At 40.8% G+C, this 69,613-nt stretch overlaps 1 protein-coding gene across 2 annotated transcripts; it reads right to left on the reverse strand.

The window, feature by feature from the left end:
- Window positions 1-33,603: 33,603 nt before the first annotated feature.
- LOC147461360 (CLP protease regulatory subunit CLPX1, mitochondrial-like) lies at window positions 33,604-60,130 on the reverse strand. Of its 2 annotated transcripts, none has more exons than XM_086508922.1 (15): window positions 58,678-60,130; window positions 58,288-58,367; window positions 58,113-58,219; window positions 57,942-58,021; window positions 55,275-55,325; window positions 55,127-55,201; window positions 54,858-54,935; window positions 54,516-54,572; window positions 54,190-54,260; window positions 54,004-54,103; window positions 35,603-35,707; window positions 35,411-35,473; window positions 35,206-35,328; window positions 34,571-34,729; window positions 33,604-34,077 (listed from the first exon to the last, which is right to left on the reverse strand). In XM_086508922.1, exons 1-15 carry the CDS (start codon window positions 59,539-59,541, stop codon window positions 34,012-34,014), a joined length of 2,079 nt encoding a protein of 692 aa, XP_086365048.1. In that variant the 5' UTR covers window positions 59,542-60,130; the 3' UTR covers window positions 33,604-34,011. The 2 variants fall into 2 exon arrangements, with proteins under 2 accessions (XP_086365048.1, XP_086365049.1); XM_086508923.1 differs by having other exon boundaries at window positions 58,113-58,216; window positions 58,678-60,127.
- Window positions 60,131-69,613: the final 9,483 nt, after the last annotated feature.

A 69,613-nucleotide genomic window follows, 5' to 3' on the forward strand; every position in this document is an offset into this window, starting at 1 on the left:
TTGTTAATATAATGACATAGAGTGGAAAAGTGGTGAATCTTGAGACCAAACCACTCGTGCTACTAGGGATAATAGGTTGGACAAGTGGTGGACCTTGAATTTAAACCCCACATATACAAAATATCGTGGGTTTAAAGGTATTTAAATGGAGCCTAGCATCTCCGAGACATGGTGCAGCTTGCTTCTCTTCATGTTTCAATGGATCCTATTTTGGACAAATGGTGGAGCATCCTTCTCTCCATGTTTCAATGGACCCTAGATTGGACAAGTGGTGGACCTTTTCTTCTCTCTATGTTTCAATAGAGTTAGCCTATATTAGACAATTAGTAGACCTTGAATCTCTCCATGTTGTCTAGAGCTGAGCTTGGACAAGTGGTGGGTCTTACTTCTCCCTTCCCTTAGTTTACTAGCTTAAAAGATCACTATGTATACTTGCTTAGATCTAGGTTGAACAAGTGGTGGACCTTGTATTCACACAAACTTAATCCATTACAAAAAAGTATATGTTAAAATAACATTTGGTTTTTTTTTTGTTTCAGGAAAGATGGCTCCAAAAAAACAGGTTGCAAGGGTTGGTGTCTCAGTTGACTATACTTGGAATGATCTTAGGAAATGGTATTTGGACATACATGGTATAGAGGGTGCACAATTTCATAAGGTGCATCTATTTATTGCCAAAAAGGAGAATGAAAGCTTGTTTGAAGATGTTGGACAAGTTGTGGAAGCATCTGTCTCTGTAGTTGATAGTCATCCGGAGGTGGAATGCATTGACATTCTAGTTCCAATGAATCTAGAATTTCAACTATCTCCAGGAGCATATGCATTGGAGCGCATGTGTAGAAACAAAGAAGAGACAATTTTTTCTCGAGGATGGAAGTTTGCAGAATCAAATCCAAATATCACAATAGATCAACTTCAAAGCTCCATCATTGCCACACTACAACAAAAAAAGGTGAAAGCTTCACGACCGCCATCCACAAAGAAGCAAGCAAAAGTGCAGAAAGTAGCAGCTAAGAAAACTAGTTCCATTCTGGATGTAGACAAGGCATCTTTGGCATCCCCATCAACAGAGGGTTCAATGTCAAAGATGAGAATTGTGGATCCAGATGTTTTAGAAGCTGAGGCCATGAAAGGACAAGAAAAAGATACAGGTGGAATGAATAAGTACATAAACTATTTTCCTTTCCAATATAGGGAATTTGATATCCCTTTTCAAAATTGTTGGCTTGCTCCTGATCACTATAATGCACGTATTATGGATAAAAAACACGCTGAAAGTGTGTTATTTGGATTTTCACGGAGTACAACCAAGCCTGCAGCATGTGCATATTTGATGCCTGTTCGAAATGCAAAGTCAAAGAAGGGGACTCCTTTGGCAGTAGAAGAGAAAAAAATTAAAGATTATCATTATTGGATTCTTGATGGGCAGCATTCAATCTATGCTGCAAAAGTTTTGCTTCACAATGAACAAAACAACAAAGAGATATTTGAAAGACTGATTAGCGTGTATAAATTTAGAAAGGCTCGCATTGTTGTGAATGCTCCTCCATTTGTTGCAACTGCTATATTTGCCATTGCAAATGAGGAGGCTCAAGCATTGTATGTCAAGCAACCTTACAGCCAAATATTGAGACATTTACGGAGTCAATGGATCTTCTCAGGACGACCACCAAAGGCAGCAAGTGGAATTGCAGAGGGACATGCATCTCGTGCCGGATGGGATGTAAGTTATTTTCTTTGTCTTTTTTATAGTGTTTAATTAACAAATCTTGCTCAATAGTTTACTTATTTCTCTATTTCTTTTTAGGATTTTCTTCGATTAGCAAGAATGAGTGCAACAGCAAGTTGGATTCCTAAACAGGCACACATGGTCACGTACTCTGATTTAATTTATAATTGCTGGATAGAAATCATTGAAAGGCTAGAAGAGGAGAATAAGAAACCCCCAACAACTGTATTTAGATACCTTTGTGGCCTTGAGGAATCAGAGGTAAAGACTATTCAAGAAGAGATTAGAGATGAGAAGATTTTACTGTCAAAGAGTGCAAAGGATGGTGATGCAACTGACATGTATGATCGAATCAAGCAGTTGAAGCAAGACAAATTGATTCAAGATGCACTTCTTGAAGGCTTCAACAATTTGAATGAGTCTTCACCATGTAAAGACTGGGAGGAGGTGGTCAAAATGTATAACATCAATGATGTTGTTTATAAAACACTTTTAATGCTATGCGAGGAATGGATCAGATCTAGTTTGACGCGTGGAACAAAGAAAATGGCTTTTCCAGATGGAGCAATAAAATACATGCAATGGGCAATTCACCTTCAAAAGGAGAAAACTTGAGCCTAGAGATTTGCCATGGTCAATCTATGTGGTGAGCCTACAAATGGAAGGCAATCTCTACTTGATGCGCCACTTCAATAATAAAGTGCCTATTGGCTTATGTGTTTTAGATATGACAAAAAACGTTGGAGGCAATTTGAAGTGGAGTGAGGAGACATTTAACAATGCTTTGGATGGGATCTTGGCTATTGCTGGAGGGTCAACAGATCCTGGATTTGTCTTTCTTGCATTTGTGGATTTCACTAACTTCACAAAATTGCAATGTGCCTTTCACGCCATGGGAGATAATCTGAGCTACCATTGTTGTGGTGCATTGCATCACTTTCCATCAGCTCCTTGCAAAGGAGCAATTCAATTCCTAACAGTTATTGCCTTCTTGGGACAAGGCAATGCATTTGAAGACCTGAGAAAAAGATCAGAGGAACATCCCATGCCAATTGATTGTTCTCTTCTTCAAGTAGCAGATAACGATATGTCAGATTTGCAATATTTGGAGGCCAAAAAAAGAGCTTTGGTTAAGCACTACATTCGTACATATTGTTTTGAAGACCGCAAGCTTGTCGATGTTTTTGGTGATGGTTCCTTGGTTGCACAAGAAGGAATACAACAGAAAAAAGAAGTTATATGCTTAGTTGATAGTGTGGAGGAGGCAAAAAACGTGGAGACCATGCTGCTAGTCTCATGAAGATATAGAAAAATGGGCTGGACTTCAACAATCCACTTCGCAATCAGACGACACTGTGCCTGCAGAGGAGTGCTCTCCACGAAGAGAAGAAGAAGAACAACAACAACATCCTCTGTCAATGGAGGACTTTTTGAAAATGGAGACACGTATGTTTTGAGTTTCTTGTGCATGTTAGTGTTTCTTGTTACTGATTTGATACTCTTAATATTAGATTTTTCTTTATATAGTATTGATTGAGTTTGTATTTTTTATCTCAAGCATTCAAGGTTTGAATGTAAATAGTAAATTACTTGAGTTTTTGGATGGTGGATCTTTAGACTAAAACTATAACATTTAATACTCACAAAGACTTAATTACTTAAGAGCTTGAACTCAATAAGTTTTGGACCTTTTATCAATACCCCCTTGATATGATACATTAGATTGTAGCATGGTTAAATGGTGATGCTTCATAAATTGAACCTAGCTTAGACAGGTGCTGGAGCCTAAATTTCAACTAAACTTGCTAGAAGGGAGCTTATGTTTGGACTTTGAGAACTAGCATAAGTAATCAATTAGAGCATAGATTAGACATGTGGTGGTGGCCTTAGAGACCAAAATATTAATGAGCTTGGAAAGGTATTTAAGTACTGTAATTTTCTTAGTTTTAGTACTCACTAAAGTCATAGCTTGACAAAAGGTGGACCTTACATGGATCCTAATTTCAAGAGGTGTGGTAGACCTTCAAACCAAGCTCATATAGCTTGGACATGTGGTGGACCTTGCATGGAGACTAGTTTAGACAAGTGTAGTACACCTTGTAACCAACACCCATTTGTTATATTAGCTTGGACAGGTGGTGGACCTTGCTTTTATGTTTCAATGGAGCATATTTTGGACATGTGGTAGACCTTGTTTCTCTCCATGCTTCAATGGAAAGAAACATTAGCTTGGACAAGTGGTGGACCTTGCTTTTATGTTTTAAAGGAGCATATTTTGGACAAGTCGTAGAGATTGTTTCTCTCCATGGTTCAATGGAACCCACCTTAGACAAGTGAAGTACCTTGAAACCAAACCCCCATAATACAACCTATTAAATAAGTTGGAAAATTGGTGGGATATGAAACCATCCATGATAGAGCATAGTATAGGTGAAAACATAGTGGTCCTTATATCAATTACCCATGCATAGCTTGGACAAGTGGTGGACCTTGATTCTCTCTATGTTTCAATGGATCCTATCTTGGACTAGAGATATATCTTACTTATTTCCATGCTTCAATGGATTGTAGCTTGGATAAGGAGTGGACCTTCAAACAAAACTCCACAGCATAGCATATATTAACAATTCATGGGTTTTATAGGGATTTTCTTGCCTATTTTGGAGAGTTGGTAGAACTTTCTTCTCCATGCTTCAATGGATCTGAGGTTGGACAAGCGGAGCTGGAGAAGTGGTCAACCTTAAAATGAAACCTCCCATGCTACAACCCATCATAGATCGTATATGTAGTGGACCTTGAAACTCTTTTATGTCCCTAGCTTAGAGAAGCATTGCACTCTTTATTATCTCCATACATGAAGGCAAGGTTGGACAAGTGGTGGACCTTCAAAACAGAATCTCTATGCAATAATAGGCAAGTGGTGGAGCTTGTTTTCTCCATGTTCCAATGGAGTCTAGCTTAGACAAACAATGGAGCTTGCTTCTCTCCATGTTTCAATGGATCCTAGCTTAGAAAAGTGGTGGAGCTTTGCTTCTCTCCATGTTCCAATGGACCATATCTTAGACAAGTGGTAGACCTTGAAAAACACCCCCCGTATACAACATATTATGGGGTTTTCATGTTTCAATGGCACCTAGCTTGGACAAATGGTAGAGCTTGCTTCTCTTTATGTTTCATGGATCCAATCTTAGCCAAGTGGTGGACCTTGAAACAAGAACACCCCCCCATGTACAACGTATTATGGGTTTTGAAAGCACCGGGAGAAAATAATAGCTTTGATAAGTGGTGGACCTTGCTTCTCTCCATGCTTCAATGGAGCCGAGGTTGGTGGACACATGTTGGAGAGAAGATGGTTGCCCATGAAATAAGACCATGCATGCTATAATCAATCATATTTTGTACACATGGTGGACCTTGCAATTGTTTTATATGCCTAACTTGGACAAGTGGAGGACCCTTGATTACCTCTAGATATCAACAACAAGCCAAGTTTGGACAAGTGTAGTACCACCAAACCAGAATCTCTATGCTACAATAGAGTATAGGTAGGACACGTGGTGAACCTTGATATCAAACCATCCATGCTACTAGAGATGATAGGTTTCACATGTGGTGGAACCTTGTATCAATGTTCTATGTGTAGTTTTTGACTAGTGATAGACCTTGAAACTAATCCCTCTAGGCTACAAGAAAAAAGAGATGGATGAGGAGGCTAGACTACTTTTGTTGCATCAACGCATCCCATGTTACTACATATACTATAGGGTTCTTGGATAAGTGTTGGATCTTGTGTCAATGCTCCATGTCTAGCTTGGACAAGTGGTGGACCTTGGTTCTCTCTATGCTTCAAATGGGCAATAGATTGGAGACACAGTGGCCTTTTTTTTCAATGATTTTATTTTTTGGAAACCTTGGAGGCACCATGTAAGAGGCACTCTAAGTCTTCCATACAATGGACCTATTGGACTATAAAATAATGATATCTTTCTTTGATATTGTCATTATTTTATGCATAATATTTTCTTCTTTTTGCAGACACAAAGGAGTTAAGTGATATAAAAACTAGATGTATTTCACACTATGATTGGCATGAAGATCCTTTTGGGACACCAACTTTTCCTATTCCCAAAGATGTAATTTTCCATATTAACGGTGTGGATTTTGAAGTGCGACTTTCATGTATTGAAGGAGCTGGTTATGGGCTATTTGTGCATACTACCCTGGAAAGTGGTTTGACTATTCTAAACTATGGAGGGCATAAGTATAGATTTCAAGACTGGAAAAAGATATGCAAAATATTTCCAAGAGCTTATAAATATTCTCTTCTAGAGGATCCAAACATAGAAGAAGAGGAAGATCAATCATACATTATTGGTTGTGTAGAAGAAGGAAACGTGTCGGGCTATATAAATAGTTCTCACAGTACAAATGTCTGTCCCAACGTACGCTATACATTTGATCCAAATTTTCCACCTTGGCATAAATGCACCTCTTCACACATCAAGTCAGAAGAATATGGCCATGTATGCATTGAGACTATTTGTCAAGTTGAAGCAGGAGAAGAGTTGTTTGCTGACTATAACTTTACTTGACATTGTAAAGTATTGTACATGGATGGAAATCTCAAGTACATGCATCATTTTCATTTTTCATGGATGAAATCTCAAGTGAATATAACATTTGATTATTGTTTAGTTTATGCTCAACGAGAATCTAGAGTGCTCTTATGCTTTGTGTGTTGTCTAACTTATTTGACTACCTTGGCCATAGAATCTTGATTCTACTCTAGATTTGTGATAAATCTTACCAAAATTTAATCAATGTCTAGGTTGGACAAGTGGTGGGGCTTCAAACATTACTGTCTTAAACAAGTGGAGTTATCTTACTTGAATAAGTGGTGGCCTTTGAATCCAAATCTAAGCCAAATCTCTAATTGTTTGCTTGTAGTCTAGGTTGGACATTTGGTGGACCTTGTATCCATGTTTCCTCAACAAGTTGTGGCTTTTAGTTTTCACTTTAAGTACTCATCTTTAATAAAGTGTAGGATGGAAAATGTTGAGTTAGTAGATTGTATTTTAGACAAGTGGTGTTTTGTGTACGAATGCTGAAAATGGTTGCAAGGATTCTAACAACGACTTTACCTTAAATAAATTTCTTACTAGGAGTTCTACATATAAATATGGTGAATAAAATTCTAGTGGTTTTGAGATACCATTTGTGTGTGTGTTTTCTTAGATTCACAAACTGGGATGGATAATGCTCCTATGGTTCAGTCAACAACTATAGAATCCATAGATTCTATGGTTTCTAAAGTGCCCAAGATGGATGATATTTCTATACTAGAGTCTAGTGTTGTGCAACTTGAGCAAGCTTCCAATAATGAGAACCAAGAAATCGATGCTTCAAAAATGCAACATACATCAAAAGAGACTGAAAAGTCCACTCACGAGCTATTGCCAATTGCTACTACGTCATGTAGTGTAGATGTTGAGAAATCCATGCTTACAATTATATTGGATTTAAATGGTCTATTGTTGAAACGTTCCCCTCAACCATCCTCACACCACAACTCAGTGCAAATGGATTCAAAAAGATATATTATACTCAGGCCAGGTTGCATCCAATTCTTGAAGACTATTTTACAGAGGTTTAATGTTGCAATTTGGTCGACAGCTACTAGGAATAATGTGTATCAAATCCTTGCAGCACTAAACAACTTAGCTGAGGATACATTGCCTTTCTTTGCAATTTGGTCGCAAGATGTTTGCTACACCGCTCAAACTCAAAAATTGTTTAGACCCGACAATCCAAACGTTGAGGCAATGTTCAAGCCTCTAGCCAAAATTGCCATGGGGTTTGAATGTGATCCACAAAGAACAGTGCTTATTGATGACTCTCCTTACAAGGGATGTATTTCACCAGCAAACAATTGCATTTTTCCACCACAATTTGATGCTGAGAAGATGGTTGACAATATGCTCTTGGAGGAGCTACTGCCATACTTGATTCAACTTGATGAGAGAAGGGATGTGCGTGATTTAATTGCTTCTAATCGTTATGGACAACCTATAGTGACAAATGATAGTGAATACAAACAAATCATGGAGTATTGGAAGAAGAAAAATGATGTTTGGTCAGCTAAGGTGTTCTTTACAAGAAGAATACCACCTGCAAAAGGTGACAGAGATGAAACTACCATTGAAGACGCAAGTGACACAAGCCACCGCAATGAAATGAGAAGAGCCCAAATACAAGAGATCTTGGCAAAGGAGCGTACACCCATTGAAAGCATGAAGGCATCACAATTGACCACTTTAGCTAGGCAATTGGGTTGTAACACAAAAGGAGTTTTGAAGGCAACCACAGCAAAGGCTTATATAAATAAGGTGAAAGCTGAGAAAAATCTTCTAAGGCTGGATAGAAACCAACCCTAAGGTACTAGTGACATGTCATATATTGTGGATACACATGCTTGAACACTCATGTGCATGGTATCTAACAAATCGTTCTTTTTATTCCTTCCTGCAGGATCTTACAAAGGATACTACTAGATGGAGCTCAATCACTAGAGATTTTGATATTTTTGCTCAAAATAATGAAGCAGTCACCTACATTTTTTGTTTATCAATTTCTTGAGAGACTTTCTTTTAATTTTTAATCATCAAATGAAATGAAAAGTATCCTTCTTATTAAGATTGCTAATCTTTTTCTTGTTCAAAACTTTCAATTGTGATTTATAGTTTTGTTAGCATGAGATTGTGCTTTTTTAGTTTGAAAAAAACTGTCAAAGATCCAAGTCTTTTTGGCTTTACTTAAGTTATTAATTGTGAAAGATCCGAGTCTTTTTGCTTTACTTAAGTTATTGATTGTCTATGTAATAGTCCTTAAAACAATATCGGATGGCTTTCTTGCTCCCATGTCTCACATTGGTCTTTAGGTAAGACAAGTGGTGACCTTGAAAGTATGGTCTCATATCTCGATCAAGTGAAGAGACATGAAGCTTAAATATCACTACTATGTATCTAGTGTTAAACTCCATCGCGACAAAGATACTAGAGTGCCAAATTGCAATCTAGTTTAAGTGAAAATCGATTTGAGCTAAGGTAAAACTTATAGCGCCTCATTTTTCTAGGATTCTACCCCATCAAGGAAGTTAGAATCTAGCACAAACCAAGTAAGACTCTTTTGGAGCCTAGATAGGACAATTCGTGGAACTTAAGAAACTTATTATTGAGTAAGAGTCTACTTTAAATAAGCAAAAGATCTTCAAACCAGCACTTGACTTTCTTACTATTCAATATTCAAAATCCCTTGAGGCTAACAAATTACATACCTACTTGTAACCTAACTAATGAGTAATTATATAGATCTAATCAAGTATATATAATGAGTCTTCAAACTAATAAACCAAGGGAAGAGAGTAGCAAGGTCCACTACTTGTCCAAGCTCAGCTCTAGACAACATAGAAAGATGCTAGTTCTACTAATTGTCTAATTATAGGCATGGAGAAATGATAGAAGGTTGACCACTTGTCCAACCTATCATCTCTAGTAAGATGGGAGGTTTGGCCTTAAGATTCACCATGTAACCAACCTATACATCATTGTATTATGAAGAGTAGAAAAGCAAAGCTCCACCACTTGTCCAAGCTAGTTCTAAAATCCACATGGAGATAAGCAAGCTCCACCATTTGTCGAATCTCTCTTCCATTAAAACATGAAAAAACTCAGCTATGTTGTACAGGGGACTTTTTTCCAAGGTCCACCACTTGTCCAAGCTAGGATCCATTAAAACATGGAAATAAACAAAGCTCCACCACTCGTCCAACCTTTAGAGTTGCGAAGTGTATGGGTTGTCTAAACTAGGTATGGGAAAATAATTGAAGGTCCACCACTTGAAACATGGAGCGAAGCAAGCTCCACCATGTCTCCAATATGCTAGACTCCATTGAAACACCCTAAACCCATGATATTTTGTACATAGGGGATTTACATTCAAGGTCCACCACTTGTCCAACCTAATATCCCTAGTAGCTTGATAGGTTTGGTCTCAAGATTCACCACTTGTCCACTCTATGTCATTGTATTAAAAAGGATTGGGTGTTAAGGTCCACCACTTGTCCAACCTATAAGGTTATATTTTAAATGGTTTTTTTTCTCACAACTTGAACTACCCATGATATGTTTTACATGGGAGTTTTGTTTCAATGTCTGCCACTTATCCAAGCTAACTCTATTGAAACATAGAGAGAACCAAAGGTCCACCACTTGTCCAAGCTAGGCTATATTGAAACATGGAGAGAAGGATGCTCCACCATTTCTCCAAGATAGGATTCATTGAAACATGGAGAGAAGAAAGCTCCACCATGTCTCCAAGCTAGGATCCATTTAAATACCCTAAACCCATCTTATTTTGTACATGGGGGGTTTTATTTTAAGGCCCACCACTTTTCTAACCTATTATCCCTAGTAGCACGAGTGGTTTGGTCTCAAGATACACCACTTGTACACTCTATGTCATTATATTAAGAAGAACTATGTAGTAAGGTCCACCACTTGTCCAACCTATAAGGTTATATCTTAAATGGTATCCTTTCTCACCACTTGAAATGCCCATGATATGTTTTACATGGGGGTTTCATTCCAAGGTCCACCACTTGTCCAAGCTAACTCTATTCAAACATAGAGAGAAGCAAAGGTCCACCACTTGTCCAAGCTAATTCTATTCAAACATAGAGAGAAGCAAAGGTTCACCACTTGTCAAAGCTAGGCTCCGTTGAAACATGGAGAGAAGTAACCTCCATCATTTTTCCAAGATAGGTGCCATTCAAACATGGAAAGAATCAAGATCTACCATGTCTCCAAGATGCTAGGCTCCATTGAAACACCCTAAAACCATGATATTTTGTACATGGGGTGTTTACATTCAAGGTCTACCACTTCTCTAACGTATTATACCTAGTAGCATGAGTGGTTTGGTCTTAAGATTCACCACTTATCCACTCTATGTCATTATATTAAGAAGAACTGGGTGTTAAGGTCCACCACTTGTCCAACCTATAAGGGTATATCTTAAATGGTATCCTTCACCACTTGTCAAGGTCCATCACCACTTTTCCAACCTATAAGGTTATATCTTGAATGATATTTTTTCTCATCACTTGTAATGCCCATGCTATGTTTTACAAAGGGGTTTTGTTCCAAGATCCACCACTTGTCCAAGCTAACTCTATTGAAACATAGAGAGAAGCAAAGGTCCACCACTTGTCCAAGATAGGCTCCATTGAAACATGGAGAGAAGGATGCTCCACCATTTCTCCAAGATAGGTTCCATTGAAACATTGAGAGAAGCAATCTCCACCATGTCTCCAAGCTAGGCTCCATTGAAATACCCTAAACCCATAATTTTGTACATGAGGGGTTTACATTCAAGGTCCACCACTTGTCCAACCTATTATCCTTAGTAGCACGAGTTTTTTGGTCTCAAGATTCACCACTTGTCCAACCTATAAGGTTATATTTTAAATGGTATCCTTTCTCACCACTTGAAATGCCCATGATATGCTTTACATGGGGGTTTCATTCCAAGGTCCACCACTTGTCCAAGCTAACTCTATTAAAACATATAGAGAAAGAAAGGTCCACCACTTGTCCAAGCTAGGCTCATTGAAACATGGAGAGAAGGAACCTCCACTGTTTCTCCTAGATAGGCTCCATTGAAACATGGAGAGAAGTAAGCTCCACCATGTCTCCAAGTTGCTAGGCTCCATTGAAATACCCAATACCCATGATATTTTGTACATGGGGGGTTTACATTCAAGGTCCACCACTTGTCCAACCTATTATCCCTAGTAGGTTTGGTCTCATGATTCACCACTTGTCCACTCTATGTCATTATATTAAGAGGAATTGGGTGTTAAGGTCCACCACTTGTCCAACCTATAATGTTATAGCTTGAATGGTATTTTTTCTCACCACTTGTAATGCCCATGACATGATTTACATGGGGGTTTTGTTCCAAGGTCCACCACTTGTCCAAGCTAACTCTATTGAAACATAGAGAGAAACAAAGGTCCACCACTTTTCCAAGCTAGGCTGCATTGAAACATGGACCTTAATACCAAATTATTTCTAGTAGCATGAGTGATATTTTGTACATGGGGGGTTTACATTCAAGGTCCACCACTTTTCCGATCTATTTTCCCTAGTAGGTTTTGTCCCAAGTTCACCACTTATCCACTCTATGTCATTATATTAAGAATAATTGGGTGTTAAGGTCCACCACTTGTCCAACCTATAAGGTTATATATTGAATGGTAATTTTTCTCACCACTTGTAATGCCCATGATATGTTTTACATGGGGTTTTTTTTCCAAGGTCCACCACTTTTCCAAGATAACTCTATGCAAACATAGAGAGAAACAAAGGTCCACCACTTGTCCAAGCTAGGCTCCATTGAAACATGGAGAGAATGATACTCCACCATTTATCCAAGATAGGCTGCATTGAAACATGGAGAGAAGCAAGCTTTACCATGTTTCCAAGCTGGGCTCCATTGAAACACTCTAGGGGGTTTTATTTCAAGGCCCACCACTTGTTTAACCTATTATCCCTAGTAGCATGAGTGGTTTGGTTTCAAGATTCACCACTTGTACACTCTATGTCTTTATATTAAGAAGAACAATGTGTTAAGGTCCACCACTTGTCCAACCTATAAGGTTATATCTTAAATGGTATCATTTCTCGCCACTTGAAATGCCCATGATATGTTTAACATGGGAGTTTCATTCCAAGATCCACCACTTGTCCAAGCGAACCATATTCAAACATAGAGAGAAACAAAGGTCCACCACTTGTCCAAGCTAGGCTCCATTGAAACATGGAGAGAAGGAACCTCCACCATTTCTCTTAGATAGGCTCCATTAAAACATGGAGAGAAGTAAGTTCCACCATGTCTCCAAGATGCTAGGCTCCATTGAAATACACAAAACCCATGATATTTTGTACATGGGGGATTTACATTCAAGGTCAACCACTTGTCCAACCTATTATCCCTAGTAGGTTTGGTCTCACAATTCACCACTTTTCCACTCTATGTCATTATATTAAGAGGAATTGGGTGCTAAGGTCCACCACTTGTCCAGCCTATAAGGTTATACCTTGAATGGTATTTTTTCTCACCACTTGTAATGCCCATGACATGCTTTACATGGGGGTTTTGTTCCAAGGTTCACCACTTGTCCAAGCTAATTCTATTGAAACATAGAGAGAAACAAAGGTCCACCACTTGTCCAAGCTAGGCTCCATTGAAACATGGACCTTAATACCAAATTATTCCTAGTAGCATGAGTGATATTTTGTACATGGGGGGTTTGCATTCAAGGTCCACCACTTGTCCAACCTACTTTTCCTAGTAGGTTTGGTCGCAAGATTCACCACTTGTCCACTCTATGTCATTATATTAATAATAATTGGGTGTTAAGGTCCACCACTTGTCCAACCTATAGGGTTATATATTTAATGGTATTTTTTCTCACACTTGTAATGTCCATGATATGTTTTACATGGGGGTTTTTTTCCAAGGTCCACCACTTGTCCAAGCTAAATCTGTTCAAACATAGAGAGAAACAAATGTCCACCACTTTTCCAAGCTAGGCTCCATTGAAACATGGAGAGAATGATGCTCCACCATTTATCCAAGATAGACTCCATTGAAACATGGAGAGAAATAAGCTCCACCATGTCTCCAAGATGCTAGAGTCCATTGAAATACCCAAAACCCATGATACTTTGTACATGGGGGTTTACATTCAAGGTCCACCACTTGTCCAACCTATTATCCCTAGTAGCATGAGTGTTTTGGTCTTAGGATTCACCACTTGTCCACTCTATATCATTATATTAAGAAAAATTGGGTTTCCATATCTAAATGGATCTTTGCTTGGATAAGTGGTAGACCTTGAGACCTAAATACCCATTCTACACTAGAGCATTGGTTAAGCCTTATGCACTTCAAGCATCCCTTTAAGAACAAGTAGTAGTTATTAGTTGACTTAATTCTAGTTGAACTCCATGGTATTGAGACTTAGAGAGAGTGTAGCATAAAAAAGAGTCAGGATTTTAATTTGGCTTTCTTTCTATTAATGAGTAGATCATAGATGGATTTTGGTATCTAATAAAACCTTAGGGTAGACAATGTAAAACTCATGTCTATTGTTGTGTTTGCATTAAGTGTTCTTGTTCTTTAATTTCAGAACCATTACAGAAAAATGGATTGGCTATATGCTGGCATAAATTGAAGAAAACTATTGAATTACCCATCCAACCTCCTCCAAGACCTTGTCCAAGGAATGAATCACCTCCTTATCACCTACCACTTGCTTTCAAGGACATCAAAAGAGTACTTATCTTGGATCTAGAGGGGTTACTTCTCAAGACAGTTGAAATGAAACATGGAGATTCTATGCCATCTTGGGCTCAACACATGCGACTTGTGGAGGACAAAGATGAAGTTTATCATGTGGTGCGACCAGACGCACAAAGTTTTTTGGATTTTTGTGCTGAATACTTTGAGCTATGGATATGGAGTTGCTATAACTTAACAAGGGTGCAACGCATCACACAAAAATGTTTTCCTGAGCAGTATACCAAGTTCAAGGTGTTTATGAGTAACAAAAATTGCCAAAATCCAAATATCATGTTAGGATTTACAAGGGTTTATCACAAAAATCTGAGTGATATTTGGAAGATATTTGAGGATTTGGATGCAAACAATACCTTAATTTTTGATGACACTCCATATAGGGTGATGTGGAACATGCCAGGGACATATCTTATATTTCCAAAGATGTGGAGGCAAACTTCCGAGCAACTTCAAAACTTCTTGCAGAGAGAACCATAATTCCATGGTTGGTAGGATGGTTGTATGCAAGAGATAAGAGAGTCTATACATACAACACAATTGTAAATCAGTATAGTGATTCTGAGACAAATTATGTCCTTGGTGTGTACTTGTCAACACGAAAGCATTGAATAAATATGGCTATAAGATGCTTTTTTTATTCTAGTGTGTATCTTTCAACATTTGTATAATTTGATATAGTCTTTTTTTTTTAAAAAAAAGGTGTGTCAATTTTATGAACACTTGAATGGAGTGCACCCTACTCTAAGGGGACTTCAATGTACTATTGGAGTGCATCCTATTGTAAGGGGACTCTGATGTATTGCTAGAGTGCACCCAAATTTTTGGGGACTCATTTTTTATTTGATTGGGGCCTATGTTGGGTCATATAGTAAAAGAAATTCATTTTTTGTCAATTCATATCGAGGTTGCATTTATTTGGAACTATGAAAGAATTGATGTTTGATGTCAAAATAAAACTTGTAAGTGTGGATCAGAGAATTCATGGACTTTAAATATGTGAGAGGGATCTTTTTCTTGGGCACAAATGTTTGCTTCAAGAATTTTGTCATTACATACTTTATGTGAAAGAGTTTTAGAACCTAAAAGACTTTGAAAACAAAACTATGGAATCTAAGTGCATGTATTCTTGAATGGCTTGAAAGTTGATGTATACATGCATGTCGCCTTGATGAAGATTTAGATCTGACAAGATGGAAAGATATAATTCTTGGACGTTACCTTTGTCAATTTGGTAATAACATATTTAACTTTCTTTTAATATGGGTGGAAATATATTATTATGTGCATTTGGAACCTAATTGCTTGACCTTCAAACCAAGATTCCTATGTTATTTTTTCATATACTTTTTTGTACTGAATTAAGATTGTGGATGCAAGGTCCACCACTTGTTCAAGCTAGATCTAAGAAAGTATATATACTGAGTCTTCAAACTAGTAAACCAGGGAAGAGAGAAGCAGGGTCCATCACTTGTCCAAGCTCATCTTAGACAACATAGAGAGAGAGTTATGTCTACTAATTGTCCAATATAGTCATGGAGAAATGATAGAAGGTTGATCCACTTGTCCAACTATCATCTCTAGTAAAAATGGGAGGTTTGGCCTTAGATTCACCATGTAACCAACATATACTTCATTGTATTATGAAGAGTAGAAAAGAAAAGCTCACCACTTGTCTAAGGTAGTTCCAAAATCAACATGGAGAGAAGCAAGCTTCACCATTTGTCAAGATAGGTTCCATTAAAACATGGAAAACCTCATATATGTTGTACATGGAAGCTTTTTTCCAAGGTCCACCAATTGTCCAAGCTAGGATCCATTAAAACATGGATAGAAATCAAGGCTCCACAACTCGTCCAACCTTTATAGCTGCAAAGTTGTTCCGGTGGTCTAAACTTGCATGGGAAAATAATAGAAGTTCCACCACTTATCCAATATATTTTCTTTATTAGCATGGGAGGTTTGGTCCCTCAAGATTTAGGATTGGCTGACCTGTATTTCATTGTATTATGATGAATTTGGTTTTAAAGTCAACTACTTATCCAAGCTATAAGTTATATCTTGAATGGTATTCCTTCCCAACACTTAGAAAACCAATGATATGTTGTACATGGGGGGGTTTGTTACAAGGTTCACCACTTGTCCAAGCTAGTTTCATTGAAACATGTATGAAGGCAAGCTCCACCATTTGTTAAAGCTAGACTCCATTGAAATCTAGAAAATCCATGCTATGCTGTACATGGGGTTTTTGTTTTAAGGTCCAACACTTGTCCAAGCTAAGCTCCATTGAAACATGGAGAGGAGAAACACTCCACCACTTGTCCAAGCTAGGAAACATTGATAGTAGTTGGTTTAGTTTGAAGATCCACCACGTGTCTAAGCTAACTCTATTGAAATATAGGGAGAAGAAAAGGTCCACTAATTGTCCAAGCTAGGCTCCATTGAAACATGGACAGAAGCAATCTCCACCATTTCTCCAAGATAGGCTCCATTGAAACATGGAGAGAATCAAAGGTCCACCATTTCTCCAAGCCAGGCTCCAGTTGTCCAACCTATAAGGTTATATCTTAAATGGTAATCTTTCTAATCACTTGGAATACCCATGATATGTTTTACATGGGGGTTTTGTTCCAAGGTCACCACTTGTCCAAGCTAACTCTATTGAAACATAGAGAGAAGCAAAGGTCCACCACTTGTCCAAGCTAGTCTCCATTGAAACAAGGAGAGAAGCAAGCTCTATCATTTCTCCAAGATAGGCTAGCCTGGATAAGTGCACCTTGAAACCAACCTTCCTATGAGGCAATAGAGCATATGCTACATATTTTATGTATGCCCCATGCCTCAAATTAAGAAGTTATAGATTAGAAGTGGACCTTGCTTGAATGTCACATGCAATAAATTAAGGAAAAATAGCCAAGTGGATTGTATTCCTCAATGGATCCTTGCTTTCACAAGTTGTGAACCTTGAGTCACTTTTACATTAACTTGGACAAGTGGTGGACCTAGAAACCAAGATCTCCATGTTGAGATAAGTTGTAGGTAGGACAGTAGAACATAGACAACGATAATGGATGCAATATACTCGTCTCCTAATAATCCAATTGATTGAAAACATGGTATTTTAGTTGTTTTCATTGTGTATTGTATGTGCATAAAGTGGAATGAAACCTTAAGAAAACTCAAAATTTTGACAAAATCTCTATATTTTGTGCATGATATATTGAAAGTTGTCCAACCTGGGAATTGGGATTTTCCCACTTTACCTAATATGGTCTTGTAAGGTGACTCGTGTCTTTTAAGTTTTATCATTTGAGCTTGTTTGAGAAAGTGATTAGTGTGTTTTCATTTCCAAATTTGTGTACATTGTAAGAGGTATTGTGGTGAGAGAGCTCCCACACCCTAAGACAATGTGTGTGTGTGTGTTGGCAATGTTTAGCATTCACTACGCATTCAGTTAGTTTTTGTACAAGCTCTATGATAGCGTTGTAACAAACCATGTCCATTTGCAAGTTACAAACGAGGTATTATGCAAGTTTCATTCTCTCTCTCTCTCTCTCTCTCTCTCTCTCTCTCTCTCTCTCTCTCTCTCTCTCTCTCCCTTTGTTCTAGCTCTCGCTTGCTCCATTTGGTGTTGGTCTTGGTGTGAGATTGCTTGTGTGTGTTTTTGTTGCGCCTCTTCTTGGTTGTGACAAAATATCTCTTGCATCCTAGTTTGAATCCCATAACTAGGTGGTGCCCCTTCACTTGTTTGTTGTTTCTTTTTCTTGCTTATGGTTGCCTTAGCCCCAATTGAGCAGCACGGTTGCCTTGAGGGGTGTTTAGAGATCGCCTCTCTTGTCACCCTCCCCGGAGTGCCTCACTACAAAGAGCAACCCATAGCATAGTACTCACTAAAAAAGGAAGGAAAAAAGCAAGAAGAAATATTTCCTTGGTGGCTCTTTGTCTTTGACAGGAATTTCTTATGCCACACAACATGAAGAAAAGAACTTTCCACCTTCAATAGTGACTCCAACTCAGTGTTCTAGAATAAGGCATCGATGGGTAGGAGGAGAAAGATTTGTCCCATCCTCTAGAATGTCCCAAACTTTCAAAGAAGCGATCGCTAAAGGGGGTTGAAAGCAAGCAAGGCTAGGCAACTTCATGGCCAAAGAGGAAAGAAACTCCAAGATGAATGAGTAAAACAAACAAAGAAGGATGTTGGAAAAAAATTCTTCAAGAGGATGAGAAGGAGTCCTCCATGCCCTCTCCCATTGGGCAATCCAACTTCTCACCCCATAGAAGAGGCAACAAAGTGGGGTTGTAGGGTGAAAATGTAGAAGTGCATGAGGAGAAGGTGGCATAATCTACTTTAGTAAGGCCTCCCAATCCGTCAAGCAAGGGTGCTCTATTAGCAGCAATATAAAGACACCATCTCCTCTCTTGGTTGAAGATGAGGTAGATGACTCCCAGAGTTTCCAAGGAAATCAAAATCTATTCTAGATAGAGACAATCTATTCTACCAACACTACACCACTCACAAGCCTCCACACCCTTATGTGGGACTATAGAAATGAAGGAGAAGATTATTCTGATGAAGAAGCTAAGGAAAAGGAGGAGATCAAGCCTCAAACCCCACTCGAAAGTTTTCAAGTACAAGAGGAACCCAAAAAGAATGAGGAACTTGAGATGTTACCAAAACCAGGAGCTACAAAGGAGCCTAAAGAGAAAGAATTGGAGGTGATCATACTAAAAATAATTCTAAAAGATAAAGCAAAATCGGGAACTACAAAGGAGCTTGAAGAGAAAGAATTGGAGGTGATCATACTTAAAGATAAAGTTGAAACCAAGGCTACTATTATTTCTAAAGACAAGGGCAAGGAAATCTTGGTCTATGATCCTAAGGAGGAGGCACATGTACAATTCCAAAAAGATAAAGAACAACAAAATTTTCTAGATAAAAAAATCAAGGCGTAGCTTTGGGTCCAAGAAAAACAAGTGCAAGATATGCTCACAGGGCTCATCTTGAGCGTGGCCAATGCTTTGACCCTATTATTGTCACAGAAGAGATTCTAAAAACATAAAAAACTTGATTGCAAGCAAGGAATCAAGAACCGCTAAGAGAAGCCCAAAAGGAAAATTTAAGGATTTTTGGACAAAAAGGGAGCCAAAGGCTCAGGGACAAAACACAATCACTATCAAAACTGCAACCCCTTCGCCACCACCTTCTCTAGAGAAATGATCCTGCCTCCAAGATTGGAAAAATAAGATGGTTCTATGTTGGGATCACTCAAACAATGGGCCTTGGAAGTGGGGTGGACCTGGCTAACCATATGTGTCTTGGAGGAAACATGCATTATATGTAGTCAATTTGTAAACAAAATCTTTTTTGTATCTTCCTTTGTTTTATGTAATTCGTAGTTATTATTCAAATCCATGTGTTGTACATCCTCTTGACTTTTGGTGTTTATCAACACCACAATCCTATGAGATTTTCACTTTATTTACTAACCACACACCTCAGTTTTTCCCACTTTAAGTGGAAAATTTCCAAATTACATGAATTTAGTCGATTTGGAGATTCCCATAATGTGAGATTTTTACGAAAATACCTAATATGGTCTTTTACATTTTACGAAGACCTTTTCACAAGTGGAAGGACGAAGATCGTTAAGCCAAGCACGCCCTTGAAGCACCAAAACCTCAATTATTGATAGTGAGGATCATGTACAATAGTGGTTTGAGATAGGGCACTCACACTCTCTCACTTTGCAATGTGTAGCATCAAAGCTTCTCTCACACCAAGTGTAAAGCTCACCAGGTGATGACTACACCTAAATCTCTCCTGACGTCTATAGTATTGGGGTGCTATGTGAGAGCTTGGGGATCATTTACAAGAAGGATAGGGGCCTATTTATAAGTTGGAGACCTCTTATTAAGGTTATTGTTGATAACCTTATTTACATGCTAATAAAAAAAAGATTAGGATTTCTTTTGAATATCAAAACATTGTGGGACTTCTTTCTCTGCTTGAGTCATGGATGAGGGATCAAGAGAGAGGCATTATTGATGGTAGATAGGGTGAAACTAGAGAGTTAAGGAAGGAGAGCAGAGAGAGAGAGAGAGAGAGAGAGAGAGAGAGAGAGAGAGAGAGAGAGAGAGATAGTTTACTATGTACATATCTTGAGGTGAGGTGCCTTTTATGGTTAGGTCGATGGCTATTTTGTGTTAGTATGTTAGTGGTTAGTGTTAGTAATCACTAAAAAATTAATGATATATTTACAATCGATAGAATGAGGTGGACGGTTGAAGTAAGATGGTTGAATGAAGTGAGGGAATCCTTGCGATGGTGAAGCATTGAAGAAGATTTGAATTTACTTGTGTAAGTTCTCAAAAATGAATGTCGATCCTCTTCTTCTTCTTCTCTTCTTACGTTGTTGTCGCCAAGGTTGAATCACCATGATGAAAATTCGGATGTTGTTTGTTGAGAATCCCCAATTAGTAGAGATTAAGTATGGTTTTGCATGTTGAATTTTATGTATATAGACAAGAGGTAAAAGGAATTGTAATTTAGAGGTAATAGAGAAAGGCATAGAGATGGTGTATGTAGATGTAGAGTCCATATGAAAGCTATGGAGGTGAGAGGGGAAGTTAATGGTGAAGAGGGTGAGAGAAACCATGGAAGGTGCAGGTTTGAGTGAGGGATGGAGAGGAATGAGTGTGTGTTTGTGTGTGTGTGTGTGTGTGTGTGTGAAAGTGAAAGTGAAAGTGAATGAAGGTGAGAGAAGACTAGGGTGACTTGTGAGAAAAGGTGAGCAGATTAGGGTCCACCAAAAAAATCAAATCTCATCAGTGGCAGCTACAAGATTTTATGAAAAATTTTGAGGTGATTATTCAGCTTGTGAGCTAAATTTTTTATTTTAATCACTTTCTCAAATTCGGAGTGAAGGTGGACACCAAAAATCTCAACAAAATGCCTATTTTTCCTCCTACAAAAGTCTTCAGTGGCCCCCCTTTTGTTGAATTTGCATAATTCTCCAAGAGTGAGTCCCTCCTTGGATGAGAGCATAACCTAATCAATTCTTGAGGATTTAAAAATATGCATAGATTAGCATTATTCACAAATATGATATATGAATATGATGGAAAAAACAGGTTAGTATATTAACAATTCATGGAATCTGGAATAGTGTCAGTTGTATATAAATATAAAATGAAAAATATATATATATATAAATATAGAGAATCAAATGAGGAGACCCTCATTTATTTTATTGATTTAGGACTATTTACAAAAAGTAAGGAAGAATGCATGTAGGAAAATGGTAATTTAGTAAAAGGGAATGACTAGGTGAAATGTATTTTTGTGACTTTTTCTCCGAGTGGGTTCACACCAAGATTTTGAGAGACTTGCATGAAAATATTTATTTATACAATAAAGAGTATGCACACTAGTAAGAAAAAATATGGTAATGTGAGTTCAACATACTTACGCAAATAACGCAAACCTAGGTAGAAATATTTAAATAAATGCCAAAATAATTATAATAAAAAATCCCTATATTTAAGCGCTATATACAATGAAATATTTACACACAAATGGGCCATAATAATTTTTGGCTTTTTTTTTGGGGGGGGCTCAACTAGCCCAATGACTAACTAGCTGAGGGTTTTAAAGAGATATGGGGAAAGTCCCCTAACTCACACACCTATGTATAGTGAAAGGGTGAGGAAAGCCACAATGTTTAATTGATTTTGACTGAATGAGATGACTCACTATGGAAAATATGGAGATTAAAAAAACGACTATCATTAGCCCCCTCTAGATAATGGTACATTCATGTACCATTTATTCAATTGATTAAGTCACAAAGATATATCTTGTAAGGCTTGTAACGTCTGTTTTTGTCCACTTTTATCTTTCTTGAAGCACCTGTGTGTTGTATCATTGGAAAACCTTGTGCGCTATGAAATATTGTCTCCAAAGCCAATAGCACGATGCAATGAAGTGGTTGAGTAAACTGCCTCCATTTAAAAAAATTCATTAGCACCCCCAGGATCAAAGATCTTGAAGTTTGTTCCCAAAGAAAGATGTATGGTATGGAAGAACTTACTGAATTTGGTTAAAGAAACTTGTAGCTCATATTGTTGTTCATCATTGCTTTCACCACTACGAATGTGATATAAAAGATAGGTTGCTCTTCCTCCTGTGTAAAGTTGATGTATCTACTACGTTGTTCAAGAGCTTGTATGAACATATCTCTGAACTCTAGCTCATAAAAGTCATTCAACCTGGGTAGGCTCATCAAGTCAAAAACTCCATGACCTTCATAATTTAGGAAGGCTTGACCCATGCCTCCAGATGCTATCTGAAGGTGTTGCCAAAAGTCTACCACATTAGTAGACAATAGACCAAAATTTGTATTGCTTTCAACACATTGGAAGAGAATAGATTTTGGTAAGGACCAACACAAGATCCACATGTAGTAGCCTGCAAGTTTTCCATCTATGAAGAATACCAAAAGCATCACGATGTGAGACCTCCATACACCAAAGAACCAAATGTAGAAAGTTTGGAAACATCCATCAATCACCAAGTGTTTATGTTCTCCAAAACTTAGAAGGGCATGATGCCCAAGATAAATGGTATATGTGAAGATAGGAGAGGTTGACTCTGAAGAGGTGAAGCCCAATGTGAAGCTGATTGAGGCTTCAAAATCTTGGATTTTCTTGCTAGGACACTTTCCCATGAATGAAAAGCCACCCATTAATACCACATTGGAGAGACTAATAGTCTTTTGATAGTTTCTTTCTATGATTCTATTTTATGTTACTCTCTCATGTTCTTCATCCACATCTAAGCCCCCCCCTTGGCAAGGTTGAAACTCCTCACATTGTACTAATTGAAAAGTTAGCAACACTTCCACGATGTCCATTGTCACCTTTCCTTTTTTGTCTTGGTTTTGAGGGCAATCTGAATATAAGTGTTCAATTCCCTATCCTCCACAGTATCCTCCTTCACTCTTCTTACCATGAGGAGTACTAGCTATAGCATTTGGTTGATCCCCTGGATAGTCCCTAGCCAAATGATCACTGTCGCATTTAAAACAAGGTCTCGGAGGTCTGTGTTGTTTAGGTTGTTGTGCGTATTGTCTCGGAGGGTATGGCTTTGATCGGGCTTTCACCTTGTAGCTAAGAACATCAAAGTATTGCTCTTCCTTGACTCTAAGGCTATAAAACACGAGACGATACTTTCCTTGTCATAGGTTTCCATGGTCGTTGGTAGGTAGGGGTCATTATGATGATAATGTCCCTGGGGTTCTTCCTCATGAAACATATGTACATGCACTAAAGAGTTTTTTGGATATTTTTTTGGATATACATACCTCATTGAAACTAGATTATCTCTCGATAGTGATGGTTGATGGCCGTCTGGGTCTTTCTACTCCCGGTTGTGGATTCATTGGTCTTGAAGCATATCTCGGTGGTAGTGGTGTTGGCCTATTGGGCTGATACTGAGGGTTTGCTGGCATATTCTAATAATATGGGGGTTTGGTTGACGAGGCCTTCCACTAACTTTCCCTCAATTATAATAGCACTCCTTAATGGTATGATTCGTCCACTTATTTTCAATTGCACACCATTTTGGCTTAGGATATGGCTGAGGCAACATAGGGCATTGTGGCATTGGATTATCTCCTCCACATAAACATAGTCTTAAGGGTAGAATTCTTTAGTTTGGGATTCCCAAACTTTGGCCCCATTCTTCTCGCAAGCTCTCCCTCTTTTTGTTTGAAGGAATGAATCTACGACACAGTATTGTGCTTGATTCCTCTCATGGGAAACTCTTCCACAAAATCATGAAGCAATTGCGTCTCCATAAGTGCAGTGAAGGCTAATTCAGATGAAGTGTCTGAGATGAATTTCTCTTGCACAGTTGCTAAGGGTTCTTTGTTTACTTGATTAACACTCTCTTTCATGGATCCCCTACTCATTTGGTCCCTAGAAACTCTAACACCTGACCGGTACCAAGCTCTTGATCTCAAAAACATGAACATTTCAACAATCCCCAACTTGACCTGTTACCTAGATGTGTTTAGGATCTCGGAGCTTCCTTGGCTATTCCAATTCCTCCTTTGAAACAATCTCCCCTCATGTACAAGGCTTAGTAAAAACTTGGACTTGGAAGTAGTTAAGCCAAACCATCAATTGATGTACATATAAATTTTGGTCACTTAGAAGGCCTCATGCACCATTTCAATGATCTTAAGACCTAGTAATGTTCTACAGGTCTTATTCTATAGGGTGGACCCAAAGTTGTCTTAAAATTTTTCATCCTCTCATTCTGTGGACAAAAATCAAGATTTTTCTTGCCTATGGTTTTCTGAGGTGCTTTTCTCTTCTAATTGTCTCAAAGACTTTGTACTCAATGAAAACAATTGGCTTTGGCAAGAAATGCAAGGTTTTGACTGTTTTGATGGGTTCACAGGTCCTTTGATATGTTTTTGGCTTGTTCTTAGAGAGCAATTTAGCTTATTCTCATGCTCAAAGAATAATTCTAGATTTAGATATGAAAGGGTACAATTTACCTTGGGGACTTCCTCTGGTGCAAGTTTGGTCTCTTCAATCCAAGTGTATCTAGGGTCAGGTGAAAAAATTGCGATTTTTTCATGTGAAAATGGACTATTGCACTTTTCCCAATTCTAACTTGATGGATGCTCTACTTATTCTATACGGTGGACCCAAAGTTGTCTTTAGTTTTCATCCTCTCATTTTGTGGACAAAAATCACGATTTTTCGTGCCTATGGTTTTCTGAGGTGCTTTTCTCGTCCAAGATAGGCAAAGATCCTCAATGTTGTGCACAAAATCATTTATTAGATTGGGCAAAAGGCAAATGTTATATGCTATGTTTAAAAATGCTTCACATCTGAAAGGATTACATCAGAGAGCATTAAACCTTCTGATAAAGTTCAACTGCTTGATATTCCCCAAATGAAGTGGTAGTACATGAGCATGGATTTTGTCATTGGATTAGCTACTACGGTCCAAGGAGGATATAATTCACTTACGATGGTTGTTGATCTACTCACTTGGGTTGCACATATCATTCCACTAGAGACAACCTTTACCCTGTCTAACATTGCATGACTATTTGTTGATTTTTAGATTGCCTGAAAATTGCTTAAAGACTTGTAAGCGACCAAGGAGGATATAATTCAGTTATGATGGTTGTTGATCTACTCACTTGGGTTGCACATATCATTCCACTAGAGATAACCTTTACCATGTCTAACATTGCATGACTATTTGTTGATTTTTAGATTGCCCGAATTGCTTAAAAGACATGTAAGCGATCGAAAAGTGAAGTCCACCTAAAATTATTGGTACTCTCTCTTCAAGGAATTTGAAATGGAGTTAAACTTCAATACTATCTATCATTCCCAGTCAAATAAACAAATAGAATGAATTAATGAAATCATAAAAGATATTCTCAAAGCTTATTGGATTACGGCGCCTAAGTGATGGATTCATTTCCTACATGTAGTGGAGTATGCTTACAATGTTACACACCACCAAAGCATTTGCACGACCCCATTTTATGTCCTATATGCCAAGAATGTCTCTCTCCACGTACCTTTTTAGATACTATTACAAAAGTTGAAGCTTTTAAAAGGACGCTTAAAGAGATGGGAAACCAAAATAAAACCATTTGAAAGGACATTCAAGCAATCTAAGATCATCAAAAGAGATATGTTAATGGTAAGAGATCGGAAAGAAAATTCAATGAAGACCATAAGTGTTTTCTTCGAGTACACCCACAAAGAAGTAGCCTATCACTCGGAGGTACAAGAAGCTTCACCCATGTGACTATTGTCCCTTTAAAGTCATCAAGTGCATAGGTACTCGAGCTTACAAGTTGAAATTACCACCTGATTTCAAAGTCCATGATGTATTTCATGTAAGCTTATTGAAACCCTATATTCTAAGTGACGAGGAATGCCTTGATGATGAACAAATTGTTATGCCAATCCAAAACACTTTGGAGCTCCAACCCTTCAAATTTTGAATGCTTAAGAAAATCCTTTGGAAGAGAATTCTCAAAGCAATGTAGTCTCATCCTAAGAAAAAAGAACAAGTATAAATTGTGTGTTCATGTTGAAAATAATATAAGATGAGCAAGGACAAGTAAAAATAAACAAGGCAAAGTCTTAAAAAGCCATGTAAGGCTATGAAATGAAAGGGACCCATTTGACAAACTCCATCAACATTTAAGATGAGTCTCTATCGTTGGCACTCAAAACATTGGAAGGATGCCTAACTCGACTCAATACTAAGGCTTCTTTTAGAAAGCGAAATGATTGCTTAGAGAATGTAAGAAATGAGAAGCTTTTCAAATGTAAAGTCAAAAGACTTTCTATTCTAATTTCTACATAAAATAAATGTTCAAGTTTGATTGCACATAACAAAAAAGGGATAACTTTAGTGGAGGTTTTGTTACTTAATGCGAATTTAATTTTTGAAGATATAACAAAAAAAAGGAAGAATTTTAGTTTTAAAAAATTGTTTAATGAAAACATAATTTTTGGAGATATATTACGCTTTATCTTTTCAATGGGCTTTTTTAAAGACCAATATTGATATGTTTTAGAAAACTTTGGAAGTATCTATTTCTTTAAAGAGCTTGAGAATTGAAAAAAGCTCGCATAACGTCACATTATTGACCATGAGAGAGAGAGAGAGAGAGAGAGAGAGACCACCGCATTGCACGTGTGTGTGTGTGTGTGTGTGTGTGTGTGTGTGTGTGTGTGTGTGTGTGTGAGAGAGAGAGAGAGAGAGAGAGAGAGAGAGACCATCACCGCATTGCACGTGTGTGTGTGTGTGTGTGTGTGTGTGTGTGTGTGTGAGAGAGAGAGAGAGAGAGAGAGAGAGAGAGAGAGAGAGAGAGAGAGAGAGACCATCACATTGCATGTGTGCGTACACATGCACATGCATGAGGAAAAGAGAGAGAGAGAGAGAGAGAGAGAGAGAAAGAAAGATTTTATCGTTGAGCTCACGCACCCTTCAAAGTTTCAAGATATTATGTTTTGACATTAGTGTATTTTTAAAAGGATAGCTAAAGTTTTTCACCCGTACAAAATGGATCAAATGCTCAACAAAGACCAACCCGCACATTAGAACCCCAAATGGGTAGAGAGATTGCCCACTTGATGGACCTTTTACTAATTCTTAGATATTTTGGTCTTTTTATTTTTAAGAGTTAACCTATGAGCCATGCTTAAAATTTTATAAATTCTTTAAATTTTGGCAGGCAAGGGTGCCAATCAATAATCAACTTGAGAGAGAGAGAGAGAGAGAGAGAGAGAGAGAGAGAGAGAGAGAGAGGACAATTTTTTAGTGCCATATTGAATGTCTTGAAATACAGAGTCCAACAAATGACTGAGGAGGAGAGAGGAAGAGAGAACAAAATGTTCGGGTGTAGAAACAATCTAAAGAGACTTTAAAAGTTACAAAACAAGTCTTCAATAAACATGAATATCTATGAGGAGGAGGAGGAGAGAGAGAGAGAGAGAGAGAGAGAGAGAGAGAGAGAGAGAGAGATACATCAACAAAGTGAAGTCCATTTCAGCTAAAAAAGGGAAGGTGCTGAAAGGTTCTCGAGGGCTTCGGGGGGGGGGGGGGACAAGGCACATTGCCTAGTCAAGGGAGACCACCACTATTTATTGATACACTGGGCTGTGAGCATCTTCTCTCGTCAACACTATGCAAGGGCAGAGAGGTAGAGTTACGTGTGGAGAAGTCAAGAATTTAGGAGACTTTTCATGTCAATAAATAGCTTATAGAATATTCTGACATCATACAAAAAAGTCTATATATATACATATACATGTGTGTGTGTGTGTGTGTGTGTGTGTGTGTACATATATATGTATATGTACACATAGTGTACACACACACACCCACACACACACATCTATATATACGATTGAAGCAAAGATTTGTCACATAGGTCTTGAAGCATCTTGATATTGTTCCAATTATGTCTATCTGTCTGTGTGTGTGTGTGTGTGTGTGTGTGTGTGTGTGTGTGTGTGTGTGTGTGTGTGTGTGTGTGTGTGTGCGCACACACATGCTTGAAGACAAGATTTGTCCCATAGGTCTTGAGGCATCTTGCTATTGTTCGAATACAGTAACTATGACATTCAAAATTTATATGCTCCCCTTGTTCCCCCTCCCCCCCCCTAAAGCCATCGAGAACCTTTCGGCACCTTCCCTTTTTTAGCTGAAATGGACTTCACTTTGTTTATGTATCTGTAGTGCACATCTTCTTTCCATTAAGATGCACACCAGAAGTACTAATAACCTCTAAAATTTGTAATTTTAGAGCATTTTTTACCCGCTTTACTTTCTATTAACACGATTTGAGACCGCCGGTTAATCTAGACTCTCAACCCCTAAGCTTAGGCAAACCTTCTACAAACACTGCTTGCAAGAAGCGGTCATATTGCATAGCTTAAATAATAGAGACACACACACATGTGCACACACACAATGTTTAACATCACCAAAATAAATAACCGAGTGACAAATACTATCAAATGAGTTTTAAGAGAGAGAGAGAGAGAGAGAGAGAGAGAGAGAGATGACAAAGAGAAAGAGAGAGAAGAAGAAGAAGAGAAGAGACCTTAAAAATATAGCCAAAGGGTCATTGATTCTTGAACGCAAGTTCTTATATGCTCGCATACTTTCTCAAGGAAGAAGAGGGAGTGGGATTTTTAGTATCGTAGAAACAATCACAACGACCTCAAAATTCGGGGCAGGCGGAGAGAGAGAGAGAGAGAGAGAGAGAGAGAGAGAGAGAGAGTAATCATCCTTAAATGGTATGTGTGTATATACATTATTTACTTACTTACACACACACACACACACACACACACACATAGAGAGAGAGAGAGCACTTAACTTATGTGAGTCATCTCTGTATCATTCCAATTCTATCAGATGCTTCAAATCTTTGAAATAATTTGAGATTTTTTCTATGATGTTAGAATATTCGATAACCTCTTTATTGACATAACAATTTTCCTAAACTCTTGACTTCTCCACACGTAATCCTCCCCTTCTACCCTCGCATAGTGTCAATCAGATAAGATGCTCGCAAGCCAATGTATCAACAAATATCGGTGGTTGCCTGTGTGTCTCCCTTGACTAGGCGATGTGCCTCCCTCTCCCAACCTCTCTCCCTCTCTCTCTCTCTCTCTCTCTCTCACCTTTTGGCACGTGTCCTTTTGTAGCAAAAATGGCCTTCACTTTGTTGATGTATCTACAATGTACATCTCCTTTCCATTAAGATGCACACCAAAAGTACTATTGTCTCTAAAATTGCAATTCTAGAACATTTTTATGACTATTTTTACCCGCTTTACTTCCTATTAACGCGGTTTGAGACCCATCAATTTAAACTCAATTGCTAAGCTTAGGCAAACCTTCTCCAAACATTGCTAGAAAGGAGTCATCGTGTTGCATAGCTTAAATAAGACACACACGCGTGTGCACGCATACAAAAATACACAAACACACACACATACATAAACACACACAAAATGTTTAACATCACCAAAATAAATGTGAGTGACAAATACTATCCAATGAGTTTTGAGTGTGTGTGTGTGTGTGTGTGTGTGTGTGAGAGAGAGAGAGAGAGAGAAGAAGAAGAAGAAGAAGAAGAAGAACACAAGAGGCATAAAAAATATAGTTAACGAGTCTCGATTCCTGAATGCAAGTGCTTACACAATTGCAAACTTTCTCAAGGAGGGAGAGGAGGTGGGATTTTTAATATTGTAGAAACAATCACAGTGACCTCAAAGTTTAGAGAGAGAGAGAGAGAGAGAGAGAGAGAGAGATTCATCGTCCTTAAACATTAGATTGACCTATGCGACCAAATACTGCAGGTAGCATGCTTGAAGACCATGGATATAATTGTGGTAACTAACTAATTAAATCCATGAAGTTTCTGGGAGGCAAGAAAATGCCGTGCTCCAGGCTAAAATGTAAGACAAGAAATTTCATGTGATCAAAAGTTGAGCACTCAAGTAGGGTATGATATCTATACTCTCAAATTTTCAAGGGACATAATGTGTATACGAGAAGAGGCTCTCCTACAATGCCTCAATGTCTAGTCTCACATTTAAGGTAGCAAGAGCTAAGCCAAATGGTTGGTATATAGATTGTGCGTAAGGGAATAGGCTCAAGCATGTAAATGGTTGAATACAATTTTCTCTCTCAACAAGGAACATGCTTTTATAATTTGGGGAGAGAGGGAGATACAGATCAATGACATGCATGATTTCAGGTCACAACTTCAATTTTGCACCATGTCCTTCAGTTTAACATAATGGCCAAAACTCTTGCAAAAATAAACAATTGAGTGACCTTATTTTGCTTTTATTTCTATCAAATTTTAAGGTGCAAATGACGTGAAAGTGTACATGAACAAATAGTATGCACCTTATTGTAGTAAGCTAATTATGCATTATTGTATTAGGTGATGATGTAAAACATTGCTATGCTTGTGCACAAAACATAGATAGAGATGCAAGCAAGGCATCTAGAGAGAAACATATATGGAAGGGTCAATCACATTTTTAGTATTAAAAGAAATCCAATTCATCTCTTTGAAATTGGATGATTTCCTGGTACATTGGAAAGTATGAGCCCTAATCTTTTCATAACTCTACTCTTAGATATGAAAAGTTTTATAACTACACAATGTAGCATTTATGGGCCTTCATCTTTAAAAGCTTGCTAGCTTACCCAGTTTGTACTTCTCAACTTGGTAGCATTTTTGTGAAACCTATGTAGTTATGATGTGCACTACTACCATGTCTTGCTCATAAGAAAGATACAAGGATAGAAGCAAGTAAGAGAGTGAAGCGGAGACATTGAATCCACCAATTCTAGAACCCACTCCATTTTTTTTTTTTAAGTTTTATTATTACATTGACCTCTCTTAGCTTTCATCTCTTCACGCCATGCTAACTTCTAACCTCTAAACAAGCTTGGGACATTGCTAGATCAAGGTAAACCAAAAGGAAGACTCTCTCTCTCTCTCTCTCTCTCTCTCTCTCTCTCTCTCTCTGTATATATATATATATATATATACACACACACACACACACCAATAGAACTAGAGCACTCCAAGGTTTGTTGAACAAGGGCTACCACCTCATGAAAAATAATTTCTATGAGAAGCTTCCGATCTTGGTATCAAAGAATGCTTTGCAACATCTATGAAGAGGTCGTGTCATGCATCACTTTTATAAATGAGATAGACTTTACATGTAGGAAGAGAGTAATGATAGTGTTCCACTTGGAAGAGAAGATAGCTCTATGAGAATAGAGGCATTGTTTCCTTGGCCTCAGCAACGCGCGGGTCACATACTAGTATAAATTATTGGAGCTCTACTTAAAACAAGCAATTGGTTGTGAAATCAGACATCATATATAGAAAGTTATGTCAGGTTTATGTTTAAATCCTTAGGAAAAAAGGGAAGGTTTTGGAAGCCCTTACTTATAGAAAACTAAGCATTGAATGTTTTTATGGCCCTCGAATAATTGAGAGAAAAGGAATTCCAAAAACGAGGCCGTTATGAAACCGTTGATAAAAGTGAATAGATAAAGTTGATCGCACGATAAGCAAAGACACGGGTGATGCGTAGCCGAAATTAATGATGTGCGAGGTTAGGAGCAGAAAAGCATGCACAAAAAATAACGTGCTCGAGAGGAATACATGAAGGGATAGAGGGTGAGCACAAAATAGAGCAAGAGAACTCTCTAGCAAAACTTTTTCATTGTGTGCATCCGCAATCCCGTCACCCTCTCTTCCACAACTCTCTTCAAGGCGACCAATTAATGGGATCATTCGTTGAAGTCAAAACTTCACCCAATCTAGTAGTGTTCCGACCCGAGCGTATTTAACCGCAAGTATCACTCTTTCACATTATGTTGTGTACTACGTGAGAGATGGCCCCACCAAGGAGGAGAATGCGAACTTCTAACGGTGCGTTTGAAGCTCTAGCGAACCCTCAATCTAGGGCACCAAAACGAAGTTACTGATGGCCATCTTCAATCGCAAGTAGTTATTGCACCCGCACATGTCCTAATAAAGCAATTTGTTAACTTTTACTTTATTCACATATAAATTTACCCTAGTGTGAAAAGTCTAAGATGTCTCAAAAATGACCAAGAATTTGGTTTCATCACAAGAGACAAATATGTGTTTTCTAAATTGAATTGAAAGTGTTGTTTCATAAAAGTAAACATGTTTGATCACTATTGAAAGTCATCTCTTAAAATGAATTTTATTGCTGATAAAAAGTTTAAAACTCATGGTTAGCAAAAAGATCCCGCAAACAATGAGAAAATACCACGCTTAACAGAGAATAAATTGTGGCACTAGCAGTTTGCAAAAGCGTTTTTTTTTTTTTTTTTGGGATTAGAAATAAGACCACCTTCGCAAAATATCTATTGGTCAGATAGAAAAAGTCTGCAAAGTAGTGGCAAACCTATAGCATTGAATATTTCATTTTGTTAAAAGATAAAACTATTCATTAAACTTTGCAAGCTTGTTTCATTTCGATTTTGAAGGATAGAAGCGCATGTTGCTCACATGTTTGCTTTCCTCGAGTAAGGTGTCTTCAATGGAGCCCAAGAACAAAGGAAAGCCCCAAGTATTAAGTCGCCTCAATCTCTGGGTTTGGGACCTTACATGCAAGAGCAATTACAAGAAATAAAGACAAATGTCAAACATTCACTTTGAAGCATCTGTTGTGGGCAAAAATTGCAGAAATGGATACTTGAAAGTCCTTTCTATCAGCCACAGTCTCTCATTTCAACTGTAGAGGGGTTCAATGTTTACCTTATAACAAGAATTGAATGATTATGCATTGCAAAAACAGGTGTTTTGACAGTAGCCAAGAAAACTTCTCCTGAGATCAAGACTTGAACAAGAAGGTAAGGAGGCCAGCTTTGTGTGGAAATAAGGCCCGGCAGCAGTCCTTCACAGGACCATTAGCATTATATCACATTGTGTGCATTAAAGTTCAAAAGCTAGCTCCTCAGTAGTGTGTAAAGAAATCCCCAATGCCACATTTGCTGGCAAACCACTCGCCAACAATCCACATCAAAACACAGTAGGGCGTTCGAAATGGCATTAAATTGAAAACAGAGTGAGATTTTTCCCCTTCATGTCACATAAACTCCACCACCTTCTGAGCGTCTCAGCCCATTTTCTACTAATTTTAGGTGCAGATGACACTAGTTTCCCACTTAAAACACACTGATTATAAACTAAATTTGTTAGCGGCTCACCCTTCACGATTAAATGGTGCCGTCCACTCCTATTAATGACACATTTGGCCATTCCAAAACTGCTATAACAATTCAGAACATTCATCACCAAGTACAAATCGAAAATATGAAAACAAGGAAAAAAAACTTCTCTTTTGCACATCTTACAGCAGTACAACATTCTTCCACCAACTACACAAACTTTTTTAAATGAACCTCTTTGCCCCTGATGTAATTACAGTGTGCCAAAAAGAAGGGGCGGGGCCGGCCTTTGATTACGGCCAACTGAGTAATTCAGCAAATGTACAAAGATTTTATAGATTTACATAAAAATGTTATCGTCATAAACAGCGGCTCCTATGAGATGAATCCCTTCTTTGGATGGGGTTTCAAAAAGATAGCACTTCTTGGTGCACTCTTTTACCATATTGCATTTTGAAGCCTAATCAGACCACAATGTACAGAGAGTTGAATGTACAGGCACATGATGTCTTTCAGTTCAAAGCTTCCAGGTTGCCCATGCCTTCAAACAAAAGCTTCACATGCTCATTGCTTGCGCAGGAAGATCGGCTTCTGTATCTGCATTTTCCTCGGATCCATCCTTCTGAACAATAGAACACGGGGGACATGTTATCACATTTACCATCTAGATGCCTTGGCTTTCTCATAAGACAAGCATATGATGCAATTTTAAATGATCCCATCAGTAAAACTGGCAACTGCTTCTGTTTAGAGTCTTGTCTTGGCAAATATTTATCTCCATTAACAAAGATGTGCTCTCAAAACTATAATCAAACTCACTGGGGGGATGGCTATAAAAAATTTGGAGGACAACACTCATTTGATATATGATCCACACTTCCCTTCACATGAAGCAGATTATTTCAGAAACAAAAAGCACAGGTATTATCTTCTAAGGTGGGATATACAACCATATGAAAAGTTTTCAATATCAAACCCGTACTCGTAACTAAATACATGCAGATTACTCTGAGCTATGTACATTCTGCTACTGATAGTTCAAAAGAATTTAAGGCTCAAGCCTTATTAAGAGGGAAGGTGACACCCATTTTTTAAATAGCACAGCACAGTTGTACCTGTGTTTTCTTTTGCTGCGACTTGCAAAGATATTGCTCAAAAGCACCATGCCCTCTCAAGATCTTGGCACCAATCCCCTGCCCATCAGGAGGTCCAACAGATTCTTCATCAAGAACAACAGCATCCACTTTCTCTGATGCACTCGTGGCATCAGGAACCTAGAACAGAAGAAACAAGAGGATCAGTTCTTAAAATGAAGTGTGCCGTAAAATAAACCTCAAGAGAGAAATCAGGAAGAGAGCCATATAAAATATGACTGATCCACTGAATTGTCATAGATGTTTGCGTACACCCTAGAAATGCCTCATATGGCAAGTGATTCAGTGGAACAACCACACAGCATGTAGTCATAAGCCCCCCCAAAAAAACCTCAAATTTTGCATGACATTTTCTGTACAGAACAGTTGGATCATAAGACAACTATGGAAAAAGCAATGCCTCTGTTTATGCAGATATAGACAAAGCCTTCATTCACAGTGACCCAATGCATGTATGTTGACAAGAAAAATAAGGCAAAAAGTAAGAGACATTCTGTGAGTATTCCAGCATCTGTAGGTCTAAAACATTTCATAAATACAGAATAAATTCCCTCATACTAAATTAGATCACTATGAAAGGAGAACAATTTTCTTACCTCATACATGGCTTCAATCAGAAGCTGTTCCAAAATGGAGCGCAATCCTCGTGCACCAGTGCTTTTGGCCATTGCCTTCTGGGCTATTTTACGCAAGGCACCTTCCGTATAATGAAGCTTAACCTGCCAGTGAAAAGTAAAGATTGACCTCCAAGAGCGCAAGAAGTACTCAATATAAACAGACTGCAACATAAAAAAAGCTCACATGGTTCATCGCAAACATTTTCTTGTACTGTTTGCCGAGGGCATTGCGTGGTTCAGTCAAGACCTGATTGGAAACAGACCAAAAACCTCAGTTTTACAAATTCACAGGAAATATATTATATATATTAAAATAAATAAACACGTGAAATAAATAAGCCTCTTTATCACAATCTAGAAAACGTTTCTGCCATACCTGTACTAATTGATCTTCATTTAGTGCAGCAAGGCTGACTAGAACTGGAAACCTTCCAATAAACTCAGGTATCAAGCCATACGAAATAAGATCGCTACTCTCTACCTGTTATTGATCAATTAGCAACAATGTAATGCCTGTGCATTAGTCACTATGACAAACCTCATATGACTGTTAACAGCACTATTGTAGTGCAAGTTTATACACCAACAAGTGGATGTTCGTCCTTTTAAAAAGGCATATGCAGATAACCACATTAACAATGTTCCAAAATCCCATTGCATCATCTAGGATATAGTAATGAATGCCCATCAAGTTTCTGACAATGCACATCATCAACATGGGATGCAAGACACAAGCAAGAAGCTGAAAAACTGCATGAAAAAAAGAAACATGTTCATAAAGACACCTTTGGCCATGCATGTTCCAAAATACTATACAAATACATTTTGAGAAGCCAAAGGATGCTACTCTCTCTACGCTTCCCCTCCTTGGAAGAGAAGAAGGAATTCTTGAGGAAGAGGCCTACTCTCAAGAAGACAGGTATTTTCCTCGGCGATGACCTTACTCTCTCACAGCTCGCACATATGAGAGAGGTAATGCCAGAGATTACAGCGGCAAGGGAGAAGGGAAAGATAGCCTTCTACAGAGATGGTCGGGTGGTGAGTGTAGAGCGGCGCGTTGCATAACGGTGCGAGATCTATGGGACCACACTGAAGATTGCTACTTGGAATTGTAATGGGTCTATGAGGTTGGACATTGGTGCATTTGAGGACAGTTTCAGAGACTGAGACATCGTATTCTTCTCAGAGACTCACCAGGCCCCTGGACAGCGGCAAGGGAGAAGGGAAAGATAGCCTTCTACAGAGATGGTCTGGTGGTGAGTGTAGAGCGGCGCGTTGCATGACGGTGCGAGACCTATGGGACCACACTGAAGATTGCTACTTGGAATTGTAATGGGTCTATGAGGTTGGACATTGGTGCATTTGAGGACAGTTTCATAGACTGAGACATCGTATTCTTCTCAGAGACTCACCAGGCCCCTGGACAGGTGATGCCACATGTGGTGGAATATAGATGGGAGACAGCCCACAGGACAGCTACGAGATCTGAGCATGGGAGTAGAGGTTCAGGAGGAGTAGCAGTGCTATTTAGAGAGGAGCTACAGCTTCAGTATTAAGTAATAAATTCTATTTATGCGAGTATATTTTATATAATTATGCACTCCCGTTTGTGACACTTTGTGTGTCCCATTAGTCATTGCATGGACTCAGACTTTTGCAGCAGACACTAATCCCGTATCTCTCTGGGAAAACCAAGAGCAAAATCGCTCAACCTAGTTCTTGAATGTGATTTTCTTAAAAGAAGAAGCCGGTAAGAAAGTGTCCCAAAATCTCTGAGTGGTATCCAGTGTGTCTTCCTTGGTCGTTCTCAGATGATTCCAAGTTGTGATAGCGTCGCGTTCGTATTCCTGGGTGAGCCATGAAGAAGTAAAAACTCGCTTGAACTGAAGCCACTTTGTCGGTGCCTCCCTCCATAGAAGCAAGGTAGGCCACCAGGCTTGTGCGTTCCCCTTGAAGTAAGCCCTCCGGACCTTGGAATGCTTTGAGTAGCATCCTTAGGAGTAGGCTATGTCAAACTGTTGGATAAAAGCGAGGGCCTTGTGGGTCTCTTTAAAGACAAAAAAAGTATCAAACTTTATTTGCATGCCCACCCTCCTTGAAACATAGTCACATGGGGACGGGGACGGGGACGGGGACGAGGACGGGTCTCGCGGACGTGAGAGGTCCCGAGGACGGGGACGTGGCAAAACAGGAGACGGGGGACGAGCTAGGGGACGTGTGTTAAAAAAGCGTATATTGGACAAGACTACGAGTACAAGATTGCAAAGAAAAAGTGGGTTTTGCAGTCATAATATCAAAATATGACATGTCGTAAGGACGCGACGCACGCACACCATGCAAGTTGACACGATAGAATTGTGATCAATCATCATACTCAAAGGGCAAAAAGTAATGATATACAAGTGAAAGTGGATAAGTAGAGTCTAGTGGGAAACATTGGCTTATATGGGACCCTATCCTTTGGCAAAATTCAAACCTCCCCGTCCCCTGCCCGCATTCCGCCCGCTTATGTCCCCTGGGACCCGCGTCCACTCTGCGTCCCATGTGAGGGACCCCTCTCCCCCCGTCCCATCCCCGCCAAAAAAAACATAGAGAACATCTGCTACAGGTCTTTCAAGCATTACGAGATCACAAGTTGGTGATTAATGCGAAGAAAATTGAATTTTTCCTACCCAAGATACACTTTTTGGGACACATTGTCTCAGCAGCAGGAGTGCAGATGGACACGGCGAAGATAGAGACTATCCGTGATTGGATGATTTGAAGAATGTCCATGAAGTTAGAAGCTTCTTGAGTTTGTGTTCATACTACAGGCGGTTCATTAGAAAGTTTTCAGAGGTTACTTCCCCTTTGCATATATATGTTGACGCAGAAAGGAGTCCCTTTCTCGTGGGGATCCACAAAGGTGACTGCCTTTCAAACACTAAAAGAGAAATTGACTACAGGTGTAACAGACTTGGACACTCCAAGTCGAGAGAATCTACAGCGAGAGCACCAAATAACCACTTCAAAACAGTTCACAATTCACAATTTTATTCGACACTGGCCCGGCGGAGTTCCATGCCTAGAGATATTGGCCCCAAAGAGTGGCGCCCCTTTCGGTATTTCTTTTTGTATTAATCTGAGTTCAAAGTACAAGAGTGCAGGCACGTGCTCACATTCAGACTCTGCGTCCAGATGCTCTGAGTTGTGAGAGGCTCTGCCTGCTTATTTAAAGAGTACAAGGGATGCCAAAAGCAGAGCCCAAAAGCTGTTAAACTCAAAAGCTGAAAATCCAAAAGCTTTTAAAAAATAAAGCCCTCATAAAATAAAGTAGAGGCTCTTTCTTTCTCTCTCTTATGCTTTTTAAAATAAAGCAAAAGAGTTCACTCTCTCTCCTTTGATTTGCGTAGAAAAAACAACAAACTTTGCATAGCATAAAAAGCAGAAACTGCCGCTGATTCCAGCCCCAAAAGCTGCGCCGTAAATCGCGGGACTCTGCCACGCGTCAGCATGCGTGAAAACCGCCGCAAATCCCGGCAGCCAGCCACGTTGCCGTTTGCCAGGCTTTTCTGGGGATCCATTTGCCAAGAGGGAAAAATGTACAGGGCAGCCACGTCATCCCAGCAGAGTGTATGTGTGTTGTGACACGCCACGTCACCATTTTGTGACATACCCCCCTCTTGAAAGCATTGTAATCGCCCTCGATTACGCCTGCAAAACAGACAGAATCCATAAACTGCCTTAGCAAACACTTGACTGTTAGTACCTACGCACTAGGAACACACATCTAGCACATGTACCAACCGATAATCACATCACACAACATCACAGGACATCACAGGACATCACTAGACATCACAGGACATCACAGGACATTCATTTGGATCTTAGACCATGATTTATCGGTAATGTAACTAGCAATCGCATCTAGATCCAGTCGGGACCGCCCGATTGACTAACCCCTATTGCAACCATGTCTATTCGACATCATTTAGACCAAAATGCTGCAGTCATTTCGTCTATCAATTCTTGCACTTAAAAACAAGTCAAGAACAAATCAGTTTCATATTCCGGAATTCCATTTCATAAAGTCATACAACAGAATATTGTCAGCTCTCAGTATCCCTGAAGCTCAAAGAGACATCAGTGACTCTAGTTTTCAAAAATCAAGGCATTTGTTGACAAAGGAGCGGAGTAACTCCCCTCTTGTGCAAACCCACTGCACCAGATCTCTGGCCAAGCTGAATTCGGGGTTCCATTTGGAGTAGACTATGCTAAACCACAAGCTTCAAGGTGAAAGTTCACAATCTGAGGAGTGTCTACTAGGTCCTCCTCCTCCATCCACTTCGCATCCAATGCAAGATAGTTCTTGAACTTAACCAAGAACCGCCTTCTTACTTTACCCTTATTCTTTGTGTCCTTATGTGCCAAAATCTGTTCCGGAACAAGGATCTCCTCGTTTTCTTCCACTTCGGGTTGCTCATCAAGCTCCCCATCTTCAGGCACATCACCTTTAAAAGGTTTCAAGAGACTCATTGTGAATCCTCCAAGTGTCAGGCAGTTTCAATCGGAAGGAGACATCATTGATCGTTTTGGAGATCTGGAAAGGTCCATAGTATCTCAAACTAAGCTTTGGAAAAAGCCTCTCCTTTCCCTTTTTCTTTCTCAGGCGTGCCTTCTCAAAACGTAAGAGCACCCAATCATCCTCCTTCAATTTCAAATCGTGACGATGGCGATCTGCTGCCTTTTTCTGTCTTTCTTGAGATTTCTGCCAAGCCTCGCGGACCTTAACAAAGCAGTGTCTAAGTCGCGCGTATACTCATCAGCTTCAAAAATCTTATCTTTTGTGCTTGGGAAGGGTGGAACCTTCGCAGCACCTTCAACAATGTCAAATGGCGCCTTCCCCGTCGAAGAGTGTATCGTGTTATTGTTGGCAAATTCCACCAAAGGTAGATACTTTTCCCATTGAGTCTTCTGATCTGAGATATAAGACATCAATAAATCTAAAACCACTGAATTAGCAATCTCAGATTGCCCGTCAGTCTGCGGGTGGAAAGATGACGAGAACTGCAACCGCATGCCAATGTTCTCCCAAATTGCCTTCCAAAACAAACTCGTAAATCTGGGGTCCCTGTCGGAGACAATCGTCTCAGGCATGCCATGTAATCTGAAAATCTGGGCCACAAACACTCTCGCTAAGTGATCCGGCTTGACTGTTTTCTTCACTGGAATGAAATGAGCCTGCTTGCTAAATCTATCAATAACAGTCCAGATACCATCGTGACCACTCTGTGTTCTCGGGAGATCAAAAATGAAATCCATTGCAATACTTTCCCAGGGGCGGGTGGATATGGGCAAAGGCTGTAACAATCCCTGTGCTTTATGCCTGTCAAACTTGACCTTCTGGCATACCAAGCAACTGCGCACAAAGTCGTCCACATCCTTCCTGAGTCTCAGCTAAGAGAAGTATCTCTCTACCCCTTTCATGGTGGTAGCAATGCCGCGGTGACCCATAAAAGGCGGACAGTGGCATTCAGTCATAACCTTTTCCCTCGACGGCTGTGTAACTCACAACATGGTTTTCCTCATCAAGTAGCCAACCCGAATGGAATATCTCCCTACTGTCTCCCCATCCCGTATCCGTGTGAAAACGTCTGCAAAATCCGGATCTATGGCATACTGGTCGACCATATCCTCGAAGCTCCTATGATGTATCGCGGAAATAGCCAGAATCAACGGCTTCCGAGACAAATAATCTGCCACCAAATTCTTCTGTCCCTGAACTAGGACAATCTGGAAGTGAAACTGTGACAAGATGTTCGCCCACTGCATCTGCTTTTCCAATAGCTACTTCTGTGACAAGAAGTAGCGTAAACTCTGATGGTCTGTAAAGACAATAAAATCCGCTCCGAGTAGGTAGTGCCGCCACTGAGTAAGAGCATGGATAACCGCCAAAAGCTCTCTCATAAATCTGTGCTGTCAATTCCGGCCTTGAGAACAATGGGCTCTCGTAGGCAATGACATGGCCTTCTTGCATTAAGACCGCACCCAAACTACGACCACAAGCATCACAATATACTTCAAATGACTTCTGCAAGTTCGGCAAAGTCAAAACTGGTCCCGTAGTCAATTTCTCTTTCAATGTCTGAAAGGCAGTCACTTCTGTGGGTCCCCACGAGAAAGGGACTCCTTTCTATGTCAAGATATGCAAAGGGGAAGCAACCTCTGCAAACTTTCAAATGAACCGCCTGTAGTACGAACACAATCCCAAGAAGCTTCTAACTTCATGGACATTCTTCAAATCGGGCCAATCACGAATCCTCTCTATCATGGCCGGATCCAATTGCACTCCTGCTGCTAACACAATGTGTCCCAAAAAGTATCTCTGGTAGGAAAAATTCACTTTTCTTCGCATTAATCACTAACTTGTGATCTCGTAATGCCTGAAAGACCTGAAGCAGATGATCTCTATGTTCTGCCTCATTCTTGGAGAAAACAATGATATCGTCAAAGAAAGTGCAAACAAATAGCATGTACTCTCGAAAAATCATGTCCATCATCCAGTTAATGTTGCAAGAGCATTGTTTAAGCCAAAAGGCATCACCAAAAACTCAAATAACCCAAAAGTCGTCCGAAAGGCTGTCTTGTACACGTCTCCCGGTGCGATTCGGATCTGATGATATCCACTCTTCAAATCAATCCTGCTAAAACACGAGGATCCCTGTAATTTGTCGAGTATATCATCGATCCTAGAAATCGGAAATTTGTTCTTGATGGTGATTTTGTTGAGAGCTCTATAATTGATGCACATTTTCCAAGATCCGTCTTTCTTCAAAACCGACAACACTGAAGAGCAATACGGTGAAGTACTAGGTTGGACAAGACCCTTTTCCAAGAGGTCTTTCACTTGGTTCATAATCTCTTCGTTCTATGCTCGGCTCACACGGTAAGGTGGCCGGTTCGGTGGTGTGCTTCCAGGAATTAGATTAATGGTATGATCTTCAGGACGAGCAGGTGGTAACTCGCCTGGCAGGCCCTCTGAGAAGCAATCGGCATGAGGAGAAAATCTTGGCGTTCTTTATCAAGTTCAGACATATTTGTCCTATCCTCATCACTCTCTAGCTCTTTCAAATAGATCGAGTGAACAAACAGACTGGATTTCATTAATTTTGAAATGGTCGAAGCCGATACAATAAGGGCAGACTCGCCCTTAAGTTTAATGTCAAGTACAATGGTTCTGTCCTTCTCTGTTGTCAATGTCGCTTTCCTCGCCCGATAGTCGACCACGGCGTTGTTCTTGTGGTACCAGGGAATTCCCAAGAGGACATCACAACCTTCCAAAGGCATTATGTAAAAGTCCTCAAGCCCCAAATACCCCTGTGTCACGTGACACATCCAACCCTATGTGTCCGTGGACAAGCTACAACATGATCAAGGTTCAGTCAGTCCAGTCAAGTCTAGATTAGAAGTGATTTGGCGCTTTTGTGAGTCTATTCGTAGACCGTGCATGCCCAGTCACTCGATATAGATGCATATCCTCTGGTTGCACACAACATGATCATCAGTATTCCCATCAGAATCCATTAGAATCAGTTAGGGGATTTTTCCAGTGCATTTAGCCTATTTTCCCTATTTTTGACATTTTTCACTTACTAATTTAAGTGACTTTCCAACAAAAGTAGGTAGGGCAATTTTGCTAAGAAAATATATAAGCAAACCAAAGTTAGCACTAAATGGCAGAAGAGGCAGCAGGAGCTCCACGCTCAACAGGCAACTTCTCAGCAGACACCCCCCCAAGAGACCTAGCTTTTGGCAGATCCAGCATCACCTAGCGTTTTCATCACAAGATCAGCCAACATTTTGCCTTTGCAGATCCCGGCGACGGCAGCACCTCAGATCAGCCTAGCGTTTTTGCATTTGCAGAGCCACGACGACCGAAGCACAGATTTTCAGCCCTAGCGTTTTTGCATCTGCTACACACCTTGGCGTTTTGCAGATTCACCGCGACGGAGAGTCAAGGAACATCAGCGTTTTCAGTTTTAAGCAGTTAGTACCCGCAAATCAAGTCCCGAACCTCGCAGATCTCACCTTCCCGCAGCAATTCCTCGTTGCACGATTAGTTTCCGCAAGGTTTACAGTTTCAGCCCGGAAAACGCAAATTTCAGCATCTGCGTTTTCAGCGTGTCATCATCGACATAAGAGTCAGAATTCAGCAGATAGAAGATTAGTAGATTTCAACCCATAGCGTTTTTGGACAGCTATAGAAAGATTGCAGATGTCAGCCTTAGGTCGACTTCGTCATCCCCGTCGTCATCGTCGACATAGCCTAGACTTGCGTGCAATCATAAGTAGACCACTCTCGCCGACGAGAGTGGGACCTTCGGAGGAGGGTTTTACAACGTCTCTCGTGTCGTATCTCTCTTCTCTCTCTGTCTCTCAGTCTCATACACTTGCACGCACAGTGTCCATTCACTTTGTTTGTGATCATAGCATTCTCTCATTAAGAACGGAAGGCTCTCCCTTCCATAAGAACAAAAGGAACCTTGAGCACAATTCCGAGCACTCATCTTGCGCAAAGCGCAAACATTCATTCCGCTGCACCTAGCACCCTGACAATGCAACCGAAGTTTGACAAAGATAGGTATAATGGCTACGTCCCTGCCAGGTGCCACTATAACTGCCTCCGCAAGTGGTCCCATCCGATCAGGAGTGATCTCGAGCCGCGCCACCAATTTCGATGAAATGAAGTTGGCCTTGGCTCCTCCATCAAAGATCGGGGCTTCTTGGTCTTTCACTTTGCCCCAAGCTCGGCAAAGTTCTGTACTCTCGTCCACCGTGCTGGGATCAGTACCCACGCAATCTAGAACCAATCCTGTTTTCATCTTGCCTTTTCTTCCACGTTCCTCAGCTGCTCTCGAACTCTCAGGCCTTTCGTCGTCCTTGTCGATCTGTTCTTTCTGTGCCTTTTTAGCACGTCGCAGAGATATGTCCAGTTTCCCCGCATCCAAAGCACTTCCCTTCCCTGACGTAACGAGCTCTCTCCTGAGGAGTAAGCTTGGGTCGTGCATCCTTCTTTTTTGGGTTGCTCTTCCTCTTTCTACTTTCATTTGTCGAAGTCTGTTCGCCTCTTTGTTTCATGATCTCATCGGTGGGGTAGGTCAAACTGCCAGAGTGAATAGCAAAACCCCGTTTCGCATGACTCATCAACTCCTGAATGGAAGCTGACTTCTGTTCCAAGCAGTGGTCTCGGATCTCTGTAGGTAGACCCAAGGTAAACCGCTCAATCTGTTCCTTGAACGAGATCTTCTTAAATGAAGAGGCTGGTAGAAAAGAGCTTCAGAATCTCTCGCAATAAGCGTCCACTGTATCCTTCTTGGTCATCCGAAGATGGTTCCAAGCAGTTCGTATATCACGTTCATACTCTCGAGTCAGCCAAGAAGAAATAAAAAGCCTCTTGAATTTCAGCCATTTAACTGGCGCAGTCTTGCTTAAAAGAAGCGTGGACCACCAAGTTCGAGCATTCCCCTTAAAGTAAGAGGTAGCTCTCCGAATCTTAGAGTGCTCTGAGTAACGCCCTCCCGCGAAAGCGATGTCAAACTACTGTATAAAAGACAAAGCCTTCGAAGCATCTCTATATCCAGAAAACGTGTCAAATTTAATTGACTGTCCACCTTCCTTAAACTCTCAGACTTTCTTGCTTTTGTCTTCCAGAAAGTCATACTGGTTGGCTTTATAAAAATTCTTCTTCTTTGCATAAAAGTTGCTGTCGTCAGAGTCTGAACTGTCTGTAGACGAGTCCTCTGTAGAACTGTCACTCACGGGGCGAGATTTAGGCTTCTTTGCCTTTTTCTTGCCCTTTCCGAAGCGTTGCTTTTTGCTTCGCTTTTTGCCTTTTTTGTCTTCTTTGCTCGAGTCAGAAGAGCTAGAAGAACTATCAGCAGAAGAAGAAGAAGAAGAACTGGGTACTCCTTCAAATCGAACACGCTTCTTCTGTTTCTTTGCATTTTCAAATATCGACTGACGACCCAAATAACTCGGGAAGTCAATCAGTGCCTTTCTTCTGCTTTTTGTCGCGTTTTTTAGCTTTGTTTTGCGTGTCAAAAAGATGAGCAATTCGTGCATCGACCACCTCTTCTAATTCCTTCTCTGTATACTTCTTGGGAGCAGGTGTCACAAAGTGATGACGTGGCGGACAACAGAAACCCTAATTTCTGCCAGAAACCCTAAAATTCCTGCAAACCCTAATTTTTGCTAGAAACCCTAAATTCCGGAAATCGCGGAGGCGGATTATTATTAAAAAAATATTAAAAAAATTATTTTTTTTTGGAAAATAATGAGCGACGCAAATTTTGCTTTTGCTTTTTTTTTTTTTTTAAAAAAGAGAAAAGACTCTCTAAGAGAGAGAGAGAACTGATGCTTTTGATTTTAAAAGCTTTTGGGGCTCTGCTTTTGGGCATCCCTTGTAACCTTTAAATTAGTGGTGAGGGCCTCACTTCTCAGAGCATCTGGACGCAGAGTCTGAGAGTGAAACCCTAACCGCTCTCTTGTACCTTGATGATTGATTAATATAAAAAGAAATACCGAAAGGGGCGCCAGTCTTTGGGGCCAATATCTCTAGGCACGGAACTCCGCCGGGCCAGTGCAAATCTATTGTGATCTGTGAATTGTTTTGAAGTGGTTATTTGGTGCTGTCGCGGTTGATTCTTGACTTGGAGTGTCCAAGTCTGTTACAGTGGTATCAGAGCACGGCCGATTTCTCTTCTACGGGAAATCCGATCCCCGAATTTTTTCCCGCGGCACCTATGGCTTCAGGCAACGATCAGTCGACTCCCTCTGCATCTGGAGATGCGGGCTAGGATCACAACGAAGATTCAGGCAGAGAGTATGGCCCGCCTTGGCCTACTTAGGCGGAGCGGCGAGAGAGAGAGCGTTGCCAGTTGATCAGCGATGCAACAAAGATAATGCTCAATTTTGCCAAGGACCCGAAGATGGCAAAATATATGAACCAGACCTCTTTGAAAGAGCTACAGATGGAGTGGCAGAGAACCACAACACCACTCCCGAAACCCGCTCTCAAGAAACCTTCTGCCTCCAAGAAATATACGGAGAAGGAACTGGAGAACGTGGTTGATGCACGGATTGCTCAGCTTTTTGACACGCAAAAGAAAGCCAAAAAGCACGGCAAAAAGCAGAAGAAAGGCACTGACTTCCCGGGATATTTGGGTCGTCGGTCGACATTTGACAAGGCAAAGAAATTGAAGAAGCACGTCAAGTTTGAAGACCTACCCAGTTCTTCTTCTTCTTCTTCTGACAGTTCTTCTAGCTCCTCGGATTCGAGCGAAGAAGACAGAAAAGGTAAAAAGCGAAGCAAGAAGCAACGCTTTGGAAAGGGCAAGAGAAAGGCAAAGAAGGCTAAATCTCGCCCAGAGACTGACAGTTCTATTGAGGACTCGTCTACAGACAGCTCAGATTCCAATGACGGAAAGTTTTATGCGAACAAGAAGAATTTTTACAAAGCCAACCAGTATGACTTTCTCGAAGATAAAAGCAAGAAAGTCCGAGAGTTTAAGGAAGGTGGCCACTCGATCAAGTTTGATACTTTTCAGGATACTCAGATGCTTCGAAGGCTTTGTCTTTTATACAGCAGTTTGACATCGCTTTCGCGGGAGGACGCTATTCAGAGCACTCCAAGATTCGGAGAGCTGCCTCTTGCTTTAAGGGGAATGCTCGTACTTGGTGGTCCACGCTTCTATTAAGCAAGACTGTGCCAGTTACATGGCTGAAATTCAAGAGGCTTTTTATTTCTTCTTGGTTGACTCAAGAGTTTGAGCGAGATATACGAGCTGCTTGGAACCATCTCCGGATGACCAAGAGCGATACAGTGAATTCTTATTGTGAAAGATTCTGGAACTCTTTTCTACCCGCCTCTTCATTCAAGAAGATCTCGTTCAGAGAACAGATTGAGCGGTTTACCTTGGGTCTACCTACAGAGATCCGAGATCACTGCTTGGAACAGAAGTCAGCTTCTATTCAAGAGTTGATGAGTCATGCGAAGCGGGGCTTTGCCATTCACTCTGGCAGTCTAACCTACCCCACAGATGAGGCCATGACACAACGAGCCGAACAGACTTCTGGGAATGAAAGTAGAATGAAAAAGAGCAACCCAAAGAAAAAAAAAAAGGATGCACGACCCAAGCTTACTCCTGAGGAGAGAGCTCGCTTCATCAGAGAGGGGAAGTGCTTTGGATGCGGGGAACATGGACATATTTCCGCGAAGTGCCCTGATAAGGCACAGAAAGAATAGAATGATAAAAACGACGACAGGTCTGAGAGTTCGAGAGCAGCTGAGGAATGTGCTCAGCTTGGCCGAAGATCTGGTGCAGTGGGATGCACAAGAGGGGAGCTACTCCGCTCTCTTGTCAACAGATGCCTCGATTTTTATATACTAAAGTCACTGATGTCTCTTTGAGCTTCAGGGATACTGAGAGCTGACAGTATTCTGCTGGATGACTTTATGAAATGGAATTCCTGATTATGATACTGATTTGTTCTTGACTTCTTGTGAGTGCAGGAACTGATAGCCGAAATGACTGCAGCATTTTGGTCTGATTGATCTCGAATAGACATGGTTGCAATAGGGGTTAGTCAATCGGACATCGATGAGGTCCCGATTGGACCTAGATGTGATTGCTAGCTACATTGCCGATAAATCATGGTCTAAGATCCGAATGAATGTTGAATGTCATGTGATGTCCTGTGATGTCTGGTGATGTCCTGTGATGTCGTGTGATGTGACTATCGATTTTGTACATGTGCTAGATGTGTGTTCCTAGTACGTAGGTACTAACAGTCAGTGTCTGCTAAGACGGTTTATGGCTTTTGTCGGTTTTGCAGGCGTAATCGCGGTCGATTACAATGCTTTCAAGAGGGGGGTATGTCACAAAGTGATGACGTGGCGGACAACAGAAACCCTAATTTCTGCCAGAAACCCTAAAATTCCTGCAAACCCTAATTTTTGCTAGAAACCCTAAATTCCGGAAATCGCGGAGGCGGATTATTATTTTTTTTTTAAAAAAAATTTGGAAAATGATGAGCGACGCGAATTTTGCTTTTGCTTTTTTTTTATAAAAAAAAAAGAGAAAAGACTCTCTAAGAGAGAGAGAGAACTGATGCTTTTGATTTTAAAAGCTTTTGGGGCTCTGCTTTTGGGCATCCCTTGTAACCTTTAAATTAGTGGTGAGGGCCTCACTTCTCAGAGCATCTGGACGCAGAGTCTGAGAGTGAAACCCTAACCGCTCACTTGTACCTTGATGATTGATTAATATAAAAAGAAATACCGAAAGGGGCGTCAGTCTTTGGGGCCAATATCTCTAGGCACGGAACTCCGCCGGGCCAATGCAAATCTATTGTGATCTGTGAATTGTTTTGAAGTGGTTATTTGGTGCTGTCGCGGTTGATTCTTGACTTGGAGTGTCCAAGTCTGTTACAGCAGGAGGTTTCTTGAGAGCGGGTTTTGGGGGTGGTTCTGTGGTCTTTTGCCACTGCATATGCACTTCCTCCAAAGAGGTCTTACTCATATATTTTGCCATTTTCGGGTCCTTGGCAAAATTAAGCATCATCTTTGTTGCATCGCCGATCAATCGTTGACGCTCCATCTCTCGACACTCCGCCTGAGTAGGCCGAGGCGGGCCATACTCCTCGCATGAATCTTCGTTGTGATCTCTTCCCGCATCGCCGGATGCAGAGAAAGTCGATTGATCTTTGCTTGAAGCCATAAGTGCCGCAGAAAAAAATTTGGGATCGGATTTCTCGTAGAAGAGAAATCGGCCGTGCTCTGATACCACTGTAATAGACTTGGACACTCCAAGTCGAGGATCTACCGCGACAGCACCAAATAACCACTTCAAAACAGTTCACAGTTCACAATTTTATTCGACACTAGCCCGGCGGAGTTCCGTGCCTAGAGATATTGGCCCAAAGACTTGCGCCCCTTTCGGTATTTCTTTTTGTATTAATCTGAGTTCAAAGTACAAGAGTGCGGGCAGGCGCTCACACTCAGACTCTGCGTCCAAATGCTCTAAGTTGTGAGAGGCCCTGCCTGCTTATTAAAGAGTACAAGGGATGCCAAAAGCAGAGCCCAAAAGCTGTTAAACTCAAAAGCTGAAAATCCAAAAGCTTTTGAAAAATAAAGCCCTCAAAAAATAAAGCAAAGGCTCTTTCTTTCTCTCTCTTATGCTTTTTAAAATAAAGCAAAAGAGTTCTCACTCTCTCCCCTTCAATTTGCGTAGAAAAAACAGCAAACTTTGCGTAGCATAAAAAGCAGAAACTGCCGCTGATTCCAGCCCCAAACGCTACGTCGTAAATCGCGGCACTCTACCATGTGTCAGCATGCGTGAAAATCGCCGCAAATTCCGGCAGCCAACCATGTTGCCATTTGCCAGGCTTTTCTGGGGATCCATTTGCCAAGAGGGAAAAATGTACAGGGCAGCCACGTCATCCCAGCAGAGAGTGTATGTGTGTATGTTGTGGCACGCCACGTCACCAGTTTGTGACAACAGGACCAGTTTTGACCTTGTCGGACTTACAGAAGTCATTTGAAGTATATTGTGATGCTTGTGGTCGTAGTCTGGGTGCGGTCTTAATGCAAGAAGGCCATGTCATTGCCTATGAAAGCCGATTGTGTTCAAGGCCGGAATTGACAGCACAGATTTATGAGAAATGTTTTGGCGGTTATCCATGCTCTTACTCAATGGCAACATTACCTACTCGGAGCGGATTTTACGGTCTTCACAGATCATCAAAGTTTACGCTACTTCTTGTCACAGAAGCAGCTATCGGAAAAGAAGATGCGGTGGGCGAACATCTTGTCACAGTTTCACTTCCAGATTGTCCATGTGCAGGGACAGCACATTTAGTGGAGGATGCTTTGTCGCGGAAGCCGCTGGTTCTGGCTATTTCCGCAATACACCGTAGGAGCTTCGAGGATATGGTCGATCAGTATGCCACAAATACAGATTTTGCAGATATTTTCACTCGGATGCGGAATGGGAAGATAGTAGCGGGATATTCCATTCGGAATGGCTACTTGATGAGGAAAACCATGTTGTGCATTACACAGCCGTTGAGGGAAAAGGTTATGACCGAATGCCACTGTCCACCTTTTATGGGTCACCGTGGCATTGCTACCACCTTGAAAGGTGTGGAGAGATACTTCTTTTGGCCGAGACTCAAGGAGGACGTGGACGATTTTGTACGCGGTATGCCAAAGGGTCAAGTTCGACAGGCATAAAGCACAGGGATTGTTACAATCTTTACCCATACCCACCCGCCCCTGGAAAAGTATTGCAATGAATTTCAGTTTTGATCTTCCAAGAACACAGAGTGGTCACAATGGTATAAGGATTGTTACTGACAAATTTAGCAAGCAAGCTCATTTCATTCCAGTGAAGAAAACAATCAAGCCGGATCACTTAGCGAGACTATTTGTGGCCCATATCTTCATATTACATGGCATGCCTGAGACGATTGTCTCCGACAGAGGACCCAAATTCACGAGTTTGTTTTGGAAGGCTATTTGAAAAAACATTGACACGCGGTTGCAATTCTCGTCATCGTTCCACCGCAGACTGACGGACAATCAGAGATTGCCAATTCAGTGGTACTAGATTTATTGAAGTCTTACATCTCGGATCAGAAGACTCAATGGGAAAAGTATTTACCTTTGGTGGAATTTGCCTACAATAACACGATACACTCTTCGACGGGGAAGGCATCATTTGAGATTATTGAAGGTGCTACGAAGGTTCCACCCTTCCTAAGCACGAAAGATAAGATTTTTGAAGCCGACGAGTATCTCAATACACGCGTGACTTGGACACGGCTTTTGCCAAGGTCCGCGAGGCTTTGCAGAAATCTCAAGAAAGATGGAAAAAGGCAGCAGATCGCCATCGTCGCGATTTGAAATTGAAGGAGAATGATTGGGTGCTCTTACGTTTTGAGAAGGCACAAGCTTTTTCCAAAGCTTAGTATGCGTTATTACGGACCTTTCCAGATTTCTGAAAAGATAAATGATATCTCCTTTTGACCGAAGTTGCCCAATACTTGGAGAATTCACAATGCTTTTCATGTGAGTCTCTTGAAGCCTTTTAAAGGCGATGTGCCCGAAGATGGGGAGCCTGATGAGCAACCCAAAGTGGTAGAAAACGAGGAGATCCTTGTTCCAGAACAGATATTGGCACATAAAGACAAAAAGATTAAGGATAAAGCGATAAGGCATTCTTGGTTAAATTCAAGAACTATCCCGCATTGGATGCAAAGTGGATGGAGGAGGCGGACCTAGCAGATACTCCTCAGATTGTGAATCTTTACCTTGAAGCATTTGGATTAGCATAGACTATTCTAAATGGAACCCCGAACTCAGCTTGGGCGGAATCTGGTGCAGCGGGTATGCACAAGAGGCGAGTCGCTCCGCTCCTTTGTCAACAAATTGCCTCGATTTTGATACTAAACTGATGTCTCTTTTAAGTTTTAAGGATATTGTGAGCTGATAGTATTCTGCTGTATGACTTTATGAACTGGAATTCCCGATAATATGATACTAATTTGTTCTTGACTTGATTAAGTGCAGGAACTAATAGACAAAATGACTGTAGCATTTCGGTCTGAAAGATCTCGATAGACGTGATTGCAATAAGGATTAGTCAATTGAGCATCTATGAGGTCCCAAGTGGATCTAGATGCGATTGCTAAATACGTTGCCGATTAATCATGGTTTGAGATCCGAATGAGTTTTAAATGTGATTTGTCATGTGATGTCCTGTTATGTCAAGGTGATGTCCTGTGATGTCGTGTGATGTGACTGTCGATTGGCACATGTGCTGGATGTGTTTTCCTAGTGCGTCGATACTAACAGTCAGTGTCTGCTGAGACAGTTTATGGCTTCTGTCTGTTTTGTAGGCGTAATCGAGGACGATAACAATGCTTTCAAGAGGGGGGTATGTCACAAATCAATAACGTGGCAACCATTTGGACAGGAGAAACCACACACACCCCCCAGCTGACGTGGCAATAGTCCCGTAAATCACGGCGCACTTCACGACGAAAACGCGGAAGACCGTACGGCAAGTTGACGTGGCTGGCTGGCGTGAGAAAAAAAAAAGCAAGGCTGTTTTTTTTACGCAGTTGAAATCTACGCAAAGATTTGAGAGAGAGCTTTTGGAGTATTTGCTTTATGTTTGAAAAGGGCTTGAGAGCTTTTGATTTTCAGCTTCTGGGGCTTTGCTTTTAGCATCCCTTGTAAACCTTTATAAGTGAGGTTTGGGCTCTCACTTCTGGGAGCATCTGGACACAAGAGTCTGAGAGTGAGACCCTCCCACTCCCTTGTACTTTGTGCAACAGATTTAATACAACAAGAAATACCGAAAGGGGTGCAAGTCTTTGGGGCCAATACCTCTTGGCACCGAACTCCGTCGGGCCAGTGTCGAATCAAATTGTGAACTGTTTTGATTTGAAGTGAATTCCTATCGTGTCGCGGTAGATTCTTGACTTGGAGTGTCCAAGTCTGTTACAGAAGAAAACCCTGAGATATTCAATGATTATAAACCATGGGAAAAAACTACCAGTGATGCAAAGTTACAAAAAATGGGTGATACAACAGAAGCTAGGAGCAGGGGAGTGAGGGAAGAAAGTAGCAGAGAGCTAAAGCAGAAAAGGGCCACCCTGACGTCGAGAGGAGGCCGAAAACTCTACCAAAGAATCCTCGATAGCCAACTCCAGATCTCCAAGGCCATCTGCAATGGCGCATCCCAGCAGAAGAGACATCACCGCCGCAAGAAGACTCTACACCAAAAATCCGAGAGAGAGAGAGAGAGAGAGAGAGAGAGAGAGAGAGAGAGAGAGAGACTCTAGCCATCCCTAGCAATGATCAACAGGGCTATGACATTCTTCAACCTGCGAGCAGAGGCAGTATATGGTGCAAATGTGAAGGCGAGGCGGGAACCGCCCAACACACCCACACCCACCAAACCAATTCCAAACATAAATCACCCATCAAACAAGAGAAAAAACAAAAAAGAACAAGCAATAAACAGGCAAACATACACACACACACACCTCAACCACAAGCAGTCATGCAAAACGCACTGACCCCAAGCACATGCAGATCCACAAGCACAAGCATCACACACAAAAGAAATAAGGCGTATGCAAGCAAGCAAGCTAAACAAACAAAAATCATGAGAAACAAAGAAAAATACATGTGTAAGAACGGTACACAAAACGAAAGGAAAGAAACCATCGCTCGCAACACAAGTGACATAAGAGGGGAATAGATCTGGTGAAGGCGGCCAAATAGAGTACCTCCAGTTTTGTAAACCTTAAGCGACCACCGTAGTTGAAGTACGGTGTTTGCTTAAGGTGGGGAGCCATGCGTCACGGTGGACTCTCTCTCTCTCTCTCTCTCTCTCTCTCTCTCTCTCTCTCTCAACTACTATCGCAATTTTAACAGCAGTTTACTTTGTTTGACAGCTTTCTGCCACAGTTGAGTTTTGTAAAGTGCCACATTGCCCCTATACCTTAATGACAAATTTCTATGACAATAACATGTATAGACAAAACAACTTTGAGTGTTTCAATATGTTAGCATCGTCGCTAGCTTTGCCATAATCCTCACCACCAAAACATTAACATTAACCTATGCATTTTGCATGTGATTAAAAATTGCACATCATCTGCATATATGCACACAAAATTTTCATGATAGAAACACATAAGAAAGACAAGCAGCAAAGAGATTACAGATTCCAGCAAGAAGGAGGTGACCGCAGCATCTGTAAGACCATATGTCCTCATATTGGCACGCACAGGAGCTCCAAAACCAATAGATGAGGCTTGTCTCCTAAGTACACAGCCCATATAGGCTCTATGATTTAATTTGCCAAAACCACCAGACCAAAAACCTGTTGAACATACACACTGTTTTACCTTTCTGCAATGGTCTTTTCCAAGTCAATGAAAGCACCTCCACAAATGAAAAGAATATCCTTCGTATCTACCTGCGGCACAATGTAATCAAGAAATTACAGATTGGTGCCAATTAAAACACATGTTATCCATGCACATACTCAAATTGCAACGTTGACTACACTTCAACAAGACAAGTACTCACATGTAAATAGACACATGCATCCAGCAGCACACAACATATGCCTCCCGTATGCACGCACACAAAAAAATGCAATGAGAGACAAAGAGCATCCTGCATGTACACACAAAGCTATGCACAACATTCATTAGAGTGCCTGCCTTGCCTGTATATAATCTCCTCTCGGATGCTTCCGCACACCTTTTTCTGGGACATTCACAACCTGCCATAAAATTACTTCAATTCACTAGAATGGAAATCTAGGAAGCAGCATGAATTAACATCAGAAAGCAAAAACCAAACACAAAACTATAACACTAAGGTAGAAAAAATGCCCATACAATAAAACCATCCAATTGTGAGACCAGAAAGTTGCATGTCTGAAAAGATTACAATCCCTTATTGTTTTGTTGAAAATTGGCAAATTAAATACGTTCGCTCTAGAAACTTTAGTGCAGACTTAGGTATAAACCGGGATGTATGATCACATTCTTAAAAAAAAGTTTACCGTTCCCTCCAACATCTTTAGCAGGGCCTGCTGCACACCTTCTCCTGACACATCTCTACTAATGTTTACACTTTCCGCCTGAAATCCACCAAAATATTCAAAACATTTTAAGACTCGGACAATTGAACAAGTAGAAGTAGCAAAAACTGTTGCTAGCCCAGCATAGTTACGAATTTTTATAAGAATCATACAAAACAGCAACAGCTTTCATTGTTGCGTGTATCAAGATTTGAGCCTTCCAAGAAAAAACTGACACAAAGCCCTATTACCTTCTTTGTGATTTTATCCACCTCATCAATGTAAACAATGCCCTGTTGAGCAGCTGGAACGTTAAATTCAGCAACCTGTACCTCAGCAGCACAAAAATTATTGGGGCCAAAAACGATGAAGTGAAAATGAGCCATGGGATAACATTACCGTAAGCAGTTTGTACAAAATAGACTCCACATCTTCTCCAACATACCCAGCCTGAGAGATGGCATCAACATTATACAATCATAAACTTTAAGAAAAACTTGTTCATTTTTTATGCACTCTCTTTAAACATACAAGTTGCAAGAAAAATTAATATTATTATTAAATTGAAAAGTATCTAAAGCAAACGTACTTCAACTAACCACCAAATTACACATTTGAGCACTTAACAAGCAAAGCCATGCATGCCAATACAATTAGCACTGCTTATTCAAATTTCAGACCTCGTTTTGGTTATACAAACTTGCTAAGCATTTACAATCCTGAGTGTAGGGTGCACATCAAACTGCCTATTCCTATCATTTGTGACATGCCCGAGAGTAGGTGCTCATTACACAACAACACATAATATAGAAAGTTGCTTGGTTAAACGACTTCGTTAGCAGAGCCATTTGTATGTATGGATAACCATGAGTGTATGTGAGTGCATCTGTGGGTTGCCACCCCGTGTGAGCAGAATCTCATGAAAATTTAACCTTTAATTTACCTCTTAAAACAGGTTGAGACGTGTCATAAATATTGATTATATGATGGAAGGAAAAAATCCCAAGAGCTTGATTTATCATTTACTACCTTGATTCATTAGCTATCACATCTGAATGCAAGAATGAAGCTAGAAAAATGATTCTCTCTTGGCATAGATAGAGAGAGAGTACTCAGAAACATTTCAAAATAGTACCATAGAGACACTCTAATAGTGATGATCAGCGTCACCATGAAACGCGTTTCGGCAGGTAAGGACAGGTGAAACGTTTTGGGCCTTGAAACGTTTCGCTCACCAAGTGAAACACAAGCCATTTCAAGTTACCATAGTTTTAGTTTCAAAGTCGCTAAACGCACGTTTCGGTCTCACGTCTCTGCTCTCATTTTGGACTGAAACGTTTCGTGGTGAAACGCCGCGTTTCAGGGTGAAACGTTTCGCGGTTACGCTGGTGATGATAGGCAAAGAGGAGAACAAAAGAACAACTATGTCGAGCTTTGCTAACAGCCAACACGAGAGATGATAGATTCAATCGTCCACCTCACACTAATCTTTCCCCTAATCACTCACGTGTGATATCTTTAGATGGTGGCTCTTCTAGGTTCTTCGATTGACCCTTGTTCACAAGCAAGTCGGTGAGCCTTGCATAGTTACCCGGAACGGGATTTCGGAACTGGGAACGAAAACGGGAACGGCAACGGGAACGGCAACGGGCATGAAACGCCATTCCCTGTTACGGATACTCACGTTTCAAACACGGAACCGGAAGTTGGAAGGGGAACGGAGACCTGAAAATGGCCATTTCCCGTAACTATGGAGCCTTGGCCTTCGGCCTCAGGTGCATCCTCCCCACTAGCCACGTCACAAAGCTTTGTGCAATAATCAAAACCGCTTGCAACAAGTTTGGACTAAAGACCTTGAAGTGACCTTCACAATCAGGCTATAAATCTCAACAAGGCCAACTTTAAGTGATGAAGTCAAAAACTGAAAATTTCAAGCCACCCAATCTCGTCCCTAACTGATGACACAAATCCTCTTTCTTTGATATACAGCTTGATGGCATAAATTTAGACCCTTAACATTCTCATGCGGTCATATTTAATGCAAAGTCTAAATTTCAAAGTCTTCCCTCTTGAGGTTAGACTTTAGTGACAAAATAGTTACATTGTTCTAAACAATGAATCCCGATGGATAATTTTTCCCATGGAGTTTATCATATGAATGTGGCAACTTTGGAAAGATGGCAACTTTTTTCCTTCTCATCATGATATTTTGTTCTATTACATTCTATCTTGCTCAAGTTGACGTATGGATGCCCAGATTTGAGCTGACAAGTGTATACAATGAGAATGTAAAAACAGTTTTTTGAGTGTCGCAAGCTACATAGGCGTCTCTATGAGAATGGCCTACAACAAAATACGAAGAATGTATTAGCATCCCTATAGTGCGGACTAAGGAGAACTTGCGTTTCGCGTACCAAACAAGTTGGCCAGCACTTGACACACCTACTCTGTTCACAGCTGGGCTGGGCCCACCTCTTAATAAGCCCTTGAGAACAGCCAAGCCATGATCCCACATGATGAGATCAGCTCTCTTCGAAGCATGCTGTGACATTTCTTGAAAGTACAGACAATTGTGCACCTCTTGAACCACAGATCATGTCACACTCAAATCAGCCAATCACAGTGAAATGTTGCCCCAAAGCATGATGTAAGACGCGAATAGTCGAGTGCGTGCATGTTCTAGGACTAATTATATGACACTTTCTTGTCATTTGATGTGAAACAGACACAGAACCTAGACTCAACTTTTTTAAGACCTCTTGTCAAAAGATATGCTGTAGTAAATTCTTGCCCATTCCACATTCAAATGTACCCAGAAGCATTTTATAGTGCTTGAGCAACAATCCAAAAGTAGGATGGTAAGGCAATGATATGTATTTTTGTTGGTTACAATCTAGAAAGCAAAGGTTACAAATAACCATAAAATCCACTCAACAAAAAAGAAGATCTTCAATCAGTAGTTAGCTTTAATTAACAGTCTCACAATCAAGGACCAACAATAACTTGCTAAAATCCAGCAAAGAAGAACCACAACTGCTGTGAACAAGAACAGTACAACTAGGTCACCTGAGTAAGGGTTGTGGCATCCGCAATAACAAAGGGCACATTAACAAACTTGGCCAACGTTTTTGCCAGCAAGGTTTTCCCTGTTACCAATAACTACAAATTTCAATAAATTACCACAATGCAAAGTCTACACACACACACACACTCTCTAGAAATCCCAGAGTTCCTTACCTGAGCCAGTAGGACCCATGAGAAGCACATTACTCTTCTCTAACTCAACATAGTCACCATCTTCATCCTCTTCATCAAACAAATTTGAACCTAATCCAACCCCCCTGCTACATCACGGATTCAAATACAAGAACAACTGGCAAAGGTTCACAGAGATTCACTATAAACCACCCACCTTTCAGCCTTGAAATTTTCCTTTGACAAAGACTCATAATAAATACGTTTATAATGATTGTACACAGCAACTGATAAGACCTGCAACAAAAGACATATGCCTTGATGAGGTCAGAAAAGTCTGAACTCATGAAATAACAAGGGGCTAGAATGCTTGTAGTAACACCAAAACAAGGCACATAAAGATAGAGGATGATGGAGCAAAATAAATTTAAGACTTGCAAGTGACGGTGTTTTGGGAAAAACATTAGGAACTCTTTGCACATAAGACCATAAAATTAATAATGTGTAATTCTTGGACAGTACTAACACATAATCAATCTAGGATATACAGAAAATGACAGTTCAACAAATCTTCCAAATGTGGTTAAAAGAAAGGTTCAACATGCACCTTTTTTGCGCGGTCCTGTCCAATTACAAATTTGTCAAGAGCCGTGCGAATCTCCTTCGGAGTGGGAAGATCTTTTCCGAGGTTTGACCCACCCCATCCATCCTTCGATCCTGAGCCATTGGAACCACCAGGCCCACTATGTGCTCGAACAAAATTGCTGCCTGGTGTAAAAGGGGGAGTAGGCGCTTGCTGCAAAGAAACGGTAGGTGGAAATGGCTCCCCTCTACCCTGTTGCCACTGTTGTGACTCAATCTCGTAACGCCTTCCCGCATTTTGTCGAAAAATATCAAGCGATGCTGACTTCCTTACTGTTATTGCACTCACATCTAGTGGACCTCCATCAACTACCACAAGAGCTCCCGAACTGTCCTTGTCATCACACTTACGAGGAGCTTCCAAACTTCGTGGCAAATAGGACATCAGAGACGACCTGCCTGAGGCCAGGGTGGGCTTGCAATATGGGCATATAAACCTTCGGTGTAGAAATGAAGCTTTACGCGAGCTTGCACCTGGAAGCAAAAGCAACGGCGAGAAGGGGAGCATGAGTTGGGTGTCACATGAGGGACATCTGACGGAACCCCATTTGTCCCTTGCATGCTCGGATCCATTATTCTCCGCATTCCGCACATCAAGTATACGAGCAGAGTCAAGAGCACCGACGAAATCTATATTTCCTCTTGGAAATATGAGGTCGATCTTTGCAGCTTTTTCAAGGGAAGGAATGGACAAAGCTGGTGTTCCTTCTGTTGTTGTTGAATTGCCACTGCCTCCATTGTTACTTGAAGAAGAAAAAGATTTGCAGGTAAACCGTCTTGCTGAGGGTACCGAGGCATGTCGAAGGATCTTTAGTCGTGACACAGCCATCAAGACTGCTTATTGCGTACTGATGGAAAATAAAAGCTTATCCAGTAGGTTGGCAGAGGGCAATGAGTGTCATTTACGTATCACCCTAGGGTAAAAGACACGCAAGTCGGTGTCAACACTCGAGCAAACGGCAACTTTCATGAGTATTCAGGGTGCGAAAGAGAGAGATTTGCTTCGTTTCCAACTGCAATATGACGTGCTGCTGCAGATAATGGAAGAAGCGGCAAGTTTGCCAGCCTTTTGGTTTCCAAACGACACACAGAGAAACCACAAACCTGATGACAGCGACCAAAATTCTGATGAAGATTGCTATTCTTCAACCTTATCCCTTCGAGTGAAGCCAGCCTCGGAGAGGGGCGTACCTCGAAATCAATCGCGTAAACGCAGAGCAACGTGGAGAGAGAGAGAGAGAGAGAGAGAGAGAGCGTTTTTGGTGGGCGCACACAGTCACAAACGAAGCGATGAATTTGCCTCCGAATTTTGCTGATCCAGCAGCGCAGGCAAAATGGGCTTTAATGAATTTTGTTGAACAGAGATCGAAACATATGGTTTGAACAACATCAATTTAACGGGTCTCGAGTTCAAGCACTACGACGTAGGGGTACGCACCAGTGCAGAGTCACCGCACTACTACTACTAGTTATAGACAGTGTGCCAATCGCGCTAAGTCCATCCCTAAACAAACCATGCCCATGCTCCCTCAATTATCATCCAAGCTCTCTCGAGCCAATGAGCTCAAGATTGTTGCAGAAGCAACATAGTGCTTCCTAGTAGATCTCTTGCTTGGCTCGTAACATTCTTTCCTTGATGATGCGCTCATTGGTCTAGTACCCATGGTTTTACATTGTCCTCTTTTTGCTCCATAACGTGGAATCCCAACAAATCCATAGCTGATTTGGATGGTGATCTATGGGTGTTCTAGTCTTTGCTGATTGCACCAAATCCATAAAAGATTTGTTGAGAGCCCAATAGTTGTTAGGCCCTGATGCTTCATTAGTGGTTTATTTACTTTTTATTTGTAACCAAGGTTTGGACCTTTGAACTCTAAGGGTGTTTTTACACCTATGATGGTTAGTTTAAGTAGGATTGCTCTAGTCGTGCAATGTACTTCTTGGCGAATCATGGCAATTAGGAGTCGTTAGTCGTTCTCTACTTAGAGCAGTCGAACTATATTCAGCATGGTGCTATAACGTGTGTTTACATGATGCAGAGTATGCAGTAATACAGTACAGTTCATTTGTGTCAATGATGTTCTACAATTTTCTATTGTGTAGTAAAGCCATGTCGTATGCAGTTTGCTGTGTAATTACCCTGCGTTACTGTTAGGGAAGTAAGCCCTAACACTTTGGCGATCCTGCGATTGGTTCGAATTCAACCTAAGGCAGTCAGGAATATAGTGCGGAACTGATATGCAAGTTGATCTTGACCACCTAAGGGAATTCTCCAATTGGGTAACCCCGCAGGAAGAGTCTGAGGAATATGCAACCAAGTTCTTGAAGGAGTTCTTTCTGAATTCGCCAGGGGAAATCAAAATTGCAGTGGCTGACAAGGTAGTTTCTTCATTTCTACCTTTTGGGGCATGCAACTTATCTTCTTGTTACAAACTGTATGAAAGGAAAGTGTTGGTACAGTATTTACGCTAGAAAAGAAGAAATCATGTATGAGTGGGTCAGGACAAGGGTCCAATTTACCGCAACACTCATATGACACCCGAAGAAGACACGAAGCAAAGTTGGGCAATGATGGCCAAGCTGAACGTGTAAGGGGGGACACTGCAGGAGCAAGTACTGTTGGGGCGGGGACTGAACTACAGGAACCTAAACACGGGTGGCAGGGGACCCCACCTGCAAACCAACAAGGCCAACGTGCAACTCCTCCTACAGCAGACCCAATTGTGGGAACATTGGTGAATGTATTGTTAGCTCATAAAATCTTTCAGGCAAGAAGATAATGACAATTTACAGGAACAGGAACATCCTCTTTACCTTTTAATCCACTTCCGGTAAGGGTACTCAGAACACTTCTGATACCTCCAATGGTTGCACCAAATCCCAAAGTGGACGCGGCAAAGTTCAGCGGGAAAAAGTCCCAAGCTGCTGACAGCCACGTTGGTCAGTTTCAAACAAGGTGGTCTGCAAGTGGATATGAGGCACTATACCGGATGGAGTAAAGAAGGAGCATTTTGCAGCAACACTGCAGGGGAAAGCCATGGATTGGTTCTTGCAGTATGATATACCTGCTCTTGCTAATTATAATGATTTGAAACAAAGATTTTTGTTAAGGTTCAAGGAAGACAAAACACCTGAAGACATTTTAAAGAAATTGAGAAAGTTAAAGCAAAAAGACTTGTTGGTTGAAGATTATGCCCAAAAGTTTAGGAATTTAAACAACAGATTGGAAGTGGCACAACAGTCATCTACAGTTAGGGGATTATTTTTGTAAGGGACTCAAACAGAAATACAGGATTACAATAGCAAGGAGACCCCCCCCCGTTAGCAAATGCACAGGATTTTACTAATTTGGTTGAGGCAGCCGCCACGGTTGAACGAAGGTATGGAGGTAAAACTGTCTTACAGGAAAAGAAGAAGAAGAAGAAAAGTGATGATTCAGACTCAGAATGTGAAGATTCAGGGTCAGAAACTGATGCTTCAGATCAGGATACGGGTGTTGACACTGATAGTGATGAGGATGAAGATTGGTCAGAAAAGAAGAAGGCAAAGAAGAAGGATAAGGAAAAGAAGAAGCAGAAAAAAGATAAGGAGTCTCCAAAGAAGGATAAAAAGCAGGGTGCCCACATATATTTCCATATATCATTTTTCTATTGGGTCGTGGGGATTTTTATCAGTCCTTGCCCTACCTCCCCTTGGGCACCTATTTATGGAGCCAGGGAGGTACCCACTTCACATCTCACAGAGATCACACATATTGATTGTATTGGAGTCTTCTACTCATGGTAGTCAGTGGGGGGGCTGATCGCCCCATCTTCACCACTCATAGCGTTTGTGTCTCTTGTCAATCAATCTCTCTCTCTCCTCTCTCACGCTTTCGCACACGCGCACTCTCACGTGGTATCAGCAACTTCAGGCTCTCCATGGGACCCCAGTGCTTCATCACCTACAGAGGTTCTCCTCCCCAGGGATCACAATAGCTAGCGTTTTTGGAAAGCATCAACGTTTTTGCAAATCTATCTGCAAGAGGGGGTGACGCCAACATTTGGACAGCTTCCATCGCGAAGGAATGCTTTGCCACTTGCGTTTTTGCAAGAAACATCAGCTCTACTGATTTCTTGCTAGCGCTACCATTTCTAGACGTCTTTGTCGTGGACAACCCCTCTAGATCCATTTGTGTTTTTTACCTTCATCTGCGTTTTTGCGTTTTCAACCCATTTTCTGCGGTTTCATTGGTCCCTTCGTGTTGTTGACACCTTCCACAAGTTGCTGGGCACCTAGGATACCCATCAAGCCTTTGTTTTTTCGGAAAGGATGTGGTGACTGCAGATGCAGTCAACAAAATTATTCAGGTTAAATTACAAACTCTGGGCATAAACCAGTTTGGCATGTCAGAGAAACCATATTATCAGGTATGTCAAAGGTTTGGACATGACTATGATGGTTGTTTTTACAACCTGGATTTCAGGGGAAGAAGACCTGAGTACATTACTCAAAAGATGAGGGAGGCCGCGGCGAGCATGATTGCCCCTCAAGGTCCTAATAGGAGATATCAGGGACCTGCACCTCAAAGACGGTTTCAGAATCCAAGTAATTGGGGATATCAAAACAGGAATCAGAATACTATGCCACAGTCACCATGCAATTATTGTGGAGTCATGGGTCATTGACAAGGACCTGACTGTGAGCTTTGGTGCTGACATCGGAATGACAGAGGAATCCCTATCATCAGGTACAACAATAACAATAATAATCGACCTCCATAACAGAATTCACCACTTCCACCACAGCAACGGCAACAAAGACTCCGGGTCAGGCTAATTTAGTAATATTGGTGGAATAGACTCAAGAGGCATGGACTGAAAGTCAATGAATTGAAGAAAATGTGGAAGTTATCAAAGCAGGACAACAAACTGATCAGTAGGTACAGAAGACCAAATTTGCTCAGGCAACACCTAAGCATCACAATTGTGATTGTACATCCTGTATCCTCATTGAGGATATTCCAAAAACCAGTGGGTGCACTGATGCCATGGTGGTCACTAGGGCAAAGGCCAAGGTTGGAACCTCCATCTTGGAAGAAGTAGACAACCCGAACAGTTTGAATTGGAAAGATCAAAAAGCAGTAAGGACAGGGGGACTCAAAGAAGTGCAAACCTCTCAAAGAGGGGGTGTACCACCTGAGGAATGGAATTTTGTTATAAGATCTTTGGATGACCAAGGGAGACGAAATTTAGATCGTAGTCAAACTGAACTGCCAGAACAGGTTGTGAGTGATGACTTTTATGAAGCATTGTTGTCAGCTCCAATGAGCATCACGGTGAAGCAAATGGTGAGGCTGGTACCTAAATTTTCATAGCAATTGTTGAAAAGACTTACTAGAGAAGTGGCAGGAAAGAATCAAGAAACCGGAATGGACCCTGAGGACACTATTTGTGGTGAAGCTTGTGAAGTTTAACCTTTGGATGTTGATTACAAGGTACCCGTAGTTGGGGCTTCCATTGGAAAATTGTTTTTCCCAAGTGTACTCTTGGATGGGGGGTCAGGAGTTAATATTCTCCCAGAATCAACCTGCAAACGTTTGAATATTTTGAAGTGGGATCCATCTCCTTTTCATGTTAAAATGGCAAACCAGAGGCAGGTTCAACCTTTGGGTATTTTGAGGAATTTGCAGATCTCAGTTGGGGGACTGCAATTTGTAGCCAACTTTGTAGTACTCAGGTTAGAGGAATCTATTCGTTCTTATCCAATAATGTTAGGAAAACCATGGTTAAGAGCAACAAGAGTCAAGCAGTTATGGGGAGCAGACTCCATTGTGATCAAAAGGGGTAAGAAGAAATTTAGAATGCAAATGGATGCCAGAAAGGTAATCCCACCAGGTTTTAGGGCATTGCATGCAGAAGGACTCAACATGGTAGAAGAAATTGGAGAGGATGTTGAAGAAGAATTTCTTAGAACCAATTCATCAATGGTACCTATCTGTGGATGTACAAAAGATAGCCACTAAGTATGTTTTACAACATCAGGATGATGGGCTAAATTCCTTGACTCAGAAAGCACTGATTACTCAGGGTAAGCAGTCACCTACCAAAATGGATAATGAGTTATTGAAGAATTTGCAAACTAAGCCATTGAAGCAGTAAAGCAGGCAGAAAGAGTATTTGAACATCAAATGGAAAGGACTGCAAGAGTCACTCAGGATGAATTGCAGGAACTGAACGTGAATACTGAGGAGGAACCACAAACAGTAAAGGTTTCAGTAGAACTAGATGAGGAGTTTAAGCAGAAACTGAAGCAGTTGTTGCTGGAATTCAAAGATGTTCTTGCATGGAAATATACTGATATGAAGGGAGTAGATGCTAGCTTTTGCCAACATAAAATTAACTTGAAACCAGATTCAGTTCCAGTTGTACAACATCGGTACAGGATGAATCCTAACTATGCCAAACAGGTTAAAGAGAAAATCGACAAACTGTTGGCTGTGGGTTTCATTTACCCATTGGATGAGGTTACTTGGTTGTCGCCAATTGTTGTTGTTCCAAGAGATTCAATACCTAGGTCATATTATGTTAGACAAGGGAAATTAGAACCTAGGAGTCCACCACCCAACCACCCACTATATAGCATGGCTCCTAGCCCTTTGCCCTAGTTGGACTCCCTTTCCACACTGCCTAGCCCGGCCTTGCCCTTGTCTAATCTGGCCTTGTCGTTGTCCTGACATTACTCCCCCCTTTTAAGAAGAGTTTTCATCCTCGAAAACAAAAGTGGGAAACTTCTTCTTAAGAACACTAATGTTTTCCCAAGTAGCACCTGCCTTAGGTCGATCTTTCCACTTGATTAAGGCTTGTTGACGTACATGATGACGCGTACGTAACTCGTGATAATCGAGAACACGTTCAGGTTCTTGCGGTAAGGTAGGAGGTTCAATGAAATCAACCAAAATATGTTGGTCAATGACATTGTCGTCCCCATGTAACCGCTTACGTAAACGGCTTACATGAAACACCGGATGAATACGAGAATGTGTAGGTAGCAATAATTTGTAGGCACGATCATCTACTCGCTTGAGTATTTTGAAAGGCCCACAATATCAGGGAGATAATTTAGGTGTTGGCCCACTCTTCAGACTTTTTGAATGTTCTGGCACACGTAAAATTACTTCCTCCCCTTCCTCGAAGGTAACTTGCCGACGTTTCTCATCAATATACTTCTTATACCGATCATGCGCTTATCGGACATTTTGACGAGCGAGTTTCAACATATCCATGTGGTCTTGGAGAAACTTTTAACCTGTTGGAGTTTTTCGATTGCCAACCCCACCGTAATAGGTGACCTAGGTTGAAACCCATACATGAGCATGAAAGGACTAAATCTAGTTGTGACATGCTTAGCATTGTTGTAGGCAAACTCAAGAATAGGTAAGTATTCTTCCCAGTCTGACTGTTTTTTGCTGACATATGCTCTTAGCATATCCTCTAGCACTTGGTTAACTCGTTCAGTCTGACCGTCTATTTTTGGATGATCGGTTGTACTAAGGTTTAGTTGTGTACCCAATCGTTTAAACACAGCCCTCCAAAAGTGACTGTTAAACTTGGGATCATGATCACTGACAATGTTACTTGGCAAACCATACAACTTGTATAGGTTGTTCACAAATAACTTGGCTAGTTCTGGTGTCTTAACCATTGATTTGGTTGGGATAAATGTACATAGTTTAGTCAACCGGTCTATTACCACCCATACAGAGTTACGACCTCGTACAGTGGTTGGTAAACCCACAATAAAGTCCATAGAGATACTTTTCCATTTTCCATTGGGAATCTCCAAAGGATGTAAGAGTCCTCCTATTTTCAGGCGCTCTGCTTTGTTAACTTAACATTTTTGGCAATGCAAGACGTAAACTTGAACAAAGCCATGTATACCTGGCCAGTAAAACTATCGTCGTACGAGAGCATAAATTTTTCTAATACCTAGGTGCCCTGCACTTGGACTATCATGACATTCATAAAGAATTTGGCGCCAAATGTCTATGTCCGTCGGTACACAAACCCTCCCCTTATGGAGTAGGTACCCATTGTTGATGGTGAAATGCTTCCATCGCTATAGTTCATCACTCGATAGAGGAGAACTAGGTGTGGAGGTTAACGTTACACTACCATCATTGGAGTGAGAAGGATCCCTCATTTGAACATGGCTCCACACTTTGGAATATGCTTCATCATGCTCATATTTGCCTTTGAGAGAATCCAAAAAATCACTACGTTCCGTGAACAAGAGAGAATTGATCTCCAGCATACGACTTAGAGCGTGAGCCACCACATTGTATTGACCTTTACAATACCTGAGTTTGGTGTCATATTCCTGAATAATCTCGGCCCACTTGGCTTTTTGACCCTTCAAATCCGTTTGTTGTGTAAACCATTCGATGCTTTCATGGTCAAACACAATCTCAAACTGAGCACCATATAGATAATGCCGCCATGTTTTTAAGGCAGACATTGTTGCATAGAGTTCGCGCTCATAAATAGAGTAGTTCTGCTGAGCTGCATCAAGCTTCTTGCTTTCAAATGCAATTGGCCGTCCGTCTTGTAACAGGACTGCTCCAATAGCACAGTTACTGGCATCCATTTCCAAAACGAATGGTTTCAAAGGATCTACAATAGCTAGTATGGGAGCTGTAGCTAATCCATCCTTGAGCGTATCGAAATTGTTGAGCGGGTCCCCACTAAAAAGCTTTGCCTTTGCCTTTCAGTTGATCCGTCGTGGGAACAACAATATTAGCATAGTTTTTAACGAACCTGTGGTAAAAACCTGCAAATCCTAAAAAAATATGTAACTCTTCCAGATTTTTAGGAGAAGGCCATCGCCGGATTGTCTCCACTTTGGATTGATCCATATATAGCCCACTAGCTGAAATAACATGCCCTAGATAGTGAATTTCTTCTTTAAAAAAATCACACTTAGATTCCTTGGCATATAATTGTTTGTTCATAATAACTCGAACACCTGTCGGAGATGTTGTAAGTGTTCTTCTTCAAAAGCATTGTAGACTAGAATGTCATCGAGGAAAACGATGACAAATTTGCCCAAGTACGGCTTCAAGACATTATCCATAAGTGTCATGAATGTTGCGGGCGCATTGGTTAACCCAAAGGGCATCACCAAGAACTCGTAGTGTCCAAACCTTGTTCGGAATGCAGTTTTGGGTATATCATCAAGTCGAATAGGGACTTGGTGATAACCAGACCGCAAGTCTATTTTCGTAAAAATGCGAGCATGAGTAAGTTTGTTGAACAACTCATCCACTCGTGGCAATGGGTACTTGTTCTTAACTGTAACCTCATTTAAGCCACGGTAGTCTACGCACATGCACATACTGCCGTCTTTTTTCTTCATTAATAGGATAGGAGAAGCCCATGGTGAAGAACTGGGTTGTATAAACCCTCTGCTAAGGTAGTCAGCAAACTGACGTTCCACCTCAGCAGCTTCAGAATAACTCATATGGTAGGGTGGTTCACTGACAGGTTTACAGCCTGCAACCACATCGATGTTATGTTATACCGATCGTGTCGGCGGTAATCTTGGTGGAAAATCATTAGGAAAAACATCTTGAAATTCCTTTAATAATTTTTGTAACTCGCTAGAAACGTTTGCTTGTTTGGAAGTAGCCATTGGTGGAAGAGATGAGAGAGAAGCATGAGACGTTGAGGAATGTTCAACCGATTCAATGTTAGAGAGAAAATGAGACAATGAGTAACACAAGAAAACTTAATCTATTTCATTATCAGAAACGACCTGCATAAGCTCAGCTGTACAAATCAATGGTGAAGAAGGTACATCCTTCTCTCCTAACAACAACACATGTGCGCCATAGGATTCAAACATCAAGCTATTGTGCTCATAGCTACGCTTCAGTGATGGTCCTAGGCTATGCAACTACTCCCTACCAAGGACCACGTCTGCCCTCTCCATGTTCATAACCTGAAAATCCAAGCATGTGGAGTAACCTTGTACTTCCAACGGAACAGCTCGGACTTGAGTATCCCAGATTTCGGTATCATATCCATTCATCATTGCTACCTTGTAGCGGTGGGTACTCGGAGTTTGAGGCAATTTGAGTTTTTTTCACCAATCCGTAATTGATGAAATTGTGAGTAGCACCGTCATCTAGCAAGATGCGCACCTTGTGCCCTTGCAGAGATCCGTGCATACGTACTAATTCATGTGGTCCAAAGGTTTGTTGCCACATGGAAGCTGTGAGATAGCATTCATGCACCACCTCGATGTGTGTTACTTCCACTGTAGAGAATCGTGAGAAAGACTCAAGAGGCAGCAATTGCACATGTGCACTGCTTTCTCCTTGCCATGAGCAGCAAATTTCCCTTTGGGACAATCTTTTTTGCCATGACCGCTTCCTAAACATTGAAAACATAATTTCTCTTTCTTAGGTTTATCAAAGTCCTCAGGAGAGAGAGGACCTCTAGACCCCTTGGGTTTTTTAGATGCTTCTGAATTGGCTACTATAAATTTCCTTTTGTTGTGCCCATACTGTGTGCGTGTATTACCATGTGTATTAGCAGGCACGGGAATATTATGTGATTTCTTTTCATCTTAAGTTCTGGTGTCAGACCACGTATAAACCCCCGTACTTGTTGAAAGTTATCTAAGCCTTCCAACTTGAGGATAACATCCCGATAGTGAGATATATATTCAAGCAATGATGGGTATTGGCCCATGGAACACGTGTCCCAAGCCGTCCAATTCCGATCTGCCTCATTCGTAGGTAAAAATTCTTTGCGAAACATAGCTTCAAAAGCTGCCCAACTCTGTGGTATGATATTCTTCTCCGTGAGAGACATCCACCATTTGTAGGCCTTGCCTTCCAGAGTTAAGCTCGTTTGCAG

This window comes from Adiantum capillus-veneris, chromosome 3, assembly GCF_014529385.1.
Source record: "Adiantum capillus-veneris isolate H3 chromosome 3, ASM1452938v2, whole genome shotgun sequence".
Classification (NCBI taxonomy): Eukaryota; Viridiplantae; Streptophyta; class Polypodiopsida; order Polypodiales; family Pteridaceae; genus Adiantum; species Adiantum capillus-veneris.

Coding starts and splice junctions, on each gene's coding strand:
- LOC147461360 (XM_086508922.1), bottom strand. CDS start 59,541: ATGGCTGTGTCACGACTAAAGATCCTTCGACATGCCTCGGTACCCTCA. Junction 34,730..35,205: donor TGATTGAAGCCATGTATGAG/GTAAGAAAATTG, acceptor CTTCTGTTCTAG/GTTCCTGATGCCACGAGTGC. Junction 34,078..34,570: donor CGCAGCAAAAGAAAACACAG/GTACAACTGTGC, acceptor TCTATTGTTCAG/AAGGATGGATCCGAGGAAAA.